This window comes from Phycodurus eques, chromosome 17 (genome assembly GCF_024500275.1).
Source record: "Phycodurus eques isolate BA_2022a chromosome 17, UOR_Pequ_1.1, whole genome shotgun sequence".
NCBI classification, from domain to species: Eukaryota; Metazoa; Chordata; class Actinopteri; order Syngnathiformes; family Syngnathidae; genus Phycodurus; species Phycodurus eques.
In genome coordinates, this window is record NC_084541.1 from 4,966,924 (window position 1) to 5,039,012 (window position 72,089).

At 41.5% G+C, this 72,089-nt stretch overlaps 1 protein-coding gene across 1 annotated transcript; it reads right to left on the bottom strand.

Annotated features, from left to right (window-relative positions):
- Positions 1-23,666: 23,666 nt before the first annotated feature.
- Positions 23,667-25,805, bottom strand: bsx (brain-specific homeobox). Its single transcript, XM_061703295.1, has 3 exons — positions 25,562-25,805; positions 24,369-24,559; positions 23,667-23,909 (listed from the first exon to the last, which is right to left on the bottom strand). The coding sequence occupies exons 1-3, from the start codon at positions 25,803-25,805 to the stop codon at positions 23,667-23,669; spliced, it is 678 nt and encodes a 225-aa protein (XP_061559279.1).
- Positions 25,806-72,089: the final 46,284 nt, after the last annotated feature.

A 72,089-nucleotide genomic window follows, 5' to 3' on the forward strand; every position in this document is an offset into this window, starting at 1 on the left:
CTCATTGCTAAGCTATACCCACAACTGAATGAAGAGATTCCATACTTTTGTGGCCAATAGACTCTCAGTGATACCTGATCTATCTCGAGAGAGACAATGGAGACATGTTTGCTCTAAGGACAACACAGCTGATGCTGCATCATGTGGGATGCACATTAAACCTCATTTGGAATTCAAGATGGTTAAAGGGTCCCACATATCTCAAAAAAATGGAAACAGATTGACCTAAAATCTCCAAAATGTTAGGACAGATTCCTCCTGATGATTTAGAAGTAAAAAATTAAGCATCTGTTAACAGTGTGAACATTGGAGCTAAAGATCCAACCAGCAGATTGATTATTACTCCTCATGGAGTAGATTACAGAAAGGGATTGTCTGGATGTTAAAGTTAAAAGAACTACTTCATCTGTTAAGCCAACAAAAGAAATTTGCAAAAACTGACCTAATTGGACCCTTATGACAAGCCTGACAACCAAAATTAACCTGCTCCAGGTCACTGTGAAAGTGCATCTGTCAGTGGAATACATAAGACAGGGTGAAAGGTCAGTAATTCTCTTTAAACAAAGACATTTTTCTTCTCACAGGAACTCACACTGCTGGAAAATGGGAAGCCAGTGAAAAAGAGCAGCTCAATTTGTAAAATGGATCCCATTGTGGAAGATGGACTACTAAGAGTAGGAGGAAGGATAAAGTTAGCAATGCCCCTCAACCTCAAGAATCCAGTCATACCGCCCAAGAATTCTCACATTTCAAAGCTGATTTTACAACATATTCATCAGCAGACAGGGCATTCAGGAAAAAGTTACATGCTCTCCCAACTTAAGCAAGGTTGCCTCATGCCAACTCATCTTCGAGACGAATTTCAAGAGTTCCATACTCTGTCAACTTATGTAGTCTAAATTTGTTGGACAGAAAATGGCAGACGTTCCCAGTACACGAGTGTCCCCAGACTTTCTGCCCTTTACCTATGTGGGTATTGATTACTTTGGGCCCATAGAGGTGAAGCGGGGCCGAGCACGTGTTAAACTTCGGGGTGTGATCGTTACTTGCTTGGTGAGTCATGCTAGAAATGGCAAGCTCATTGGATACAAACTCTTGCATAAATGCTATCCGTCAATTCATCTATAGCAGAAGAACAGTATTAAAGGCGTAGTAAATTTTGTGGGTGCACAAAAAAGAGCTAAAGGAAACTATTAGAGTTGGACAATAACAAAGTGCAAAATGCATTATTAAAGGACAAAGTAAAATGTCTGTTCAAGCCACCTTTTGGAGCTCACCATGGTGGCATGTGGGAAAGGCTCATCAGACCAGTGAAAAAAATTCTTTATTCTGTCTCAAAAGTACAAACATTGGCTGATGAGACCCTACAGACAGCACTATGTGAAGTGGAGGTAATAACGACAGAACACTAACCACTGTGTCATGTGATCCCAACGACATTGAACCTTTTATTCCAAACCACCTCCTTCAACTTAAAGCAAATGCAATTTTGCCACCAGGACTCTTTCACAAGACTGACCTGTATTCAAAAAGGAGATTGAGACAGGTACAGTACCTGGCAGATCTTTTCTGGGGTCGATGGATCAGAGAATTCTTTCCAATCGTAAAGCAGAGAAGCAAATGGCATCACTCTAAACAAAACCCTTCACCAAAATGATCTGTCATCATAGTGGACAATACAGCTCCAAGGAACTCCTGGCTCCTGGGCCAGGTTGTAAAAACACTTACGCGATCCAAAGGACTCGAGAGGAGTGTCTTGGTAAAAAACAAAAATAATGTTTTAGAGATCCATCAGCAAGCTCTGCCTACTCTTGGGGGCACCAGATTGATTTCTGAGGGCTACAGACTGGGGACCTCTCGTACTCCAACTCAACTCATACAACCAATATACAAATGACGACTCTAAACATATGATTCTACGGACCAGGAAACACCTGATCTGTTACGGACTATGGACTATCAAGTGCTTATGAATATGAGATGTGAATATTTGTTGTATATTGACAATGTACGAAAACCATGTTGCATTTTAACCTGCTATAAATTGGTATCAGTAATTGTGCTGCCTTAACATCTACAATGAAGGGCCTGTGTGTTGAGGCCAATATTTTTATTGGACCAATCATTTAGTCTATTTAGGTTTGTTTGAAAGTGTATGGTCATATGATTTGTTTGAGAAAATGATTTTGTTTGCAATTAATATATGTATGGAAAATTTTGTTTGTTGCCCCTTCTTTTCGTGTCAGAATAGCTTCCTTCAATCAATGGATTGTTTATATGAGGCACCTGTGGGCAGAGTAAGGCAGACACTGGCTAGAGTGACATGCATCACAGGTTTTTTACTAAAAAGGGCAGATCTAATACATTTGGTTTTCAGTCTTTTTTTTTTAAATATTACGATCTGGTAGAGTTTTTATGTCATCAATTAATCACATTCGCAAGCTGTAACTGGATCTGCGACACTGGATCTGCGATATGCTGCTTTTTTTATTGTATTTTACCTCACTTTGAGAACCTTGTGTTTAGTTTAAATTTTGCTATATAAATAAAGTGGATTGGATTAGGTCAGCCATCTGCTTTTCTGGTTTCGCTGCAAGGAACCTTTTGGGCGATGCATTGCCGTAGAGATGCCGAGGCGGTCCGTATGAAGTCATGAAGTGGCAGCGAGTTTTCGCTAATGGCTGCCTGCTGTAGAGACAATGATTTCACTTGTCATATACTCTACCAGCAACCTGTGGACACCCTCGCACCACCAGACGGCGTGCCGTCAAATCATTCGATGATTCTTCCATCAGCAAACAACAGTTTTTACCAGCCTGTCCTTGCGTCTTATATGGGTTTGAGTCCATCAACAGACAATAGAGAACCAGTCGGTGATCACTGGGATGGGATGGGCGCAATTAGCAGCCAAGTCGAAACAGCTGGTGGGACTTGTGGGGGCAGCGGTGGAGCAAGCCCCCCTTGGTGAGCAGTGTCCCACACTTAAACATTTGGCCGAAGGTGGGTAGGTCGTTATGCCGGGGTGTATGGTTCAACACCGGCCCCGGCCTTCATTATTGCCCAGATAGGTCGATCACTGGTTCTTTTGTTTTTCCCTTCTTCGTGGGGACGTGTGTGTGTGTGTGTGTGTGCGTACATATATATACAAAAAAATATATACAAAAATATAAATATTTTTTTTCATGTAATGCTGCTGTTTGTCTATTTAGATTTATATCTATGTCTCGATCTGTGTCTCTCTGTCTAGGTCTATCGATTGGTTTATCTATCTCTGTGTCTGTGTCCATCTATCTATCTTGCTGTCTAGATTATAGCTACCTGTATATGTCTAGATCTATGTCCATCTACCTAACTACCTACCTACCTACCTAACTAACTACTTACCTACACTATATTGCCAAAGTATTCGCTCACCTGCCATGACTCACATATGATTTTAAGTGACAGCCCATTCTAAATACATCCTTTTTCTGTAACGCTTTATTCTCACAAGGGTCGCGGGTGTGCTGGGGCCTATCCCAGCTACGTTCTGGCGAGAGGCGGGGTACACCGTGAACTGGTTTCCAGCCAATCGTAGTGCACATATAAACAAACAACCATTCGCACACACATTCACACCTATGGACAATTTAGAGTCTTCAATCAACCTACCATGCACGTTTTTGGGATGTGAGAGGAAACTGGAGTGCCCGGAGAAAACTCACGCAGACACGGGAGAACATGCAAACTCCACACAGGCGGGACCGGGATTTGAACCCCGGTCCTCAAAACTGTGAGGCAGATGTGCTAACCAGTCGTTCACCGTGCCGTCCCCATTCTAAATCCATATTGTTGAACATGATGTGGGTCTACCCTTTGCAGCTGTAAAAGCTTCAACTCTTGTGGGAAGGCTTTCAACAAGATTTAGGAGTGAGTTTATGGGAAGTTTGGCCCATTCATCCAGGAGCATATTTGTGAGGTCACACACTGATGTTGTACGAGAAGGCCTGGCTAACTGTCCACTCAAAATCAACCCAAAGTTGGTCTATCAGGTCAAGGGAAGGACTCTGTGCAGGCCAGTCTTGTTAATCCATACCAAATTATTTCCTCCATTTCTTTATGGACCTTGCCTGGTGCACTGCTCCACAGGCATGTTGGAACAGGAAGAGGTAATCCCCAAACTCTTTGACTGTCCAAAATCTCTTGGTATGCTGAAGCATTCAGACATCCTTTCACTGGAGCTCAGGGGCTAATATTCTGAACATTTCCAACTTTGTGGGAACAGTTTGGAGATGGCCCCTTCCTGTTCCAGCATGACTGTGCATCAGTGCACAAATCAAGGTTAATAAAGAAATGGATGAGAGAGTTTGATGTGGATGAACTTGACTAGCCTGCACAATCCTGACCTCAACTGTATGGAACACTTTTGGATGAACTGGAACATAGACTGAGAGCCAGGACTTCTCGTCCAACATCAATGTGTCATCTTCTTTTCCTTTCGGCTTGTCCCGTTAGGGGTCACCAGAGCGTGTCATCCTATTCCATATAAGCCTATCTCCTGCATGCTCCTCTCTCACCCAACTACCCTCATGTCTTCCCTCACTACATCTATCAACCTTCTCTTTCGTCTTCCTCTGGCTCTTGCCTGGCAGCTCCATTCTCATCACCCTTCTACCAATATACTCACTCTCTCTCCTCTTGATGAGTTCAAACCATCGAAGTCTGCTCTCTCTAACGGTCTCCAAAACATCTAACCTTGGCTGTCCCTCTGATGAGTTCATTTCTAATTGTATCCAACCTTGTCACTCCGAGAGAGAACCTCAACATTTCCGCCACCTCCAGTTCTGCCTCTTGTTGTCTCTTCAGTGCCACTGTCTCTAATCCGTACATCATGGCTGGCCTCACCACTGTCCTTTAAACTTTGCCCTTCATCCTATCAGAGACGTGACACCTTCCTCCACCCGTTCCAACATGCTTGGACTAATTTCTTCACTTCCTTACCGCACTCACCATTGATCTGGACTGTTGAAACCAAGTATTTAAAGTCCTCCACCCTCGCTATCTCTTCTACCTGTAGCCTCACTCTTCCCCCTCCACCCTCTCATTCATCCATATATATTCTGCCTTACTTGGGCAAATCTTCATTTGTCTCCTTTCCAGCGCATGCCTCCACCTTTCACCTGCTTTCACTGCAGATCACAATGTCATCTGCGAACATCATGGTCCACGGGGACTCAAGTCTAACCTTCTTTGTCAGCCTATCCATCACCACTGCAAACAGGAAGGGGCTCAGTGCTGATCCCTGATGCAGTCCCACCTCCTCCTGAAACTCCTCTGTCACACCTACAGCACATCTCACCACTGTTCTGCTGCCCTGTACTATTCTAACATACTTCTCTGCCACCCCAGACCTCCGCATGCAGTACCACAGTTCCTCTCTGGGTACTCTGTCAGTGGCTTTCTCTAGATCTACAAAGACACAATGTAGCTCCTTCTGACCTTCTCTGACCTTCTCCATCAACACCCTCAAGCCAAATCATGCATCTGTGATACTCTTTCTCGGCATGAAACCATATTTATATATATTTATGCTTTATTCAGTTAAATCACTTCATGAAGAAGCTGTTTGCTGACTCGACTTAGTGATCGTGTGTGTGCGTGAGCGACACCATAGGGCTAGTGCTAATTTTGCCATATCCACTGCCAAAACAGCAATAGAAACATCTGCAACTTACTGCAAGTTGTTTTCTCAAGTTAGAAGTGGGTTGAAATATCCAAGTTTGGGCAGTCACAATTGAAGAGCTGCATGACAAAGCTGTTGTTTTGGTCTGTAAACACACTTGCACGGCTGTTTTCCCCAAAAAATTAGTTATTTTGATTGGCTCGCAAAGGCTAAGTGCGCGGTCATGTGACTGTCTTCTGTCGTCTGATTGGTGAATTGGAGTCAAATGACACGAGTGATTGGCGCAGCGGCCGCCCTATGCGGTAGTCAAAGTTGGAGTCTTAAAATAGACACCCACACGCATGAATGCATAAATGAAAGGAGCGAACGGCATGTCGATCATTGTAAAGGAGTAAAAGTATAGATCTTTCTTCATATGAATACTTAAGTAAAAGTAAAAAGTAGAGTGCATTTAAAGTACTCTGACAAGTACAGTTTATCGAAAATCTTACTTGAGTAAATGTAACGCGTAACACACACTCTCCCCTACCACTCACTACTTTACAGTCAGTAACCTCCTTCAGATTACATCATCTGATGTAATCCACCTGCATGCTTCTACCTCTGCTCTTTTAGGTCACCCTATGTCCCTGCCTCTTTTGGAAGAAAGTGTTCACTACAGCCATTTGCATCCTTTTTGCCAAGTCTACCACCATCTGTCCTTTGAGGTTCCTTTCCTGGATGCCAAACTTACCCATCACTTCTTCATCACCCCTGTTTCCTTCACCAACATCTCCATTAAAATCTGCACCAATCACGACTCCCTCTCTCTGTCTGGGATGCTCAGAACTACTTCGACAAGCTCCTTCCAGAATTTCTCTTTCACCTCCTAGATCACATTCTACCTGTGGGGCATAGACACTAATCACATTATACAACCCCGATTCCAATGAAGTTGGGACGTTGTGTTAAACATAAACAAAAACAGATGATGATTTGCAAATCATGTTCAACCTATATTTAATTGAATACACTACAAAGACAAGATATTTAATGTTCAAACTGATCAACTTTATTGTTTTTAGCAAATAATCATTAACTTAGAATTTTATGGCCTGCAACACGCTCCGAAAAAGCTGGGACACGTGGCAAAAAAGACTGAGAAAGTTGAGGAATGCTCATCAAACACCTCTTTGGAACATCCCACAGGTGAACAGGCTAATTGGGAACAGGTGGATGCCATGATTGGGTAGAAAAGGAGCTTCCCTGAATTTCATTCACAAGCAAAGATGGGGCGAGGGTCACCTCTTTGTGAACAAGTGCGTGAGAAAATAGTCGAACAGTTTAAGGGCAATGTTCCTCAACGTACAATTGCAAGGAATTTTAGGGATTTCATACGGTCCATAATATCATCAAAAGGTTCAGAGAATCTGGAGAAATCACTGCATGTAAGCGGCAAGGCCGAAAACCAACATTGAATGCCCGTGACCTTCGATCACTCAGGCGGCACTGCATCAAAAACCGACATCAATGTGTAAAGGATATCACCACTCAGTAACACTTCAGAAAACCAATGTTAGTAAATACAATTCGGCGCTACATCCTTAAGTGCAACTTGAAACTCCAATATGCAAAGCAAAAACCATTTATCAACAACACCCAGGAACGCCGTCGGCTTCTCTGGGCCGAGCTCATCTAAGATGGACTGATGCAAAGTGGAAAAGTGTTATGTGGTCCGACGAGTCCACATATCAAATAGTTTTTGGAAATTGTGGGCGTCGTGTCCTCCGGGCCAAAGAGGAAAAGAACCATCCGGACTGTTATGGACGCAAAGTTCAAAAGCCAGCATCTGTCATGGTATGGGGCTGTGTTAGTGCCAATGGCATGGGTAACTTACACATCTGTGAAGGCACCATTAATGCTGAAAGGTACATAAAGGTTTTGCGGAAACATATGCTGCCATCCAGGCAACTTCTTTTTCATGGACGCCCCTGCTTATTTCAGCAAGACAATGCCAAACCACATTCAGCACGTGTTACAACAGTGTGGCTTCGTAGTAAAACAGTGCAGGTACTCGACTGGCCTGCCTGCAGTCCAGACCTGTCTCCCATTGAAAATGTGTGGCGCATTATGAAGCGTAAAATACGACAACGGAGACCCCGGACTGTTGAACAGTTGAAGCTGTGCATCAAGCAAGAATGGGAAAGAATTCCACCTACAAAGCTTCAACAATTAGTGTCCTCAGTTCCCAAACGTTTATTGAATGTTGTTAAAAGAAAAGGTGATGTAACACAGTGGTAAACATTACCCTGTCCAAGCTTTTTTGGAATGTGCAGCCATAAAATTCTAAGTTAATGATTATTTGCTAAAACAATAAAGTTTATCAGTTTGAACCTTAAAAATCTTGTCTTTGTAGTGTATTCAATTAAATATAGGTTGAACATGATTTGCAAATCATTGTATTCTGTTTTTATTTATGTTTAACACAACGTCCTAACGTCATTGGAATTGGGGTTGTACATAACTCCCTCAATTTCAAGTTTCAGCCTCCTCACTCGATCTGATACTCTTTTCACCGCCAAGACATTCTGAGCTAACTCTTCCTTTAAAAGAACCCCTACTCCATTTCTCTTCCCATCAACACCATAGTAAAATAATTTGAACCCTGTCCCTAAACTTCTAGCCTTACTGCCCTTCCACCTGCTCTCCTGGACACACTAATATATCAACCTTTCTCCTAATCATCATGTCAACCAACTCCCGAGATTTTCCTGTCATAGTCCCAACATTCAAAGTCCCCACATTCAGTTCGAGGCTGTGTGCTTTCCTCTTCTCTTTCTGCCAAAGAACCCGCTTTCCACCTCTCCTTTGTCTTTGACCCACAGTAGCTGAATCTCCACTGGCGCCCTGTAGGTTAACGGCACCGGTGGTGGACGTTGTTAACCCGGGCCATGACCGATCTGGTACGGATCTCTTTGGATGAACGCTCTTATTTTTTGGGAAAAGTTTTAAGCCGGATTCCCTTTCTGACGCAACCCTCTGCATTTTTACGGGCTTGGGTTTACAGTTTGCACTGGCTTGTGCCCCCCATAGGGCTGCATTTCCAACATCAGTGTGTAACCTCACAAATAGGCTTCTGGAAAAATGGCCATAAATTCCCATAAACACACTCCAAAACCTTGTGGAAAACTTTCCCAGAAGAATTTAAGCTGTTATAACTGCAGAGGGTGGACCGATGTCATATTCAACCCTATGAATTAAGAATGGGATGTCACATATCTAGAGGCAGGTGAGTGAATGCTTTTGGCAATATAGTTTATCTTTGAGCTATATGTCTATCTATCTGTCAAGATCTAGCTATATCGATCTGCCTGGCTGCCTGCCTGCCTGCCTACCCTACGTACCTATGTACCTACCTACCTACCCGCCTGCCTACCTATCTACTTACCTACCCCTACCTACCTACCTACCTACCTATCCATCTTGCAAGGTTAGGGGAAGAGCCAAACTCATTTATGGGACCGCTTGAATAAAATGTATTTTATTCGAGCAATATAAACTGTCAGAAATGTTTCTCTTGACAAGCATAAACTTTCAAAACAGAATCTCGAGCAAACAATCCAGCTTCTCAGAAAAGAGGATAACCTGGTATTAAGATACTGGTTTACATATAATGAATCAAAAGCTTTTAGATAATTCAAAAATGTTTGAATTTATTTATTTTTTGAGGCCACAATTTAATATGCATTTGCTGATTGACTCTTACATTGAAATATATGACTTACAAAATACAAAAAGGAAAACAATCATTTTGAGGGTATTGCCAATATCTTCATACATAGTGTTTTATCGGGACAGTCTCTGTTTTCAGTTCATCATTTAAAGGCTCACTTGCTACTCCACGGATAAAATTACATTTACAAAGCAAATGAGAGTACCCATAAGTTAAGTGCTCTTTGGCTTCAATATATCTTTTCTTAATCCCCTGTTGTACAAAGTGAGCATGTTTGACTAATTTACTCTAAATTGAGGTCTGCATATCTCCAGGGCCAAGCCTATTAGTGAATGATATATGTAATTGTTGATCGGACTATTGAATAGCTTGCTTGGTTTGGTTTTATTGGATTGTGTGGAGAGGCTCCTTTTTATTATATGCATATGAATCTCTCGGTCTCTTTTTCTTTTTTTTCATATTTATTCCCATTCTTTAACCATTGCCAGGCTGAGAAGATGACCCAACATAAGCTGTATTCAAATGGAGTTCGTGAGAGGAACAAAAACATTAGTAAGATACCCTTCCTGTTGGCCAAGGACCCGGTAGGCAAAGACAGGAAAGTTCCCAGGATTAAGGTGTGTATGGATTTTTGTCTATTTTTAATTTTTTTATTTTCTTCAATTAAACCACAACAAAACTGAGATAATTGTTTTTTGCAATAAAGAAAAGAGTAAATACCTGGAGTCACTCTCTTTAAAAACCAAAAACCAAGTCCGAAACCTTTGTGTTCGGATAGATTCCGACCTGACTTTCAACAGTCATATAAAATCAATTACTAAAACTGCCTTCTATCATCTGAAGAACGTATCCAGAGTGAACGCTTGCATGTGTCAAGCAGACCAGGAGAAGCTCATCCATGCTTTTATCTCAAGTAGACTATTGTAATTGTCTTCTGACTGGACTCCCCAAAATGACCATTAAACATCTGCAGCTCATTCAGAATGCTGCAGCTCGGGTTCTGACCAGAACAAAGAGGTCAGAGCATATTACTCCAATTATAAAGTATTTACACTGGCTTCCAGTCAGCTTTAGAATAAATTTTAAAGTTCTGCTACTGTTCTATAAATCACTAAATGGTTGAGGTCCTGAATACATGAAATAAATGCTAATGGCATATCAAACCAGTAGGGCTCTGAGATCGACAGACTCAGGTCAAAGAGTGGAGCACGGAGTCCAAAGCAAACATGGTGAAGAAGCATTAAGCTATTATGCTGCACACAAATGGAATGAGTTGCCAACAGAAGTGACATCAGCCCCTAGTTTGAATGTTTTTAAATACAGGTTAAAAACTCTTCTTTTTTTCTCATGCTTTTTAGAGCATTTCCACTTGGAAATATTTCTTGCATTGTGCGCTGTTTTAATTGTACTTTTATTATTTCTCTCTTTGTTGTATATGTAAAGCTGTTTTTTTCCCTTTGTTTTTAAATGCTTTTAATCATGTAAAGCACATTGAGTTACCTTGTGTATGAAATGTGCTATATAAATAATTCCTAATAATAATTTAAATTCCTTTGTTTTGCTTTATTTGTGTGTGAACTTTAACATGTCTTGTGCTCTGGAGAAACACAATTTATGATGAACAACGACAACAAAAATGTACGCGATAACAGTACAAAATGGTTGTACGAACAATATTTTCAGATTCTGTACTACTGTAGGTTACTAATATACTACTAGTTTAATTACTGTTACTGATCATGGCAGGTGTTGAGTGTGTAATATTACCTCCAGTGTATGTTGTATCTACAGTTAATTATTTTTTTAAAGGTGAATTTTATTCCATGGAAGGTGGAGTGTGTTTATTATACAATTAATGTGAGATTTAGATTTTTATATTTGCAGTAGTTGTATCAGTGAATGTATTATGAATCAATTTGAGCCTCAACATGCTTGTATCTCTCTCTCTCTCTCTCTCTCTCTCTCTCTCTCTCTCTCTCTCTCTCTCTCTTTCTCTCTCTCTCTCTCTCTCTCTCTCTCTCTCACTCTCACTCACTCTTAGGCTTTAGAGTATGCTAAGACCATAGCCAAGCCTCTCATTCAACCCCCTCAATCAAAGTCAAGTAAAAAACAACAGTCAGGAGGTGCCATTGGACACACTCCTTGTTTAGAGGACTGGAACATTTCCCAGCTGGCCACAGTTGACCTTCTTATGAAACGTCACCAAGAAGAAAAGGAGGCCCTCTTCAGAAAGATGCATGTTATTTGAGAAGATCTTAAAACCTTCCGTTCGATGACTGGCTTCATAAATAAACACTTATTGAAGAGATTACATTTATTTGTTTATTATTTGTTATTAGCTAAATTATATTTTTGTTTGTTTGTTTGTTTTTGTTGTGTTTTTTGTTTTATTTGGGTGGCAACTGACTTCGTCACATTACACGGAACCAGTTGGTCAAGGATGCCAGCCTTGGAATTTCACCCTGAGAATTATTTTACTAAGTTTTCTTTAAAGCAGTGGTCGCTTGACCTTTGGTAGCAGCCCCCAATCCCTCCAAAAAGTTTCCTTTTTTTTTTTTCGGGTTTTGTAGCTTCCAATCGGAACGGTCCATCAGCCCTTTCTTTATCTGAAGTTATTTCACAAGTGACAACATAAAAGCGAAACATTATTTCCTTTTCCTCACTCTTTCTACAAAGGCGAAAACCGGGTGCAAAAATTGCAAACACCACACCAAATGCTAACGCCACAACACAACACATCAGCGGAGAACGGAAATGCAAACGCCACAACAAAATCAGCAGAGAATGGAAATGCAAAAGCCACAGCACAACACAACACATTAGCGCCACAACAACAATATTAACATAAAACAAATGTTAATGCCACAACAGTTTATGTACACTGAACAGACAGGACTCCCCCCGACTTTATAATTTCATCTGTTGACCTCCCCCGCCCACACACACTCCTCGCGTGAGCATATTCGAAGTGACTACGAAATATGTATACAGTTGCTTGTATATTACATTGAATGCTAAAACAGTGTAGAAACATCAAAGTGTTTAATTTTCTTTCTGTAGCCAAGTGCATTTGACAAAATTTGCAGCCTAATTACGAAAGACCTTAGTAATAGGTGGTTGGTTAGCCGTTGTAACCAGGAACCAGTGTAATTGTCATCCATCCATTTTCTGAGCCGCTTATCCTCACAAGGGTCGCGGGAGTGCTGGAGCCTATCCCAGCTATCATCGGGCAGGAGGCGGGGTACACCCTGAACTGGTTGCCAGCCAATCGCAGGGCACATATAAACAAACAACCATTCGCACTCACATTCACACCTACGGGCAATTTAGAGTTGTCAATTAACCTACCACGCATGTCTTTGGGATGTGGGAGGAAACCGGAGTGCCCGGAGAAAACTCACGCAGGCACGGGGAGAACATTCAAACTCCACACAGGCGGGGCCGAGGATTGAACCCCGGTCCTCATAACTGTGAGGCAGACGCTCTAACCAGTCGTCCACCGTGCCGCCTGTAATCGTTATTTTAGTATAAAATACTGCCCACTGTGATTGGCTAGCAACCAGTCCAGGGTGTACCCCGTCTCTCGCCCAGAGCGAGCTGGAATAGGCTCCAGCTTCCCGGCGACCCGAGTGAGGATAAGCGGTACAATAAATGGCTGGCTGGAATACTGCCCAAAATAGAAAAGACACTCACCAAAATATTTATATTCAAACTACAGACCCTTTCCAAAAAATTAGAATATCATGGAACGTTTATTTCCATAATTCCATTCAAAAAGTTAAACTTTCATAGATTATTCAGGGCCCACAATTTAAACAATTTCAAGTATTTGTTCGTTTATTTTTACATAATTTAGGCTCCCAGCTCATAAAACCCCCAAAAAATCAGGAATTAAAAAAATGTTAATACTGTGGAAAAAGAAAATCACCATTTACTTCACAGTTTTTATAGAAAAAAAAGAAATTAGGATCACAATAAATCAATCAAAATATGGTACTTTCAAAACAATATGTTAATCTTCAATACTTGGTTGGGAATCCCTTTGCTTTCATCACTGCCTCGATGCACCGTGGCATTGAGGCAATCGGCCTGTGGCATTGCCTGGGAGTTATAGAAGCCCAGATTTCCTTCATTCTTGCTGTCAGTTCTTCTTTGTTTTTGAGTCTGGTGACCCTCATTTTCCTCTTTATAATACCCCACAGATTATCATTGGGGTTTAGATCCGACGAGTTGGCTGGCCAGTCAAGCACTGTGATGGCATGGGCATCAAAGCAGGTATTGTTGCTTCGGGTGGAATGGGCAGGGGCCAGGTCCTGCTTGAAGATGAAATCTGCATCTCCATACAGATCCTCAGCAGAAGGAATCATGAAGTCCTCGAAAACATTCTGGTAGAATTCTGGTGGTGTTGCGATGACCTTGGATTTAAGAAAGCAGAGTTTACCAACACCTGCACTGGATATTGCACTCCAAATCACGACTGACTGATTTCACACTAGGCCTCAATCAGCTTGGGTTCTGTTCTTCACCCATCTTCCTCCAAACCCTCGGATTTTGATTCCCGAATTGAAAGGCACACTTTCATTGGAAAAGAGGACCATGGACCACTGGCCTACAGTCCAGTCCTTCTTCTCCTTGGCCCAGTTGAGACGTTTCCTACGTTGGCTCAGGCTCAGAAGTGGCTTGACCCGAGGAACCTGACAGTTGTAGCCCATCTCCCGGATGCATCTGAATGTGGTGGTTTTTGAAGCTGTGACTCCCGCCTCATTCCACTCTGATAAGCCGCTGAAGCCCACGGTCATCTCTTTTGCTGGTGCATCTTCTCCTGCCACATTTTGTCTATCCACTAGACTTTGCATTGATATGCTTGGACACAATACCCTGTGAACAGCCAGCCTCCTTAGCTAGGAACCTTTGTGGCTTACCCATCCTATGGAGGGCATCAATGATGGTCTTCTGGCCAATTGTCAAGTCTGCAGTATTCCCCATATTGAACCCAACTGAGACAATTGAACCATCCATCCATGCATTTTCTGAGCCACTTCTCCTCACAAGGGACAATTGAACCAAACTGAAGCAATTTAATGACACCTGGGGAAACCTGTACATGTGCTTTGAGTTTAGTCGATTAGTTTGTGACACTCCGTTGAAAACATTTATGGCCTGGAAAATTTGGACTGATTTCTTCACAGTATTCAAATTTTCTGAATTCCTGATTTCGTTGGTTTTATGAGCTGCAACCTCAAATTATGTAAAAATAAACAAATACCTGAAATTTTTTAAATTGTGGGCCCATAATCTATAATCTATGAAAGTTTAACTTTTTTAATGGAGGTATGGAAATAAATAAACTTTTCCATGATATTAAATTTTTTTGGAAAGGGTCTGTAAAATTATCAAGCAATGGCACAAACAGAAGATTAACTATTTAACTTCAAGTCCTGCTCAGTTTACGATGCAGCTGCTCCACGCCCATTTTCATACTTCATCGTCGAGGAGCTAGAAGACTTCTGCATGGAATTCAGTAGGTACGGAAAGTATTCAGACCCCCTTAAATTTTTCACTCTATTATATTGCAGCCATTTGCTAAAATCCTTTAGATTCAGTTTTTTTCCTCAATAATGTACACACAGCACCCCATATTTACATATATCACAGCCATAAGTATTCAGACCCTTTGCTGTGACATTTAACTCGGGTGCTGTCCATTTCTTCTGATCATCCTTGAGATGCTTCTACACCTTCATTGGACTACAGCTGTGTTTGATGATACTGATTGGACTTGATTAGGAAAGCCACACACCTGTCTATATAAGACCTTATCGCTCACAGTGCATGTCAGAGCAAATGAGAATCATGAGGCCAAACAAACTGCCTGAAGAGCTCAGAGACAGAAATGTGGCAAGGCACAGATCTGGCCAAGGTTACAAAAAAAATTCTGCTGCACTTAAGGTTCCTACAAGCACAGTGGCCTCCATTATCCTTAAATGGAAGACGTTTGAGATGACCAGAACCCTTCCTAGAGCTGTTTGTCCGGCCAAACTGAGCAATCGGGGGAGAAGAGCCTTGGTGAGAGAGGTAAAGAAGAACCCAAAGATCACTGTGGCTGAGCTCCAGAGTGCAGTTGGGAGATGAGAGAAAGTTCTAGAAAGTCAACCATCACTGCAGCCCTCCACCAGTCGGGACTTTATGGCAGAGTGGCCCGATGGAAGCCTCTCGCAAGACACATGAAAAGCTCGCATGGAGTTAACTAAAAAACACCCGAAGGACTCGAAGTTCGTGAGAAATAAGATTCTCTCGCCTGATGAGACCAAGATAGAACTTTTTTACCTTAATTCTAAGCGGTATGTGTGGCGAAAACAAGGCACTGGTCATCACCTGTCCAATATAGTCCCAACAGTGAAGCATGGTGGTGGCAGCATCATGCTGTGGGGTGTTTTTCAGCTGCAGGGACAGGACGACTGGATGCAAGAGAAGGAAAGATGAATGCGGTCAAGTACAGGGATATCCTGGACAAAAACCTTCTCCAGAGTGCTCAGTACCTCAAACTGGCCGAAGGTTCACTTTCCAACAAGACAATGACCCGAAGCACACAGCTAAAATAACCAAGGAGTGGCTTCAGAACAACTCGTCACTGTTCTTGAACGACCCAGCCAGAGCCCTGACTTAAACCCAATTGAGCATCTCTGGAGAGACCTGAAAATGGCTGTCTACCAAGGTTCACCATACAACCTGACAGAACTGGAAAGGATCTGCAAGGAGGAATGGCAGAGGATCCCCAAATCCATGTGTGAAAAACGTTTTGCATCATTCCCAAAAGACTCATGGCTGCATTAACTCAAAATGGTGCTTCTACTAAATACTGAGCAAAGGGTCTGAATACTTATGGCTGTGTGTTATTTCAGTTTTCAGTTCTTTTTTAATAAATCTGCATAAATTTCAACAATTCCGTTTTTTTCTGTCAATGTGGCGTGCTGTGTGTACATTGAGGGTAAAAAATTTACTTAAATGATTTTAGAAAATGGCTGAAATATAACACAGTGAAGAATTTAAGGGGGTCTGAAAACTTTCCCTTCCCACTGTACGTCAGTGGTCCCTCGATTTAAGATAGGTGATGGAACCTCTTCAATGCTCAATCCCCGCACCTCGATGAGTGTTTAAGACAATTGAAACACTGAATAGGGCGGCTTGAGAACAACTTCCAAGTCGCTTTCGATTTATCAAGGAGAGAGTAATGTGACGGCGCCCGAGACAGAAGTCTCTCTGACAAACCAAAACAAATAGCTTACACAAGCAATAATAGAACAAAAGTGGCGAGTAAAAAGAAGCTCAATTTAATGGAGTAAAAGCCACGTTTATCAAAAATACTGATGTAAAATTAACACGTATCTACAAGTACAATTTATCCAAAAAGTTACTTTAGGAAATGTAGCAGAGTTCCATTCCTATGGCAGGGATGTAAACTAAATTTATAAGAAAGTCTGAACATGCTGCAATCTTTTGACTAACCTATGCTCTTATTCCTGACCTGGAGAGGTCACTCTACACTTTTCAGACTGATAACCATGGCCTCAAATTTGGAGGTGCTGATTTTCATCCCAGACAATTCACACTCAACTATGAACTACTCTACTTAGAGTTGAAGCTCGCGGTATTGATGAAACCATCACAACCACATCATCTGCAAAAATTGTAATAGTGAGGTCACCAAACCAGCCTCGGCTGCACCTAGAAAATCTGTCCATAAAGGTAATGAACAGAAACGGTGACAAATGGCAGCCTTAGCAGAGTCCAACTTTCACTTGAAATGAACCCTAATTACTGCCAGAATGCAGACCAAACTCAGACAACGCTTGTACAGGGACCGAACAACCCGTATTAAGGTGTGAATAAGTGATTTGGTGATACAATATACTTGCCACATAGGTGTGGCTGGAACTGTATTTTTGCGGAGAGTAACCAACTTTGAACAACAAAATAACAGGCCAATTAATACTTTAGAGATATAAATATAAAATAATACACGTCCACACAAAGCCGCATCTGATCCAGAAATGAATTGGTACGTCGCTGCACACATCACTTCAGAATGTGGGCAGGTTAAAAGTATATTCATATTCTTAATATTTAAATATGGAAATTTAGACAAATTGTTCTGGAAGTGAGTTTGTATAGGTTGGCAGGAAAACCGCACTGTATAAATCTGAGATTTGACTTCCCAAATGGACCCTCCTCTCCAGCACCCCCGGCTAGACCTTACCAGGGAGGTTGAGGAGTGTGAGCCCACTACAGTTCGAACACACCCTTCGGTCCCCCTACTTAAAAAAGCAGGACCAACACGCTGGTTTGCCAATCCCGAGTCACTGTCCCCGATGTCAATGCAATGTGCCAGAGGCATGTCGACCAGGACAGCACCACAACATCCAGAGCCTTTAGGAACTCTGGTTGGATCTCATCTATCTGCCACCGAGGAGCTTTTTAATAACCTCGGTGACCTAAACCCCAGAAATAGGAGAGCCCACCTCAGAGTCCCCAGAATCTGCTTCCTAATAGGAAGGTGTGTCAGTCAAATTGAGGTCTTCGAAGTATTCGTCAACCGACTCCCAACATTCTGAGATGTAGGTCAGCACTGCTCCATTCCCATTAATGTTGATGGTGCACTGCTTCTCTCTCCTGAGATGCCGGATGGTGGACCAGAATTTCCACTTAGCCGTCCTGAACTTGTTCTCCATGGCCTCACCTCCTCCCATGCCCCAGTTTCTGCCTCATCGACCACTAAAAGCTGCATTCTGCTTGGCCTGCCGGTACCCATCAGCTGCCTTTGGAGTCACACAGGCCAAAAAGGTCCGATAGGACTCTTTCTTCAGCCTGATGGCATCCCAGCCACAGCTCAGGTCAGCCACTTCAACAATGGAGGCACGGAACATGGGCCACTTGGACTCAGTGTCCCCCGCCTCCCCCAGGATGTGATTAAAGTACTGCCGGAGTTGGGAGTTGAAACTTCTTCTGACGAGGAGACAAGGAACTCTGCCAGACGTTCCAGCAGACCCTCATGTTCAGGCCTGCCAGGTTGGACCGGCATCTTCCCTCACAATCGGAGCCAACACAACACCAGGTGGTGATCGGTTGACAGCTCCACCCGTTTCTTCACCTGACCATCCAAGACGTGGTCACAAGTACAATGACACGACCACAAAGTCGCTCATAGAACTGTAGCCTAGAGTGTCCTGGTGCCATGTACACATATGGACACCCTTATGTTTGAACATTGCTTGTTATGGACAGTCCGTGACACGTATAGAAGTCCAGTAACAGAACACTGCTCTGGTTCTGCTCAGGGGGTCTGTCTTTTCCAATCACGCCCTTCCGGGTCTCACTGTCATTGCCCACGTGAGTGTTGAAGTTCCCCAGAAGAACGAAGGAGTCCCCAGCCGGGGCGCTCTCCACCTCCCCCTCCAACAAGGGTGGGCACTCTGAGCTTCTGTTTGATGCATTAGAACGAACTACAGTCAGGACCCTTCGCCCCACCCATAGGCTGACGTAAGGCTACCCTGTCTTCTGCTGGGGTAAACCCCAAGCAGGTGTGGGCATACTAAGTGCCTCTCACCGTGGGCAACTCCAGAGTGGAAGAAATTCCAACCCCTCTGAAGACTGGTATCGCAGCCCAAGCTGTGTTTTGAGGCAAGCCTGACCATATTTAGTCCTAATTTCTCCACCTTGCACAACAGCTCAGGCTCTTTCCCTGCCAGAGAAGTGACATTCCACGTCCCTAGAGGTAGCTTCTATAGCCAGGGATCGGACGGCAAGCTCACAGCGCACCAGACCCCCTTGGCCTCTCCCACAGGTGGTGAGCCCATGGCAAGTGAATTCTGCTCTTTACCAGAAAATTCTGGTGGAAGATTTTCGGCCATCAGTTCAATCATCCGTCACCTCAAGCTGAAGCGCCCTTGGGTTTTGCAGGAGGACACTAGCAAAACACACTAGCAAGTCAACTTCTGAATAGTTAAAAAAAAAAACGGTTTTGGAGTGGCCTAGTTAAGGTCCAGACTGGAATATGACTGAAATGCTGTGGCATGACCTGAAAAAGGCAGTTCATGCTCAAAACCCATTCAGTGTTGCTGAATTAAAACAATTCTGCAAGGAAGAGTGGGCTAAAATGTCACGGAGCGTAGTAGGATGTGAATTGTATTGGACCCAAGAACAGACTGAGGCAGAGGGAGTTGATTTAAAATGGTTTATTGTAGGTTGGTTCAGGCTAATATCCAAGGAGAGGTGGAAGACTGTCGGTACGAGGAGCGAGCAGGAAGCGGGAACGTAAGCAGGTGGGGTAGCTTGGTGGCGTGGCTGGAGCGGTCAAGCGAGACGGGAAAGGCACGGAAGGAACACTGGAGACGGGCAAGAACACAATCGGGTGAGTACAGATGCGGGTCGTAGGATAATTACTATTGTATCACAAAACCCGGGTACGAGAGTCGGTCGGTGAGTCACAAACAAGCGTCAATACTCAGGCAAAGGCTGTAGAACTTGACAGGCAGTAATCAGTGCTGCTTGAAGACCAGTGCGCTGCACAGGTGATGCTGATTTCTAGGGAGAGAGAAGGGGAGAGGGAGAAACAAGGCACACGACGCCACCCAAGCTCCAAAAGAGGAACTGCAGGGCATGGATCATGACACAAAATTTCTCCATAGATATGTAAAAGATTGATTTTCAGTAATAGAAAGTTATATAGTTGTTGCTGACTCTAAATTGCCCGTAGGCATGACTGTGAGTGCAAATGGTTGTTTGTTTCTATGTGCCCTGCGATTGGCTGGCAACCAGTTCAGGGTGTACCCCGCCTCCTGCCCGATGACAGCTGGGATAGGCTCCAGCATGCCCGCGACCCTAGTGAGGAGAAGCGGCTCAGAAAATGGATGGATGGATGTTGTTTTTCCCTTAATAAATAAAATCACTATTCAAAAACCTCATTTTATGTTTACTTAGGTTATCTTTGTCTGCTATTGGGCGGCACGGTGGACGACTGGTTAGAGCATCAGCCTCACAGTTCTGAGGACCCGGGTTCAATCCCCGGCCCCGCCTGTGTGGAGTTTGCATGTTCTCCCCGTGCCTGCGTGGGTTTTCTCCGGCACTCCGGTTTCCTCCCACATCCCAAAAACATGCATTAATTGGAGACTCTAAATTGCCCGTAGGCATGACTGTGAGTGCGAATGGTTGTTTGTTTCTATGAGCCCTGCGATTGGCTGGCAACCAGTTCAGGGTGTACCCTGCCCAATGACAGCTGGGATAGGCTCCAGCACGCCCGCGACCCTCGTGAGGAGAAGCGGCTCAGAAAAGGATGGATGGATGTCTGATATTGACATTAGTTTGATTGATCTTAAAGTGGGAAAACTGCAACAAAACAAAAAAACTGAATTTGAGAGGAGGCAAATACTTTAATTTTGTACGTGTGTGTGTGTGTGTGTGTATATATATATATATATATATATATATATATATATATAATGAGCACTCGCTTTATAGTGTATGATACTGTGCCAGCATTAACACTTTGAGGTTCACCTGATCTGGTGCCGTTCCTACTCTGCCATAAAGGAGTGTTCCGAAGAACCGCCCCCTTCGCAGGAAGCACTCTAATGCAGCTCATTTTACTAATTGTGCTCTCACATTATTATCAAAGCCCTATTTACCTCTGAAATATTTTAATTAGATTACCGTCTCTATTTAACCCATCGTGGACTCTTTGAAGCTCTGTGTTTTTAGCATTAAATCCTCAGATGCCTGATAGGAAACAAATGACACAGCCCTTTTAATTTAATGAGAAATGTTGCCTATCCAGACTCAGTCTCTGCATCTTTTTCAGTTCCACCTACTCGTTTTCCCCCATTGAAAACCAGTTAATTGAAGGAGTCTTTCACTGCTATACATGAAGGGTTTCAAATTAGCATCCCTTTCTGCCCATTGGGAAGATGATGCAGACTGAATGCTTTGATGTGAGAAGGACGCTTCAGTAGATGGCAGGCTTGGAGAAAATGAGCTGATGGCTCTGCTATTAGGCCCAAATGCAGATGCAGCCATGTGTTGCAAAACACTTAATCTTTTAATTGATCACCTTCTGCACGGCCCATTCTCGTATTTCCCCCTGCTGTCTGATAATCTGAAACACATTAGGACATGGCATGGATTGTTTTTCAAATGGCAGGACTACAAATTCAATACAAAAGACACAAGTGTATATTATTGGCAAATATCAATTGAGGGAAGCTGCTGCTCATTAAGGTCGTGAAAGTGATTGATCATTATACTACACAATTTCTACTTTAGTATTACAGAGGCAATAGTTGATAAGTCCGTTTTTTTCTGTAAATCTATTGATGTGAAGTATGTGAACATACATGATTGAGATGGTAGTATGTCAAGACCCACTAACCACAACAGGAACAAAGTCCAGTTATTAAGGACTCTAATTTCATAACTTAGAAATTGGTTTGTAGGTAGGTAGGTAGGTATACTTTATTGATACCGTAGGAAATTCTTTCTTGTTACATTTGTAAGAATGTGCGTGTTTTGAATTACATTTTTCAGTAGTGTCACAAGTCCTTTTTTAGGGGGGCCTCAGTCCCCCCCACCCCATCTAATATTAATGATTTGATGTATCAGTCACCATTTCCTCAATATTTCCAATATGTTGACCATAACCAAGGAAACCAAATCTTCACTATTGGCAGCTGAGTAGCTAGTCAAATGATTCCTCTCCAAAACATTCGGCCAATCACAGTGTAGATTTTTTTGTTTTACATCAACATGTGACCAATCACAGAAACTGGGGATGCAAATGAGCAAGCGCTGTCGTACGGTTATGTTAGCGGAGCAGTGACTGAAATATTTTATTGTTTTGTTTTGACTGGACAGCGTAAGTATAGAGTTAAATAGTATGTATATCATACTATTGTTTGTGTAATAACTGTATATTGTAAATAGTTGGTAATATTTTATTTTTATAGTTGCTATATATATATATATATATATATTTATTTATTTATTTTTATTTATTTTTCTGCATCATTTGCACAACTGTAATTGTATCAGCATTACCACATTGCCGGTAATCTTTTATTGCTAAGTGACTCTGCGTAGTGTGTTTTTATGTCTCAGAAGTTTAATATTTATTTATTTTATTTTTTTGTCAAAAGGGCTTTTGTCGTACCAAAGCGGCTAAACTACCAGAGACAAATTCCTTGTGGGTTTTTGACGTACTTGGCAAATAAAGAGAACTCTGACTCTGATTCTGATTTATATATCCCTTGTAAATATTTTATATATGTTGAGGTTTCTGTGATGATTTGTAAATAAACATTTTGTTCCATTTATTCTTTGTGTGTGTGTGTGTGTTTTGTTTTTAATACACAAAACACATTTATTTACTGGCACAACAGTGCATCTAAATATTTGTTTATATATGCTGAAAGGATAGCATATCTATAAATATTTAGCTAAGCTATAAATATATAAATATTGCATCTCCCTGTCCATAAAATAGTGATGCCCCTGTATTATGTTATGTCAAATCACAACTATAAGCAAAAAGCAATAACTTTTTCATTCATTTAATTTGGGCAGGTATATCTGTTGCAAACTTCTACATGCATGAATAAAAAGTGTTGAACTAACATAATTTGATTATTTTCGAGGGAAAGGGGGAAATTACGTCAGTTTACTATTAACACACAATTTTAATCATGTGCAACCGAAGTTAAGTACTTTTTTTCCAGAACTCTTCTAATAATCAACAACGAAAACAATGTCTTCAGTTTAAAGAACAACACATAGGCTCGAATTAATGGAGCACACCATGGATTTCTGATATAATAATGAATTTACATAGAAATATATGCACAATAATTTGTATGACTGTGAATTATTTAAGACCAAAAGTCAAATCAAGCAAGGACAAAATGGGAAACATCTGTTTTTTTTAAAAACTATATTATAAATGAAACGATTACAGAAAAGAGCTAATCGCCGGTGTGTGGGGGGAAAAAGTCAATAGCCGCCGGTCCGATATTAAAAAAAAAAAAAATGTATAATGTAATGTCATTATTTATAAGAGAAGTGTTGTGTTGGATTCCATCAAATCATATATTTCAAATTGATTTACAGAGATGAAACGGAATAGTTACAATTTTTAACAGGTTCATTTTTCAATGGTAAATATTTGTAATGAGTATAATATAAAGTCCGCGTTATTTACAAACTTCTACAAGGTGCAAGTGGCTGTATGCAATACAGCCATGCAGCCTACTATAGGAGATGATCCGGAGAGCAAATATCATCCTCGATATCCACATCGTCGTCGTTTTCCTCCAGCAAATATGTGTCCCGCTCCAGTGGACGTTTCAGTTCCTCGCCGCTCTTCTCGGTCAGTTGGTTGTCGCTCGTGTTCTCCGCGGATCTCTCCAAGTGCCCGGCTGTCTTGTGCTCATCCTGGGCTTTCCTCAGCTGCTTTTTGTGCTTCATCCGGCGGTTCTGAAACCACGTTTTCACCTGAGGAGGGTATAGTTGGTCAATATATGTCAGAAGCCTGCAGCCAAGAAACTGCAGAACGGAATTGTCATAATGTATTTTCAGAACCATAACATGCATTAATGAAATATAGCCCAGATTCTTGAAATTCGAGAGTATATATGAAACGTTGCATGTTTGGCGCATCAATTGCAGGGACCGCTGCCATTTCGTTTTGTCCAAACAACTGCAATTTTGTCGCTAAGTATTAAACCGTATTACAAAATGAACGATACCACAGTGAAGTCAAATGTGTCGGTTTGAATCGTTACCAGAATGCATGGTGCTTCATTAAAGAAGTACATACAATATTCATTCATTTATTGCTACAGAATAAAGTTCACTCCAATTCGTTCACCTTTCATCCTTGATAACAAACGCTCGAAAGCGCTTTTTCTTTTAATTATTTTTTTTTTTTCTGTGCGTGTTAGAGCTTTGTACCTGCGTTTCGGAAAGGCTGAGCGCAGTGGCAAGCTCCACTCTCTCCGGTGTGGACAAGTACCGCTGGATTTCAAACCTCTTCTCCAGACCGGAGAGTTGCGAGTCGGAGAAAACCGTCCGGGCCTTCCTGCGTCTGCAGTGCTTCCCGGGTAAGTCTGCGTGGTGCTGGAACAAGGCCGGCATCTGCATGCCTGGACGGTGGGGACCAAGTGTGATCAGACGTGTTAAACTGAAAACTCCAGCAGCCACAACATTACAATCTGCCATTAATATTAAATATTCTGCCTTTAGAATTTGCGTTAATTGAAACGGGGAAAGGCTGTTTTATTTACCTTACTTTTGGAATGTACTTATTTTACTGTGTCTAATTACTATATACTTACACTTTACAAATACTTAATCTTCGGTTACAGAGGATTGAAATGTGGTGAACTCACATAATTTCCCTCGTCCTCAAAAATAATCAAATAATATATTTATGTGCCAGCAACATTTTAGAATTAATTAATTTAAAGGACTTTTTTCAGTGTACTCTACATTGTGGCCCAATTGGTTAACCACTGGAAAAAAAAAACTTAGTTTTCGGTTGCACATGATTTAAATGTGGTAAACTGACATCATTTTACCCTTTTGCCCTCGATAATAAATATGATATGTTAGTTTAACACATTTTAATAATGTACAACAATTAAGTAAATTCAATTGACTTATTTTTGTGCTATAGGTTGTAGTTTAATTGGCTAATCATTGAAAAGATGACTTAATTTTTGGTTGCCCATGATTCAAATTTGTTAAACAGACAAATGTTTTAGTCTCTACTCGATCAAATAATAAATAATATGTTAGTTTAACACAATTGAATCACGTGCAACCAATGTACATCCGGAATTAAGTAAATTCAAATGAGTTTTGATTGTGGCCTAGTAGGCTAATAGCGTTGCCTTTAATGACTCTCATTGTCATTCGTTGCTCTCAGGGGGAACACGAATTGCAAATTTGCCTCTGTGAATTAAGAAAAAAAAAAACTCTAAACCTTAAAGTCAACCCATCTCAATTGTCAAATATAGCAAGTTACTACCAAACTATACATTTCGTGAGCAGGCTAACCTAAAATGTATGTTTAGGAAATGAGTATTATATTTTACCAACTTGCTGTGGCCACCAACATGTTTTATGATAAGATCTCTACTTACCAGATGTAAAGAAGTACTGGTGATGTTCTGGTTTGTGGAGCGGATGGTGTGGATGCGGGGCCAATACTGGCGTTGGCATCAGTGGGTATCCATACTCCAGGATCGGCATCCGTGAGGCCACGGAGCTACAGAAAGGCGATTGAATAACTTCTCTCAGCGGCTTAGGTTTGTGCAATAAGATGTCTTCTATAAAAAACGACGTCGACCTCTGCGTGGCACCCGCTGTTGGGTAGTTCATGCTCATGATGAGAGTAATTTGGAAGTATGCTGTTTTAACTTTAAACATGCATCAGATCCAGTCTTCTTCGGCTTGAAAATGCAGCCCCTGTGAGTGGTCAGCCACCATGTAGTCTCTATCCCAGGAAGGGCAGATTGTCATCAAGTTCTTATTCAGACAGGAGTGTGGAAATTGATTTAGCCGTCAGCCAATTAGAGTGCAGATGGGTGGGAGAGACGTGACGGACGCGGTCCAATCTCCGATTGGCTGAAATTGTGCACTTGGTGAAGCGGCGATCATCCAGAAAAGCAGATTGTCATTCGGATTGAAATAAATCTGTATAACAGCGCTTATATGATTGCCAGGCAACAATGCCGTTTTTATGCACAATCGCTTTGACCTCCCATGGGATACTTGCAGATTTTAATTTCTGTGAATCCGCAGTGATTTGTTACAAAACGTCAAAATATATTTATCTCAATAATTGAATTTAAATAAATACTTTTCCCACGATCTAAATTTTATCTGACTTTTTGTAAGCAAACATTTCAAGGGAGGGGAGGCAATGATGCTCCTTCCACTGAAAAAACAATAACTGGTATTTTTTTGGCCAAAAACAGTAATTTTAGTTGGGGGTGATTAAAATGGAAATTATTGACATTCATAGCAACAATGTTAGTGAGCACAACAAATCAGTTTGTTCCAAAACAATTTGTTGTGTTTTTTTTTTTTTTTTTACTTCTTTAAGATACATACGGAACAACAAACGCAGTTTAAAACATTCAACTTGATTTTTGTATTGAACTTTAACATTTTGAGTTCACCCAACGTTTTCTTTTTTTTTTTTTTCCCAACAGTGTTAAGATTTCAGATGTCATTCCTCCTCGGCTCCTCCCCGTACGGCATCGGACGGAGCATATTAATAGAGGCAAATTTTTGTCCGTAATTTTTGAAGTTATTTTTGTTGGTAAACGTCATACCGAATGTACGACTATAGTCTTTTGACTGGAAAATGCATCCTAAAAGGTTTTGCAGTCTTTCTTCATTTCCGTTTTTGAATTGGGTGTCACGGGAATAACAGGTTCCAACAAGTCTTGGGCTGGCGACCAGTTCAGGGTGTACCTCGCCTCTCGCCCGAAGTCATCTGGGATAGGCTACCGTACGCCCGCGACTCTAGTGAGGAGGAAAAAAAAAGAATGAATGGATGGAAAGTACCGTGCCCATTAACGAACCAAAGCTGTTTGCTATAATTTGGTGATACGGTGTTGTCACCACATTTCTAATCAGGACAATTAATGCGAAAGTGCATCAATGTAAGTAGAATCATCCTGCAATGCTTTGTTAGGCAATTATGAAGATATTAGAGCGGAAACTGTAATCCGAATGTGCAGGACAGGATTTCCATTTGATCAGACGGACAAAGAAAAAAATAATTACAAGGAATCAGTATGGCTTGAGTTGCGCATTTACACAACATTAATGGCATCGTGGGATGTCTGCAACTGGAACACACGTTGTCGTGGTGATCATTTTTCATTTTGTTTTACACCTGCAGTCGTGGTAAAAAATAATAATAATTTAATCCTGTTTTAAATCATTTAGGATTACCAAAATTATTTGTATTAGCTCATGACCCAGTGGTTCACATCATCACCTGCCACCGTGGGGGACCTAGGTTCAAGACCCTGACCGGACCATCCACCAACATCCCTCACTCTCTGCTGTGGTGTCCTTGAGCAAGACACTGATACCCCGAACTGCCCCTCCCCCCACGCCGCTTCAGCTCCCCCCTGCTCCAGTGTTGTGTTCCACTAACAAGTGTGTGTGTTCACTGTGATGGGTAAAATGCAGAGAACACATTTCGTGTGCATGAATGCATGTTCATGACAATAAAGGTGATTCTTTTTCTAAATGCCAAAATAGTGAGATAATGTTTTTTTTTTTTTTTTTAATTTCATAGAATAGACAATACAGTCATGCTAAAAAATGTTGGCACCACTGGCCAATGCTTTTTTCACTATATTAAACTACTCTTGGACCCACTCAAATGAAAAGTCAATTCATTCAATTGAAAAAGTAAAGACCAATTCTGACATTTTAATAGAGCACCACTACCTCTCCTTCACTGAGCATGGGAAAACAAGTTGCTTTTAGAGAGAAAACTGGGAAATAAATTGATCAAATGGTGATCAAATCGCCTTCAGGATTCTTTCTTTGGACACTGTTGAGCGGTTTTGTGGCAATTTCATTAAGTAAAAATTGGAGGTGAAAGTCACTTCTTACACAGCTTAAGTCACAGTGTTAAGTCACAGCTTAACACTGTTGGGGAAAAAAGAAAAAAAAAAGAAAAAGTTGGGTGAACTCAAAATGTCAAAGTTCAATAAAAAAAATTAAGTTGAATGTTTTGAGCTGCGTCACTTCTTTAAAACAGAAATCCACAACTTTTTTTTTAGTTACCAAAAAAAAAATCACCCAATACAATACCAGAGGAGATGAAAAAATGCTGTTTAAGCCTGTCAGCTCCTCTAACATCTTGCTGTATTCTTCAACAGTTTATTTTTTTCATATTTAGCGAATAGCATATTCATTTCCCAGTTGGTAGCGCACCGAAATGAAGCATTTTGCCGAGCAATGGGCGGCTGAGACATGACACGAAAAGCATGATCGAGATGGGAAAAGAGGAAGAGCAGGACGACAAATGAAAAACATCTTCTATGTCCTACGTTACCCCCACCCCCGCGGCACATTGAGCCATTGGTTATGTGGACGCGCGTTTGATGCTGCACAAACAATATGTGGTACTTTATCACCAGTGATGTCGCCATTTTGAGTAACGAGCAAAATAACCCGTTACTTTTCCCGGGTAAGTAGTTAGACTACAGTTACTGTTGAGTAATCAATATTCCTCACCAAGTGCTAATTTATGTCTAGTGATTTGTATAGCTGTTCAGAAATAATATACCAATAACGCAGACCGTTCATCATTCAATAAGCAAAAAAAAATAATTATGATACACTGCACAGTGACGGTACAGTACCATAAAAGTGCAAAGAAATACATAATTTCACTGTCACCACACTATTTTTTGTTATTTTCCTTAGTAAAAAGTGTATGTGAATGTTACCTTTTTATTTACACGTTAAGAATACAGTCTTACTGTCGTGTTAAGCGCGCAATGCATTGTGGGTGAATTATTCATACCGAAATGCGCGGTCATGAATCGTCAAACAATAAGGACTGACTCACGGAAGGACTTACAATACTTCAATTATATTAACAATGAAAAGTGAGAACGTGACAACTTCATTGTAGTCCGGACTAAGATGGTTTAAGGCGCTGCACGACTGACGTCACGTAAGTGCCCCGCCTCCCGTGTGACTAGCTTTACATGATCAGGATTGTTGGGGCCGATCACCGATCAGCGAGTTAAAAAAAACAATAACCAATCACCGATCCGATCACATGATAGAGGAATGTGTCTATTTAAATGACCTGTTCATTTACTGTATATACTTGTGTACTTAATTGCTAAGAAAATCTAGTTACAATAAATAATGTATTTTTGTTCCTCTATTTATGCCATTGAATGCCGGCATTCAGGTGAAACTCCGCAAGAGAGCACACAGATTGATGTCCTGTCGATCCACCTCGCGAATGTACGCTCCCTACCCAACAAAATGGACGAGCTTCATCTTCTGTTAAAGACCAGTAAAGACTTCGGACGTTCCGCGACGGAGACCTGGCTTTGCGACGCTGTACCCGATGGCGGCGTCATGCTTCCCGGCTTTCACATTCATCGAGCGGACCGCGACATGGACTCATCGTGGAAAACAAAGGCCGGCGGAATATGCCTCTATATCAACGAAAAATGGTGTACGGACGTCACGGAGCTCAGCACACACTGCAGCCCGCATTTGGAGTCGCTATTTTTAAACTGTAAACCATTCTACTCGCCACGTGAGTTCGCATCGTTCATACTGGCTGGAGTCTATATACCGCCTCAAGCTAACACGAATGCCGCACTGCTAACGCTCGCCGAACAAGTCAACGAAATTGAAAAAAAACACCCGGACTCACCCCTCATTATTCTCGGGGACTTTAACAAAGCTAAACTCAACCACGAACTCCCTAAATACAAGCAGCACATCGACTGTCCTACCAGGGAAAATAATACTTTAGACCACTGCTACACTACGGTAAAAAACGCATACCGTGCTATACCTCGTGCAGCCCTGGGCTCGTCTGATCACTGCTTAATTCACTTAATACCGACGTAAAGGCAAGAACTTAAATGCGCGAAGCCTACAGTGAAAACAGTGAAAAAGTGGACCAATGAAGCAAAGATGGAACTTCAAAGCTATTTAGACTGCACAGACTGGAGTGTCTTTGAAAATTCCGCTGGCAGCCTGGATGAATATACGGACACTGTCACATCCTAAAAAATATTTTAACGTAAGATTTTTCAACCTTTTAATGCCAAAATGTCTTTACTGATAGGTGTCTGCAATGAAGTGTTCTGAAGATGTTAATCACATTTTTGGATATCTGGATTTTTCTCCTATTGTTTAATATGCAAAATGCATCTCTTCAGTGTTCCTTCTATTACAAATGGTCATCACAAATGGTCCTTCTTTGTCACTCAAGCTGTCTTTACCATTAATGCCACTTGAGAGAGCCTCATTATGTTGTTGCAATACACCAGATGGATCTGTGAGCTGAAGTGCCAGGGTGAGGCAGCCATTTTGCATTCACACAATGGCAGGGTGAGGCACCCATTTTGCATTCACAAAATAGCAGATACCAAAATAAATAGTGTTATTTCTGAGATATTAATGAATATCTATGCATTTCTGAAAGTGCGGGAACCATTGCATGTATTTACCTTTATTACGATTTTATAAAAGATTTAAAATAGTGTAATGTGTTTAATGAGCAGTTAAGATCATTTTTTGCACTTGTATGGCATATTTTGAAGGGCAACACATTTAATTGTGCAAGACATGATTTTTGGAAATAAGTCTTTAAGTCTTTAAGTAAGTCTTTACGCTTATGCACTTTTTTTCTTTACAGTTATAAAAATAAGTGTATTTCAAATGGTCACCACCATGAGCTCTATCATTGCCTTTACAATGAATGCCTAAAATTTTAGCTCATCAATAACATTTTGAAAATAGGACTTTAAGCGTGGCGTTTCAGCATTTACCTATATGAAACCGAGGCACCATTAAAAAATTGCTAAATTAGAATTATATTTTGCTTTTACAAGTGTCTTTACTCTTATTGATCGAATTACAGTACATGAAATTGACACATATTTTTTCATTACTGTAAGCATGCAAGTCTGGTAAAAGTTCGTACATGTGGGTAAGTGCAAGGCAATGGTAAGCGCAGTCTGGGGGTTAGCAGGTCTGCCTCACAGTTCTGAGGTTTAGGGTTTGAATCTCAGCTCCACCCTTCTGATTGCGTGGAGTTGGCATGTTCTGGCGGTACGCCGACTTCCTCCAACATTCCAAATACATGCTAGGTTAATTAAAGCCTCTTGTCCATATGTGTGAATGTGAGTGTGAATCCTTGATTTTCTATAACTGCCCTGTGTTTGGCTGGTGACCAGTTCAGGGTGTACCCATCTCCCACCCAAAATTAGCTGGGATAGGTTCACCCCAATGAGGGCAAGCACAAGTGGAGTGTTTTTTTTAACAGGGTTTTTTTAGGTGTGAGGATAACTGGTATAGAAAATGAATGGCTAGATATACAGGCAGTGCTCAGAAACCTAAGGCCTGCCATAAGTGGCCTACAAGAGCATTTGATCTGGTCCACCATGCAATTCTAAAAATAAATAAAATCCTACAAATGCCCTCCAAAAAGTAACCAACAACCATTGTATTTGGTGTACCCAATGAAGTAGCTGGTGATCGTATAACCTTTAAGTATTGGGGACTGTGCAATGTGCCCACAAATGGTGCACATCTTGATATTCGTGCCACTTGGTATGTGTTTTGGCTTTCGCCTGGAGCATGTGACATTTTGGTGGTATGAGCAGGCCTAAACTTAGGCCTGCTCATACCACATCAACTGGAAGTTGTGGCACAGTGGACCTTATGCGATTTTGGTGAATCTGCCTGGACATGCAGGCAGACAGACATATCAGGCCCTCGAACGTGTGTTGTGGATGACAGATTTATTTCAACAGTGGTTATCCAAACCTCTAAATCATTGTAGAAATTGAGTGCTTGTATCATCGTTATTAATTTAAAAAGAAATCTACATACTGGCTGGCACAACGCGATGGGAGTCGGGGATGGAGAGAGAGGTGGAAACGAACGATCATTTGAGGGGATCTAGATCAATGAGATCCATGGACACATTTAAGTCGCCAGTGATTTTTCACCTGTGCCCTGCGACTGACTGGCGACCAGTTTAGGGTGTAGTCCGCCGTTCACCCGAAGTCAGCTGGGATATGCTCCAGCGCCCCGCGACCCTAACCAGGATAAGTGGCGTTGAAAATGGATGGATGGATGGATGAGTTTTCATCAGCACATTCTTTATTTAATAAGGATATACAGCTAACATTCAACGCAGTCTCACATGAATGGCTAATGGGACCATCTAAAACGCTCGTAAAAAAAAACTTCAAGTCGCTTAATGTCATAAAACTACTCTCAGTCGTCACCAACATTTAAGTGGACATCTCTCCCTAAGCTCACTCCAACCTCTGAAAACATCAGAACAATTGGCCCATTATTTTGGATTTTATATATGTTAAGCCTTTTCTTGTATAGCGCCTATGGGAAAACACTTAACGTCTATAAAATCCAAAATATTGGGTCAATCGTTCTGATATTTTCAGAGGTTGGAGTGGGCATGATTTAAAATGTCCACATAAATATTGGTGATGATTGATAACCGTTTTCTGACATCAAGCCACAATAAGCTTTTCCTTTTTAGCGTCTATGAGAAGATACTTAATGTCCATAAAATCCAAAATATTGTGCCAGTCGTCCTGATATTTTCTGAGGTTGAAGTGGGCATGAGAAGAGATGTCCACATACATTTGGGTGATGACAGTTTTGGACATTGAGCTATGTTAAGCTTTTTCTTGTAGTCTGCTTCTATGGAAAACGCTTAATATCCATGAAATACAATATATGAGGCTGATTGTTCTAATATTTTGAGAGGTAGACGTGAGCACAGGTAGAGATGTCCACATAAAGTTTGTCGACGATTGAGCGCAGTTTTCTGACTAGGTGATGTTATGTTTTTTCTTATAGCGGACATCTATGGAAAACATTTAATGTCCATAAAATTCAACTGGGCTGATCGTTCTAATATTTTCAGAGGCTGAAGTGGCATAGGTAGAGATGTCTGCATAAATGTTGTTGTTGGGTGCAGTTTTCTGACATTTAGCACCGTTAAAACATTTTTTTATGTCAAGTGTTTTAAATACATGCCAGTTCCTGCTGAGCAATCGTTACAGGACATGCCTAATTTTTCAAATTTCCCTCTTCTTTTTTGTCACCCTGGGAGACTGGGTTTTAATTTTCATTTTCTCCCTGCATTCTGTTTTTGTTCTGTGTTGTTCTTGATCACCATTGCTAAAACAGACTGTAGGCTAGAACGCAAGAACGCAAGAGTTAAATTAAAGACCCCAACAACCCCCCCCCCCCCCCCCCCCCCCCCCCATCCCCAAGCCCCAGCCCCCGCCCCCGGTCACCATGTTGTTCGGCAAAGTGACAATCGCTCTCGCAATGCATGCAAAACTGTTATTGTGCCTCACTTAAAGTAAATGAAGAAAATAAGATGCTGTGACTGGTGGCAAATAAAGTCGGCTGTGGTTATGCCTACAGGCACAGACAGCCCCCTTTGTTAAATGCACCGGCTGCACGCGTCTGTGAGATTACAACAACCCGGTCTAAGCCCCTCCCCCCCGCCCCTCGCAGAGCTACTCCACGGACAGGTCACAAAAATAGAGCCCTTGCTGTTGAGCTTTCAAATTCAGGTGTCCTGTGTTTTGTTATGGTCTTGCAATTTGATCATTATGTTGTGTGTGCATGCAACAGTAGATCTATGTATTTGATCATTATGTTGTGTGTGCATGCAACAGTAGATCTATGTATAGTATTGTTGATCTATGTACACTATTGTTAGCACATACAGTTCACTGTTCTTATCATGGAAACATTTGATTTTATAAGTTTATATCAGGTGGCATGGTGAACGACTGGTTAGCACATCTGCCTCACAGTTCTGAGGACTGGGGTTCAAATCCCAGCCCCGCCTGTTTGGAGTTTGCATGTTCTCCCCGTTCCTGGGTGGGTTTTCTCCGGGCACTCCTCCCACATCCCAAAAACATGCGTGGTAGGTTGATTGAAGACTCTAAATTGCCCATAGGTGTGAATGTGAGTGAAAAGGGTTGTTTGTTTCTATGTGCCCTGCGATTGGCTGGCAACCTGTTCAGGGTTGTACCCCACCTCCCGCCCGAAGATAGCTGGGATAGGCTCCAGCAGCCCACGACCCTAGTGAGGATAAGCGGTAAATAAAATGGATGGATGGAGGTTTATATCACAGAAACCTAATATTTGAATCAGGTTGTGCAGACAAAGATTTAAAATGTCTTTGTCTTTTTTAGCTCTGGGTTAAATTTACCCCTCTGACAAAACCTCTAGCTCCCTTGCCCCCCCTGGTAAAATTGGTCTAAAACTGCCACTGTTCTTCAGTGTAATTTGGCAAAACCAAAAACGATGATGATGATGATAATAATAGTAACACAGTTACTCTCAAGTAACTATATAGAAAATAGATGGACATATAATCTTCTCAGCTGCCCTCACTATGCGGTGGAGAGTTTTGCGGCAGGATGCGGTGCAGGCTCTGTACCACACAGTGATGCAGTTGGTCAGGATGCTCTCTATGGTCCATCTGTAGAACGAGCACATGATGGGTGTCTGGGGTCAGGGCTCTGGCTCTTCTACACTTGCGCAGGAAGTAGAGACGCTGGTGAGCTTTCTTGGCCAGTGATGAGGTGTTGGTCCAGGAGAGGTGACGTGCACTCCCAGGAACTTGGTGCTGAGCTATCTCTCCACCGCGGCACCGTTGATGTTCAGGGGAGCATGCTGGGAGTGGACTCTCCTGAAGTCCACAACAATCTCCTTGTTTTTACCACATTTATGGAGAGATTGTTGTCCGTGTGGCGGCACGGTGGGCGACTGGTTAGAGCATCTGCCTCACAGTTCTGAGGTCCCGGGTTCAATACCCGGCCCTGCCTGTGTGGAGTTTGCATGTTCTCCCTGTGCCTGCGTGGGTTTTCTCCGGGCACTCCGGTTTCCTCCCACATCCCAAAATCATGCATTAATTGGAGACTCTAAATTGCCCGTAGGTGTGAATGTGAGTGCAAATGGTTGTTTGTTTATATGTGCCCTGCGATTGGCTGGCAATCAGTTCAGGGTGTACCCCGCCTCCTGCCCGATGATACCTGGAATAAGCTCCAGCATGCCCGCGACCCTAGTGAGGAGAAGTGGGTCAGAAAATGGATGGATGGATGGATGGATGGATGTTGTCCGTGCACCACCTGGCCAGGCGGCTCATCTCACTCCTGTAGTCTGTCTCGTCCCCGTTGCTGATGAGACCCAGCACAGTTGTGTTGTCTGCAAACTTGAAGAAGAGGTTGGAGCTTTATGTCAGTGTGCAGTCATAGGTCAGCAGGGTGAAGAGGAGGGGACTCAACACACAACCTTGAAGGGCCTCCGTGTTCAGAGTGATGGTGCTGGATGTGTTGCTGCTGACCCGTACTGCCTCCAGTCTCCCTGTCAGAAAGTCCAGCAGCCAGTTGCACATCGAAGTGTTGAGACCCAGCTGGTCCAATTTGTAGAACAGTTGTTGAGGGATGATGGTATTGAATGCTGAGCTGAAGTTTATGAACAGCAGTCTCACATATGAGTCCTTAGAATCCAAGTGTGTGAGGGCAGAGTGGAGGGCGGCGGAGATGGCATCAATGGTTGACCTGTTGGACCGATATGCAAACTGGAAGGGGTCCAAGGAGGGGGGAGGGAGGACTTGATGTGGTCCATGACTAGCTGCTCGAAGCACGAGGTTGGAGCTTGAGTTTGGAGCTGTATGTCGGTGTGCAGTCATAGGCCAGCAGGGTGAAGAGGAGGGGACTCAACACACAACTTTGAGGGGCCCCCGTGTTCAGAGTGATGGTGCTGGATGTGTTGCTGCCAACCCGTACTGCCTGCGGTCTCCCTGTCAGAAAGTCCAGCAGCCAGTAGCACATCGAAGTGTTGAGCCTCAGCTGGTCCAATTTGTAGAACAGTTGTTGAGGGATGATGATATTGAATGCTGAGCGGAAGTCTATGGACAGCATTCTGACATATGAGTCCTTAGAGTCCAAGGGCAGCGTGGAGGGCGGTGGAGACAGGGTCATCGGTTAGACCGATATGCAAACTGGAAGGGGTCCAGTGAGGGTGGGGGAGGGAGGACTTGATGTGGTGCATGACTAGCCGCTTGAAGCACTTCATCAGGATGGCATTGAATGCTACCAGGTAGTCACCGAGGCAGGAGGGAGACGATTTCTTCGGGACCGGGATGATGGTGTTGGCTTTGAAGCACGTGGGGACATCACCCTGACTCAAGGAGGTGTTAAAGATGTCCGTGAAGACATCTGTGAGTTCAGCTGCACAGTCCCTCAGAACACGACCAGGTATGTTATCTGGGCCCAGGACAGAACTTTACAACTCACCAACTAATCACAGCTTTTTTAATGGATTATAATGTCTTTTGTCCCTTGAGAGCAGGGGTGTCAAACTCATTTTTGTCACGGGCCACATCATAGTTATGACTTCCCTCGGAGGGCCGCTATGATTGTGAACCCAAATAAACAAAAGATTGCTACCTATAATTACATACAGTATGCACAACACATTGATGAATAACCAGTTTTGAAATCAGAAGCCTATAAAAACATGTTTTTCCAATATTACATGTTTTCAAAAGGGGATTGGTAACAAAAAAATGTTTGCAAATATGTCAATGTTATTACACCAGAACATAATTAGCAATTTTGATTTGCTTCCACATAAAATTATGTGGTGGGCCGGATCTGGCCCCCGGGCCACCAGTTTGACACAAGTGCTTTCGATCTACCAAACCTTCCATTGTGCCTGACAATGAGAAGTGCGGCAAAAAGAATCATTCTGTATTAAATTTGTCAGCCACATTTATTGGTCACATTTGTTGGTTACATTGCGAATCACTTTACCTCTTTACACATGCATAATGCAAACATCACTCAGAGTGAAACAAAATACAGTAACTCAGAGAAGCTGTAGCTTGCTGCAAGTTGCAAGTACCATGACTCTCAAACAGGTAGGGGAAGGTGCAAGTGAAACTAAATTAGAGAGGAGGTAGCTCACATCATCCAATGCATCCAATACATCCAATGCAACTCTACAATGCATTTTTTGTTGTAAATTACAACCACTACAACATCCATCCAGTTTCTGAGCCGCTTCTCCTCACTAGGGTCGCGGGCGTGCTGGAGCCCATCCCTGCTATCATCGGGCAGGAGGCGGGGTACACCCTGAACTGGTTGCCAGCCAATCGCAGGCCACATACAAACAAACAACCATTCACACCTACGGGCAATTTAGAGTTGTCATTTAACCTACCATGCATGTTTTTGGGATGTGGGAGGAAACCGGAGTGCCCAGAGAAAACCCACGCAGGCACGGGGAGAACATGCAAACTCCACAAAGGGTGGAGTTTGCATGAGGGTGATGTACGGTACCTAGTTCTCTTAGGGACGTTGTCAGTCATGATTGTTTTGTAGCACCGATGAGTCATACAAGACAAACGGAGTCACTTTTCCCTTGGTGAAGAAGGCTTCGCGCGGAATTACCAGGAAGAGCACACTAACATCTTATATATTTGTTAAGACGCCAGATAACGCTTAGCTTAGCTTACCATACAATGGAAATGACTAGGACAGGTTATTATATCACATACAACTCACAGTCAGAGGTTCATGCAAAACAAAGTGCCTCATAAATGTAAGCCAAAAGTTAATTAAGACACACATTCAATGAACTACAGTAACAAACACCCTTGAAACACGATAATTAACGTCCTTATTACGACAAAAATTCAACATTGAATGGCGCAATGCGTGCTGGGAACCAAAGTTAATGCGAGAAGTGTACTGAAGCGGCCAAGCTCTCAAATTTAAGTACACAAACAACAGTGATTTATTTTCTTTACAAGAACCCTTGAGAGTTCATTTAAAGTGCATGAGGAGTTACTAAATGTGTGTCCTCCAAAAACATGGACATATTTAACGCTGTTAAATAGTCTTGCAAATGCATATGGTAGCTTGGACAAGCAGCAGGGTAAGGGAGATGCACCAGGGCTCCTTCAAGAAAGCAGAGTGAACAGCTCAATACTACAAAGTGAGTAGGCCTAATCATTTTGAATGGCATGCAGGACAAACACAGGATAATATTACAATTTTGAGTGAGTTGATTTAAGTTCATGCACTTAATGTTGGATAACTGTTCAACAGTTTTATGCCAACTTTGAATAGTAATTCTAATGAAAGACAGCCCTTTGCACTGGAAAAAAAATATCACAGTATGTTGTAATTCTTTGTTTGCTTTGAACACTTTGTTGTTGAAGAGTGGATCGTTTACTGTTTACATGCATTTGAGCATGAAATATATTAAGATACTGTGATGTACATTGGTGCAATAAAAACAGACATATGCATATTTTGACCGTATTTAAAATGGCATTTTTTCATACATCTGGTTAGGAAGTGCCTGGTCCTGTGTGGCCCCTGGTAGCGCAAATGAAAAATTGCGGCCCCTCCATCATTTAAGTTGTCCATCCCTGATCTACATGAATCCTCAGTAGACTGCCCAATCTACCAATGCTCATTGTGTGTGATCATTTCCCAGGCATACAATAGCAGAACAGACTCCGCTACTTGTAATTACTGGACTGCCGATACTGCTTCCAGTATCAGTTGCTGTGGAAACGATCAAGAGGATATTCTCCATGCCTGCACAAAACAACCCTCCACCCATAAAGCTGTACATCCTGCACCTGGAGAAACAATCACACAGGGGAACATAAGGTAATTTATCCAGACCTCCACTCCACCTCACATACTAACCATTTCCACAAATCATGAGGAGGTGTCGATAGCTTTGGGGAAAAAAAGTGCTTAATTTCCGATTGCACATGATTAAAATGTTTTGAACTGTTGTAATTTTCCCCTCTTTTCCTCAATAAAGTTTAAGACATTTTAACCATGTGCAACCGATGTACATGTTAGAACAAAGTAATTAAGTCAGTGTATTAGGGGGAGAGCTTTATTTGCGAGAACACATTTTTATAATAATAATAATAATAATAATAATAAATGTGTTACAATTTCTCTCAAATGAAACTTGATTTTAAAACTGAATAAAAAAATAATATAATGGATAAATTGGGAAGGTAGACTGCATAGAATAAATAAGGTGTGTAACTCAGTAGATCATAGAACAACACACTACAAAATAAACTCGCATTGTAATAGAATGCTAATCGCGCCAAATTGGTTCAATAGTTAAATCTTTAATGTTCGTGTGTAGCTCGTAGTGTAGTGTAGCTAGTAGTCTATCAGCTACTAACAGTTACAATCAATTTTTTTGATGTATTGTTTGGAGCACACTGTGTTTTAGAGGGACACCATTATTTCAGGAAATTCAGTATCCACACTTCAGGCAGCAAGAGTGTGTTAGTAATTGCTTTCTAATCAACTAATTACTGCTGCTGGATTGAGCTGCAGGGTCGCCGGTTCATGTGTAGTCCATTTCGTTATTAGTCCCTGAAGAGGGGCTTACATGCACCTTTATTGTCCATGGGTGCGTACATCTGCGTGCGCTTGCACAAGCGTGCACACACTAGTGTAGTCTGTGATGCTTTGATACTGTTGTTCATTGCTTTACCTGCAATCCATTATTCTGCAATCATACCCTCATCCTACTCAAAACTATTTTGTAGATCCATTTGAGTCCAAACATGCTCGTAATCATACTTTCAAAATATATAAAAAAGATTATTTGATAACCAGTCAGCTATTGTAATTCATAAATATGTAGATCCCAAAAACTTGCAAATTGATGTGTACAATACTGTTGGCCAAAGTCAACCTACGTAAGTTCCAGTTCAAAGAGTTAAATAAAGTTCTTTTGTTTTGTTATAAATTCAGTGCAGTAATACGATGGTAGTAATAGGTCATTTTCATATAATTGATCAAAAACGGTAAAGACATGGCCCACTGAATCTTCCTTAGAAAATCAATGAATTTTACTGATTACTGAGTATTTGAATTAGTGGCAGTTGTTATCCATCAAAAGGTCATAATTGTTTCTAAGAAAATAATTATAAAGTAATATTTTTCAAACTTTGAATGCCAAAATTTACATTTAGGTGTCCTAAATGGAGTTTCATGATTTGCAACATGTTTTCTGAAGACGCTAATTGCATTTTTGGATATACAGTATAGGATTTTTCTCCCATTGCTTAATATACCTTTTTTTCCGTGAAAACTAGCACAAATGTATCCCAATGTCTCCAGTGTTCCTTTTTTGGGGGGAGGGGGGGGGGTTCTTTTACAAACAGTCCTTCTTTGTCACTCAAGCTGTCTTTATTGTTAATGCCACAGGAGAGAGCCTCATTTTGCTATCTGTCAGCTGAAGTACCAGGATGAGGCAGCCATTTTGCATTCACACAATAGCAGACAGGAAAATAAATGCCGTATTTCTGAAAGCATGTGGAACTTGCACTTTATCGACTGTGAAGATGAATTAATAATGAAAAGCTATGTCCAACAATTAGGCTTGATTAAAGAAGGACGAGAGATTGATGGGCAAAAGCTGTATTATCAATTAGCAGCCCCAAGTTTTGTGGTTTGTGAAGGTGCTGAAAAACAAACATGGACTCAGCAAGCTAGAATGATGACTTCATAATTTCAATTGAAAGGAGAGGTTGGTTTTGGAGGAGGCTAAACAAAGCATTAGATCGGTCTGCACTGGTTCTGACTGGTAAGTCATTTAAAAACAACAACTCTATACTTGTTTTATTTTGAATAATTTGTTTATTACGTGTGATATTTGACCATGTTTCCATTTAGCTTTCCTGACAGTTTACTTGGTGTAAATTTGAGTTATCGTATATCATTGCTTAGTGTCGAGTGAAGACAAATTATTTAGTTACTTCATTAGCCATCTTAAACAACAGATGTAGGTACAGGCCAACACATCTCTGTATATATTAGTCCTTTCAGAGTCCAGATCACCATCAGCAGCAGCAACTGAAATAAAATTCAGTTTGATTGAGGTCATGTGACTGAAGAGGCTGCTTAATATAGATTAGAAATGAACAAATACTGTACAATTGGAGAGCCGAACCAAGTGAGGCAGCGAAAATATATTGTAGACAAAAGTCAAACTTGCACATTGTTACTACTGATTGGCTCGCATGCAGATACCATTACTAACAACTTAACCACCTCCAACAGTCCCACTTTTATATTTGATCAGTTTATCAGAGCAATGCATTTTTGAAAGAAAAAGATAGGTCATTTTTATTGTAATTACAGAAAGATGGATCCCCCATGTGAGAAATAAAGACTGAGACAAAATGAGATTCTTGCAACTGAAACATGCAGAGAATTTGCATTCCAAATTTGTAGCACATTGGGTACAGTACATTGAACAGGCAAATACGACATAAACAGCTCACACCTGTGTACATCTCTTAGTGTGGTACTTCCTTTATTGTGCCTCTTTCCCATATCCAGGTTCATATTGATTCGACACACACATGCACAAACCTTGAAGATGAAAGGAGAAGAGTAGCTCCATTACCTGCATTACGGCAAGTTGCATAGACCAATTGACAGTGACAAAATGCCCCAGAAAAAAGCATTTTTTTTCTCCCCCCACAGATTTGAGTGCCGTACTTACATATAACTTCATTTTTATAGACCACAGCCTATTTTCTTCCACCCTGAGTGTTACAGCCAGGGGGCATTTGATATCCACAGTCAAAGTAGACATTATGCCTCTGTGACAGAAGAGAAAAATTTATATTTTGGCAATACATTTATTTTTGGGGATTTTATTAAAAGTCTTCATTTATGTTGCATCATCTATGGACAAGGTGCTAGTTATGAACTTTTCCGTACATTTTCCGATACATACACACATTAAATGTGAATACATTATAAAGATACTGATCTTAAATTCACAAGACCAGTGTATTAAATATTATAAAGTCAACTCATTTTCATAGATTATCATTTGCTTGTCTCTTGCAATAGGGATCACCTAACTTTTTGTTTTACCAAATATTGTATACGGGTCATTTTTATATAATTTGATAAATAACGGTAAAGACACTTCAAATTTAGCAATTTATTTATGCCGCCTTGGTTTTATATAGTTAAATGTCTCCCATGCTGAAACAACCACACTTAAAGTCCTATTTACAAAACGTTGTTGATTAATTAAAATTGTAAGCATTCATAGTAAAGAAAATACTTATTAACAGAGCAAATGGTGGTGGCTCACTGAAATACACTTCTTACATAACAGTAAAGACATAAACAGATTCATAAAAATCATGCGTTACACAATTTACGTGTTGCCCTTCAAACTCTGCGGATACAAGTGCATAAATTATCCTAATTACTCATTAAACCCTTTGTATTATCTTGTCTTTATACAATTGCAATAATGGCAAAGAAATGCAATAGTTCTGACACTTTCACAAATTCATCCATATTCATTCATATCTCAGAAATAAGACTATTTATTTTGCTGTCTGCTGTATTGGAACAACATAATGAGGCTTTTTACAGTGGCATTAACGGTAAAGACACTTTGAGTGACAAAGAAGGACCGTTTGTAAAAGAACCAAAAAAAGGAACTCTGAAGACAATAAGATGCATTTAAGTTTGTTTTCACTGTAAAGGCGTGTTAAGCAATAGGAGAAAAATCCTATCCAAAAATGTACAGTAATATGCAATTTGCAAATCATGAACCTTAATTTTGCACACCTAATGGTAAAGACATTTTGGCATTAAAAGTTTTAAAAATATTACTTTAGAATACTTTTTTCCTTGCAAACAATCATAACATTTTGATGAATAACAACTGCCAATTAATTAATTTTGAGAGAGAGAGAGAGAGAGAGACAGAGAGAGAGAGAGAGAGAGAGAGAGAGAGAGAGAGAGAGAATTGTTTTGTATTTTGTATGTCGCCATGCTGCATTTACACTTACATAATGTACAGTGCCAGTCAAATATCGACCACTAACAGATATAGTGCCACAAACATCAAATTCCCATTGATGCAAAATGAGTGACTGGCACTAAATGATCTTTTATTATAAACAAAATACATGGCATCAGTGAGCAGCCTGTAGCTCGTTTATGAATAAAGTCTGTGACATCGACAATAACGGGGGGAAAAAATAGACATTTCACTAGTTCCAGCTGTGCCATTTAAGAAGCACAAAGCTAGAACAATGTTTAATGGGTTTCTAAAAATTATTGACATTAGGGAACAAAATGCTTCGAAATCTTTATGTTACACACATACTCTGGCTAAATGGTTAAATCAACTCATCTGGATGGTGTTTTCAAGCCTTCAAATGGTGAATTTGTGCAGCAAGTGCTTTCAGGGGTTTCTCAGTAAATGAATGGCAATTCTCCTTCAGCTTGGGGATGGTGCTGCCCCTCCTCATCCACCCATGAGACAGTTGCAGGGAGAAAAACCTCTCCACTTAACTACTTAAATGAATATATCAAGAAACTAATTTACTATTTTAATTGCACGATTTAGGGAGACTCTACTTCACTCACTCCCCTTCCATCTTGGTTGATTTCCAATGTGAGCACACATTAGATTGATCTATGAAAGACTGCAGAAATCACAACACTTAAGTCTGTTTATTTTCTCTCTGTAATGAAATAATTGAAATTCCTGTCAGTGTCTGTACTTAAGGATGAGAGATTGCGGGCTTGCTCGGTGGCTGAATTAAATTTGAAAGGCTTGTTTTCACCTTTTTATTGTTTGGAGCTTGTGCTTTTCTTTGTGCGCTACAATTTATTTTTGTTTTTAAAGCCACAGAGTCATTCCATCTGCAGAACCCAGAAATAGATAGTGCATCAGGTTTTTATTTTTTTTATTTTTATACTTACCTATCCCATTAAGTGATTGTTTGCAGAAATGGCAGGGGACATTTCTTTTGATACGTTTTCAGAAACAGCGCTGGCAGACATTAAGGACACATTATTGGGTCCCATTTTCTCTCAGCTACAAGGATATCCATTAGAGTGGCACATAGCCCTAAATTTTTCCATTTTCTCCCTCACCAAACTTGACTTTACACATCATTCCAGCTTGTGTTTTGTCATTTTTCGCTACAAATTATATCAGAGAAAAGCCATTTTGTTGTGTGTGGCTTGTCTTTTTGGGCTGTTTGCCATGACTTGATTGTGAAGTGTCAGAATGGGCCCATCGTTACAGATAATCATGATTGACACCAGAGGTGCTTTCAAGTCTTTTCAAGTTCCTCACTGTAAACTTTTGTTTTGTGTCATGGTCTGTGTTTTAGTTTAGATTCTATTTAGTTTTGTTTCATGTTTTCCTGTGTCCCATGTTGTTCATGTTTGTGTTCTCATTTGGTTATTGTGTCCACCTGTTCTCGTCAACCCTCTCTGTCTCGTCAATTTGTTTGTATTTAGTTTCCTAGTTTCTTTCAGTGCTTGTTGGTTCATTGTCAAATGTCGTGTGTCAAATGTCATCAGTTCTCTTATCCCATGTTTCCATATCCCGTCATGTTTCTTAGTCGTCAGTATTTTGGTTTCCATGTTTCTTTGTTACTTTGACTTAAGATTTTTTGACTTTTTAAAATTAGTAGTAAGATTTTTCCATGTGCCTTGTTTGCCTTCTTTCTTTTTTTAAATTAAAATAATTTTTTGTAATCCCTGAACTCCTGCCTGGCCTCCCTGCTTCCCTGCACTTGGGTGCTCGACATTGTCATCTCCAACTCCCTGAAAACCCAAACCTGACGTTTTGTGTGTTTTGTGCATGTGCGTTACACTGGTCAAACGTTGGGAATCTTTTTTTTTTTTTTTTTCAAATCATGTTTTTCCCTTGGCGGCACGGAGACCGACTGGTTAGCACATCTGCCTCACAGTTCTGAGGACCGGGGTTCAGGTCCCAGCCCCGCCTGTCTGGAGTTTGTTAGTATTGCTAATTATTCTTTGGTCCATGTCTTCTCATCACTGTGTGAGGGAGAATAATTTGCTCGTGAGTTCCCATTAAATTGGCCTTGACTATTTGTTGGGGCCCGTAAGATTGGCTCGATAATAGTAAAAAACAACATCACGTGACCAAACCAGAAAACAATCTGGCGGGCTTTTGTTAGCGAAATTGTTAGTTTGCAAAAATATAATGTTACAGGAGATTAAAACGTTTTCTATCAAAATCTATCAGATCAGATTATCTGCTTGTTGTTTGCTATCGACAGATGTACAACAGTCACATTATTTACTACTTTTAGGTCACAGTATCTTGTTGTATTTTATTTAAACGTTATGAATCTAATGTTAGTCAATTCAGTGGATCCCCGCTGTTCACAGGCGATACGGACTGGGTTGGATCGTCAATAGCCAAAATCTGCAGATAATTGACGCCCATTATAATTGCATTGAATAAAATAAAGAAATTCGACCCCCCAAATTCTTGACTAATAAGGGATAAAGTGTCAACAAGCATTTTTCAGGGTTGTTTTCTCACAGAAAAAGAAAAAAGAAAACAAAAAATGGAAAAAAAATTCAAAGAAAGCTGGGAAAAAGATCTGCGACTAGGTGAGTCTCCGGGTGTCAAACCGCATGTATGCGGGGGTGCACTGTAGACACATTACATACCTTCATAGGCACATATTTTAGATAAAGAATACAGTTTAAAACCTTTGTCCATTTTCGTGGCAGGAGTTTTAGCTGTCAACTTGCAAATGCAAAGAACATTGATCATCTTTGGTAGCTCTTGAAAACATCATATGAAAAATAAACACATTGTAGGTACTTTATCCCGATCCTCTGTCATAGGGCTCTGCCATTGACCTGGACCGGAAGGAATGTTTTGTCTTGTTTTTCCGAATGTGGAAGTTCTTTGCGCATAAGCCCTATTATCTGTGCTTCACTCACTACTCGGAACATCACATCTCATTTCTGTTTACATTCTTGTGACCCATAAGAGAATAAAGAGATCTCACATGGTTTGTTTTGATGCATTTTGGTTTGCTTGGAACTGTTTCAGTGTGAAAACGACCAACTCTAGGATAGAAAAGGACCAAGTTTACAAACTCAGAAACCGATTCAGGCCACAGAGAAAGGGAATGGTCTGAAAGCATCCTTATTCTTTAATAAAAACGTGTCTTTGAATTTCTGTTCCGCTCTGTAACAGCACTGTCACATACAGTATGTGGCCTACTGAAAGTATGTATGTAGTAGATAATGAGCCTCAACTGTATATACGTTAACAAAATTAGATCAACATGGTCTTGACCTCAAATGTGGTTTTCACACATTCAACAATTCTAGAATATTGTTCTATGAACAGCACTTGTAGAAATGCATTCAAGACCAGATCCACCAAGAGGTCAAGCCTTTTCACAATGTTGTGGAGAGCACAATCACAGAAGCGTCAGAAGGCAGCTCAAAGGCCACAGGAGCCCCATGCTGAGCTGACATTCTCATCGTGCCTTGCCCATTAATTCTGTCATTGTTGCTGCCCTGGCCTCCTGGAGTCCTATCAAAGACTCAATAACCACTGCTTAACCAAAGTCCATTGCCAATTCTCCTTATTGCTCCCTCTCTCTTCACTCTCTTTGCTGCAAACCATCTGACAGCATACGGGTGTGTGTGGCACAACTGCCTTTCACTTCATCGTGGCGAGGCTGAAAAGACCATTATTACCCTGTAATTGTGGGAGTCAAACCCAATTAAGCAAATCTGTATGGTGCAGATGCCGCAAACACCCCCCCACCCCCTTTTCTCTCATCACTTCATTTACTCTTTTCTCCCGCTTACTGTTACTTCGCTTACGGTGGCTTGATCTCTGATACCGGATGAATAAGTAGAGTCTCAGACTCCCAACTGGGTGGGACATTGCTAATTGAGTTCTTGCTGGTCATTTGCTCCTTCTAAGTGAGCAAGAAGAAAAACAGAAAACTGCTGCCTTGTCTGCTGAGACCATGGGAAGAAAAAGTGAAATGTCACTCCTCTTGACAGAAAGCAAAGGAAAAAGAGGCTAGCGAAAGCCGTTTAATCCACAGGGAAGACAGTGAGAAAAGAAGGGCTTATATGTTCACTTGCTACAGCAGGGATCCATGGGGGAGAAAGGGTCTCCAGCTCCAAAAGCAAATGCTCCCATTGAAGCATTCACACCACCCCCTGAGCCTGACACTTCCTGTCTCTTGGAGGATCACTTCTCAAATGTGAAGAGTAGAAATAAACCAATGTTCATGCTTACATGCATAAACCATTTGTTCACAGGGCTTTCTTGTCTTACAACCCAGTTGACATTTCTGACATATAGAGTATCCTATACATATAATTTCAGTTTATTGTTTCATATATAATATATAGGTTTATACAAGCAAACCATGTTAGGTTAATTGAAGACTAAATTACACATACAGTAGTTGCAAAGTGAATGTGAGTGTGGTTGTTTGTCTATATACAGGTATGTGCATGCTATTGACTGGTGACCAGCCGAGGATGTAGTCCACCTCTTGCCTATAGTCAGAAGCAACAGATGGTGTTGGAGGAGCATTTTGTGTGTGTCTGTGTGTGTCTGTGTTTTTAGGGAAGCAGAATCACAGATTTCACCAGGGGTTAGCGCTGTGGCTGATGCCCATGTTGCGGACTTCAAGAGATGTCAATGGAGATGTCACCAACCTTTCTGAACAGTGCCTCAGAGGCCACAACCATCCCAATAATTCTGGTTGCAGTCTACACTAGCAAATCATTATCACACACTTATTAAAGATTGGTAAAAACATAATCAGCATCGTAATTAATGCAACCAATTAAATTAAAAGAGAGGAAAATAGCATAGTCATCTTTCAACACAGTTGGTATTATAAGAGCACTCTAGCAGTTGATTTAAATGTGTGATCTCACATTTTTTTAACGCCCTTTAGGAAAGACGGGTCACATTAGGTCAACAGAAACTGTGTGTGATCTGTGTGTGTTGTTCACTGAGTGAGGTAGGGAGTGCGGATGCATGCATCTATGCAGTAAGCTTTGTTTTTAGTTCATGCTCTATGTGGTACACAAGAGGTATCATTTTTATGATTGTTGTCAAAACTAACCTTCCTTTCCCACTTCGTCTGCAGGAGATAAAGTATCTGACTCGTGCTTTCCGTCAACAAGCCGTGAATATTCCAACAATAACAACAAGAATTGAGATCAATGTACAGCCATCCATCTTCTGTACCGGGGCTTGTGGGTGTGCTGGATGCTATCCCAGCTAACTTTGAGTGAGAGGTGGGGTACACGCTGGACTGGTTGCCAGCCAATTGCAGGACACATACAGTAGAGCCCCAAAAAATTAATACTCACATTCGAACATGAGGAAAATTTTAAGTATTCAGTGAACCAAAGGGCCGAACTCGACTTGGACCAGACCATCACAAAAAAATGACAGTTGGCGACCCAATGAGCGATTTGATACTGTATATGGATGCGCTGAACGGTAAGCCTGGATAGGCTTTTGAGACTGCACATACAGTACATTGTACTTCATCACTTTTTTTAAAACCATAAAATGATAGAGTAATAGTTAAGGAAGAAGCGGGTTGCTACAGAGAGAGGGCGTGGCTGAGAATAAAGAGAAGAGTGACGATAAAATGAAAGGCTCAGCTTGCTTCCATTCCCTTGAATGTACCCGGCGCGGTACGACAGAGACTGAATGAAAGCTTTGCTATTTCATCCACAAGTACATTATAAATTATAAATATAGTTAAGTATTGTTGTAAAACTCAATATATGTATACTTTATGTTTGGAACTCGTTGTGCGGCAGGCTAATCATGCAGGTTTTTGGAATGTAGGAGGAAACTGGAATACCCTGCGAGACTGATGTAAAATTTTGAAAAATTAGATGAATTTTTGCTTTTGTCCTGTTGATTTAAAAAATTATGGTGCTAAGATGAAGACGTTAAGACGAAAAGAACAGAATAAAAGTTATAACGGTCAATTTTACTGATATGAGTATTTGAATTAATGGCTATTACTATGCATCAAAAGGTCATAATTGTCCATCCATCCATTTTCCATACAGCTTATCCTCTCTAAGGTCGCAGGTGTGCTGGAGGCTATCCCAGCCACAGTATCTTTGGGCGAGAGGCGGGGTACATCCTGAACTGGTCCGGCCTCGCCTGTGTGGAGTTTGTATGTTCTCCCCGTGCCTGGCTGGGTTTTCTCCAGGTACTCGGGTTTCCTCCCACATCCCAAAAACATGCATGATAGGTTAATTGAAGACTCTAAATTCCCCGTTGGTGTGAATGTGAGTGCAAATGGTTGTTTGTTTATGTTTCTCAGAAAAAAATATTCTTAAGTAATCCATCCATCCATCAATACATTTTCTGTACCGCTTATCCTCACTAGGGTCGCAGACATGCTGGAACCTATCCCAGCAATCTTCAGGCGAGAGGCGGGGTACATCCTTAACTGGTCACCAGCTAATCGCAGGGCACATCGAAACAAACAACCATTCACACTCACATTCACACCTACAGGCAATTTAGAGTTTTCAATTAACCTACCGTGCATGTTTTTGGAATGTGGGAGCAAACCGGAGAACCCGGAGGGAACCCACGCAGGCACGGGGAGAACATGCAAACTCCACACAGGCGGGGCCGGGATTTGAACCCCCATCCTCAGAACTCTGAGGCAGATGTGCTAACCAGTCTTCCACCGTGCCGCTTCTTCAGTAATATTTTTCAAACACAAATGCAGCTGAGTGTCCTTCTTTGTCACACTTGTCTTTGCTTTTAATGCCACTGGAGAAAGCCTCATTTTGCTTTAACACAATAGCAGACAGCAAAATGAATGGCGTTATTTCTTAGATATGCATTAATTTGTATGAATTTGTGAAAGTGTGGGAACTATTGCCGTTTTTACAATTGTAGAAAACAAGAGTGTAATGCGTTTAATGAGTAGTTAGAGTCATTTATGCAGTTTTATCAGCAGAGTTCAAAGGAAAACATGTAAACTGTGCAATTCACGTGATTTTTATAAAGCTGTTTATGTCGTTACCATTTTTGATCAAATTATGTGAACTTGACCCACATCCAGCTATCAACTGTTATGTATACTGCTTTAACCTTGCCAAGTAAATGTTCTCCTTCTGTGTATGATGTTTATGCTGCTCTGATTATTTACTACTAACTGCCTTCTTCGCAGCAGACATAATCACCGGTCACAGTAAATTGCCTGTTCCATGTGCAAATGAGTAATTAACATACCGAGACTCCTCTTTCTTTTGCTCAGTTGCCACCTCTTTTAGTCAAGACATAATGGAAACTGGGGAGCAAATGCAGCTCTTCGAGACAATTGATGAGGCCATCAGTCAGTAATTAAGCAGTTCATAAAGCATTGTCATTAATTATCCTCTTCACTAGTTTATAAATTTACTCGACATCCTGATTACATGCGCAATAAGTCTGATTCTTATGTGACAAATGTTCATTCACTCTCTAATGGTACTGTAAAAATATCATTTTCAAATTCCTTCGTGAGGCAACGTGCCAATGTGGACCTCAAAATTTCACTACCATTTGCAAGAGGCTTTCATGCACTCAAGCAGAGGTCATACAAATAGCAATGTAATTAGCAGTTTCCAATTTACAAAGCCTACTTTATTATAAAAATCTTGCACATCTTTCGTTTCCATTCAACATTCTTAATAAATTGTTTTCAAAAATGTCCAGGTTTATAAGAAACAATGTCCTTTTTGGCTGGCTGTTGCACAAGGTATTATAGGTGAATTGCAAATTAGAAAAATAATTGGAAAAAATGGAGCACCACTGAAAGCAACAGCCAAAAAGACAAGGCAATAATAGTAAAGTATTGTTGATGTATTTTGTCAACATTATATCGGGGGGCATGCAGTGTGCAGGCTAAATAGCCTTCAACGTGTTTGTTTCTGGAAAAAAAAATTGTCGAATACACATCAAGGAACACTTTATATGATATGGGATTGATCTAAAAGAGTAACACGCTCACTTGTCATAAATAGAACAGCCTAACTATAAAGTAATGAAAAACACACACCTCATTTCCCTTGTATTTACAATTAAAAAAAAATCTATCGCAATACAAATAAACCTCTTGCAATGCAAGCACAAATCAAAATGTTTAATCCCTCTCAAACGATGAGGCTCCCAGTATGGTCTAAAATGCAGATAACGAAGAAATGGAAAATGGAGGCCAAATTGACCCTTGCACAGCATGTTCAGTCAGTTTGTATGGGTGCCTGGAGTGGCTGTCCCCCGCCTATCAATAAAATAATTTAAGAACACATTAGACTCCTTTAAAAGGGCCCATTTGTCAGAGCAGGTGACTCTTAAAAGACCTAGTGGATTAGAGACACCCTGCATCAGGTACTTTTAATTCAGCCAAAATCAATACGACTTAGGTTGCTGTTGTGTTTAGAGTGAATATTAAAAAAAAAACAGAATTTTCAGTAAAATACCTTTTGTGAAGACATCAATAAAATGGAGAACTTACTTTCCCAAAGATGAACATTATCTGTTAAAATATAGGTGTGCTGTATGTTTTAAAACAGTTTTAAAACAACTGTATGTTTTAAATATAACATTAATGTATTCATTGGAGGGGACTGAAATGAGTATGTAGCGTTATTTTCCAACATGACCACACCTTGACAATCATAATTTGTTTTATTTCTATTTTGTATTCTCTCATTTTTTAATTATACCACAGACTCTAGTCTTGTACTGTTAGCCATAATTTTACTGCATTTTTGCTGTATTCAGTTTTATTGTGTTCTTCTGTGCTCAGTGAATAAGAAAAAAACAAAATCTACTCTTGATACTCATCGATAATAAAGTAACTACTACTCCTAAATATTACTAACTACAACTAAGATTTACTCACGAAGCATCCATTCTCATGTTCCTTTTACTTGAGATGTTGCAATGTTTTGTGAAAAATAATGCAGCACACTTTCTGACATTGTAAATGAGGATAATTGAATATCAATGTAATACAATCTAGTCATTCCAAATATAATAATTTGTGTCATTATGTTAAAAAATTTTCATAATACACCATATTTCGTCTTTGTATATTAAGTATATTTTAATTTCCTGGGACTTTAAAACAATCTCAAATTACAGTATGTAGCTGCTGTGAGTTTAAAGTGGTTTTATATGCTATTTAAAGTGCCAATACAGTACTTTATGGAGAAACATACAATTAGTAAGGATCACCAAGTTGCAAGCCATTTGAAGGTGATTTGCAACATTTTTACATTATGAGAAAATGACAGAAATAAGCATCGAATGTTAGTAACGGTGTCAAAAATTTTATTATTTTGGATATGGATCGAACTCAGAAATATGCTGGAATGAATTCATTAAGTTCTCATTTGCCCAATTTTTTTTTGTTTCAATTAGCAAAAAAAGATCAACATTATTCAGAGAGATACACATACAATAATCCCTCGTTATATTGCAGTTCACTTATTGTGGATTCAGTGCATCTCGGAATTTATTTTTTGTGGTTGATCAGGGTAGTGCAGGTACTCACCTGTATATCTTTGATTCAGTTAGCATTGCTGGCTATATGACTATCATGTAGCAGCAGTAACGCATAGGCTCTTTTACTTTGCAGGAAAAATAAATCTTACTGAGGAAGTTTAACTCCCATGTTTGGTAGCTCATCAACTTGTTTTGTAATGCAATGAATATGATCAGAATGCCTGTGTTTAACACACAAGCCACAGTGAGAGGTTCATGAAATATATTCACAAATACCAGCCTAGCCCGACGTACAGCATAGCTAATGTGCACACTCATAACAATATGGAACAAATTCAAGTAAATAGCAAGGTTTAGCTTGATTGTCTACAGCCTGTAGTTAAAAAGAGCACCACAATGAATTCTGGGTAGCAGCAGCAAGCACCATGATGTTTTGCACTACCTTTAATGTCGAGACCATCACTATGAGACACAATGCCTCACATGATTTGGCCAGCTAATCGCTTTTGCACATCCGCATGGGTTGACTTTCACACAAGCTGAGCACACCCACCTTTTCAAGGCATGTGGTTGTGTAGAGTGTGTGGACGACGACTCAAAGTGGACAAATAAATATAAATACCTGGATGTAAAATAAAAATATAAATATAAATATAAATACCTGGATGTAAGTATCACATATTGCCATTTAATTGTATATATGAAACTTTATATGCTGTAAATAATACAGCAAGTAATTGGTCGCTACTTAGCAGATTTCGTCAAATCTGGGTTTCTGGAACGTAACCCCCGTGATAAAGAAGGGATTACTGTAACCGCTTATTAAAAATGCTATTTAAATATAAGTTTCCAAAAACTCTAATTACAAACCAACTGTTAATGTATTTGGTAATTTGTTGACCCATAATAACAACATTTGTCATCCACACTGCTTTCTATCTGCTTGGAAGTTACTTTTTTGTCTTATTGGCGAGTGAAGGTTCATGTGGAAGCGAAGTAGTGATTTGGCATGTTAGGGAGTGTGTTGGGGCTAATCAGATAGAGGGGCCACTATAATGGACAGAATCTGGGCAGAATCACAGCTAGACCTGCAGCAGTAATGCAGCTAATTTCTCTACTGTCTCAGCCAGCGCATAGACAGAAATGGGGTCAACAAAGGTGCAGGCAGCATGAAATGAACAGCTGTTGCCTTTCTTGGTTGTGAGCAGCCAAACTGGAGAAAACCCAACCCTTGGATCTTCACCTATTCTTTGTAAATGCAGAAGAATGTATGCACAAATTAAGGGCAGGACCCATGCATATTGCTTTCAATTTTCACCTCTGAAGCCTGTCTATTTGAGTCGGTATTCTGAAGGAACACTCAAAGCAGCAGTTTGATGAAATATACATAGGGTTACTCATAGATTGCTTTGTTGGCTGAGTTTTTGGGTGGGTTGCTGTAATGGAGAAACAATTGGCTATTTTAAAGATGGCACTCATAGGGAAATAAGTTATGGTGTGTACATTCAGAAAGATGGAGGAATTTGTGTGGGGTGTAAGATTTTGTCTCTATGTATTCATGCAACTATTAAGGCCAATCATTGGGCTCTGTAGTTTGTCCCATATCTCTGTGAAATGACTCACAAGTCAGAGACATCCTTCATTTAGGATGTGGGTGGAACATTATCATCCATTGTTTGGATTTAGGAATATGGACTTCAGCTCTCATTTACACTCGTGGTGGAGACTATAAAATGTATCGTCACCGTCCAGTGAAAACTGTGTATGTTTCATTTGTTTTTACTTCAGGCGTAATACAAATGTTAAAAGCAATGCGTTTGAAAACCCCCACCAAACAACTTGTTAGACATATTATTCCCCAGAAACGTAGGTTGATTTTTTTTCCCTAGCCATGTTATGTTTTGATCTTTTCTTTATTACTAATTCATAACTTCTGTGTCGATGTAATTGATTTCAAACTCTTTAATTTTTGTCACGGGCCACACTGTAGTTACAGTTTCCCTCAGAGGGCCATTATCATTTTGGAACCATATAAACGTTTAATTGCTTCAGCATAGTAAATATACACAACAAATGTTAGTTATGCTAATTTTGAAATCAGAGGTCAAGGATAACATTTTGTTCAATATTGTTCAAGCTACTGTAAAAAGGTAAAAAGAAGTTTGGTATATAAAAAATGCTTGCAATATCTCAACATTATTATTTGTTGCATTTGACAATTTGAAATGGTACAAATTTTAGCAAGAATCATTGTTGACACATGAAACGGGCCACATAAAATGATGTGGTGGGCTGGATCCAGCCCCTGGGCCTTGAGTTTGATATCATGTAATGCCTATGACAAACCAATATTTTTGAGTCGTTTATGTTCCTTTCAGCTTGTAAAAATGGGTATCAAGGTAAAACAAAAGTTTGCCACAAAGCCCACCTTGTCTTTAGAGCAATGCATTTAATTGAAATTTAATAATTCCTAGTTTAAGAATAAACTTTGTCACCTGATTTTGTCCTACACAGATCAATTGGACTTGGTTAACTGAAAATGCACCTTTATAATCAATCAACTGTTCAACACATTTCATAATTCAAGGTTGTCAACACTATGCTGATTTGCACCACAAGGTTCAATAATCTTTTTATTTTTTTATGCTCCCAAGTGTACAATTCGGATAACGTGTTATCCTCAGACTGGATATGTAGCATACATCTGCCACTGGGACTGCAATGTAAACAGGCAGATAGGATAATACTGTATACACCGTCTAAGTGAGCATGAGGTCATTGAAATACTGTACACTAATCAGTGACGTATACACACCCACATCAGCACAAAAAACGTTTAACAAAATCAAACCCAAAACAACGCTGTGAAACTAAACTACTGCAAAGACATTTAATATTAGATGTGTATCAATTATTAAATAATGAAAATAATTGACGGCTGCCAGAAAGTGGCGTAATACAGATCTAACCCAATTTGAATAATCAAGGAACAAGTTAGTCAAGGCCAAATAGTTTTCTGTTGGGTCTGCTGCCTCTCCTCCTTAAGCCCCACCCCTTCCGCTCCATATGTGTGTTTGTGTGCAGGTTTAGAGATAGGGGTGCTGGAGAAGTGACCCTGCTGAAAACCATCATCATCCTCGACTGGAGTCTGAAGCCAGTCCCAAACTCCACCACGCTGCCAGATCAAATAACACTGCAGAAAGACAGTTATCAAGGCATATTCATGCATTCTTGCCTTTAAAAGAACTTTACAATGCTGTGAACACTGGCGCTTTATCCATAGTTCTGGACTTAAAACTATGTGTGCAGAATATATTATACAAAATAGACTTAGTAGTAATTTTAGGCTTGTTAAGATTTTTAGCCACATTTTCAAATTTTTACATTCCAAACCTGCGTGAGCCGGTTAACATCACCAACGGAGAATTCCTTATTAAACTAGTACATGTTCTGCGGCGGCGGCACGGTGAACAACTGGTTAGAATGTCTGCCTCACAGTTCTGAGGACCGGGGTTCAAATCCCGGCCCCGCCTGTGTGGCGTTGGCGTGTTCTCTCCGTGCCTGCATGGGTTTTCTCCGGGCACTCCGGTTTCCTCCCACATCCCGAAAACATGCATGGTAGGTTAATTGACGGCTCTAAATTGCCCGTAGGTGTGAATGTGTGTGCGAATGGTTGTTTGTTTATGTGTGCCCTGTGTTTGACTGGCAACCAGTTCAGGGTGTACCCCGCCTCCTGCCTGAAGATAGCTGGGATGAGCTCACAAAATGGATGGATGGCTGGATGTTCTGCAGCGTCATTGTTGCCTATATTGAAAGTCTGGATTTTTTTTCTAGACGAGTTAAAATCGTGAGGTTACATAGATTTGAATGGGTTTATTTGGTTAAAACTGATCGCTGTAATGCTTCGTTGCACAAGGAAGGCACCTGCATGAGATACGTGCACTTTGTTAAACTTTTCCTAATCATTGAAGCATTACCTCGACCAGAATAAAAGAACTGGGCAATAGAGATTTGTATGGCCGGCAGGTTATACCGAGGTCGCAACTTTTCTTTGTCCTCTTTTCTTAACCTCTAACACATCTATGATCCTGGCTCCCTCATACTGGTAAAAGGAGAATTCAATCTTTCCTCTCTCATATACTAACAGCCAGGGACGCGCAAAGACATTTTGGGGGGCAGCGGCTCAAGTGAAAAAAAAAGGGCACTTCTTGTAATTTATTCATGAATAAATAATAGGACATCTCTGACTTACCTATTTACATAATTGTTGAATCCTCAGCAGATTTCTACAAATTAATATGGCCACACAAGGGACAATTTTTTTCTAAAGTATTCACTGGGTTTATCACAAGATTAAGCAAGAACAAGAGGCGGTGACACAATGTGTGTTCTGTATGCTACAAGTCCATAGTAAATATTAACTGACCTGGACAGAGGTACGTGGTGAAGTAAGAATTTTTAAATATAGCATCAAAACGTATTTATTTTTGAACAAGACAAAAAAATTATTTAATTACTTGTGTTATTGAAATAAATGGTACTTTAAATTAAACCTAATCGTCACACAAACATGAAAAAGATTTCTCAAATAAGTAAACCAACCAATCCTTGAAACAGCAATTAGGCCAATGTATAGTTGCAACAGTTAGGTTCAGTGCATTCCGGATTCCTCTTGCTCATTTTGTACATTTTCCAGCAAAAAACAACTGCTGAGAAACTGAAAATTACTGCAAACAAATTTTACAAAAAAAGGTCTTGAACTTTTGTTACTTTGTAACTTTCTCTGTGCTTCGTGTCTTTCTTTTTGTTTAGAACTTGTTATGTAGAGAGGGGGTCTGACAGGTCTGACATGCCCTGACACCGCGAGCATCAATGAGATTTCACAAACAAAATTTGGCGGCAACGCTGCAAAATCAGATTAGCAACCCCAAAACTTAATTTTCCTCTTCATCCATTTTTTTTACTCTTTTCGAGGGGCGGATTATTATTGATTGCTTTTTTTCCAATCCATGCTTTTCACACAAAATCAACGAGCGACGCAAAGTCCTGTAACCTCTCATGAAGAACTAGGAAACAAGGAAAACGCGCCTCACCGATGGTGGACAATATATACGTAGACGGTCAACTGTTTCGCAATTCCTAAGTCACCCCTTGGCTCTTCTAATAGATGAGTATTCCTTCTAAGTTTGATCAAATATTTCATAGATGGTGGAAAAAACCATGTAAAAATATGTTTGGCCAAAAAAAAGGGAGTCATGCATGTCCTATTGCACCCTCCACTCACTAACATGGGTCATTGCTCTCATCTTTCTCTATGGTACTTCCTTTTCCCTTCTTAAAGGCACCCCCCTTCCCCCAACTTACCAAATGCTCATCCCCACTCCCTGCCCTCACATACATTATGTATGTATTTGCATGCTACTTGTGTTTGTATGTATAACTCACATGATATATTCCCTTCTCTTCCGTTTACATGTTTTGGCTATGCTGAACTTATATACAGTACGTTCAATACCTCAATACATAATACCTCAAAACACAACTTCATATTACCAGCTACATCGTAAGAAAGTTTCCATTAGATATCATAATATTTCTGAGTTATCTATCCCACACATGGATAAACAATACAATTACACAGATTGCCCCACATTCACTTACAACAATTGAACACTTATCATTAATATGTCATGCATAACTTTTGTTTCAGGCGGCATGGTGAGCGACTGGTGAGCACATCGGCCTCACAGTCCTGAGGACCCAGGTTCAAATCCGGCCTCGCCTGTGTGGAGTTTGAATGTTTTCCCCTTGCCTGCCTGGGTTTTCTCCGGGTACTCCGGTTTCCTCGCACAGCCCAAAAACATGCATGGTAGGTTAATTGAGGACTATAAATTGCCCGTAGGTGTGAATGTGAGTGCGAATGGTTGTTTGTTTATATGTGCCCTGTGATTGGCGTACCCCGCCTTTCGCCTAAAGATAGCTGGGATAGGCTCCAGCACACCCGCGACCCGAGTGAGGATAAGCGGTACGGAAAATGAAAGAATGAATAAACGTTTGTTTCATTGAATGTAAATAGAATTTGTTCACAGGCAAAAAGATGATGGATTATATCACAAAATTAAAACAACAAACCCATTTGTCTAAAACAGAAGAAAATTACTTACTTTTTACTTTTAAACTTTTTAAGCTTGCTATATAATATAATAATAATTCATAATAGACTACTTTTTACACTAAATAGTACAATAATTGACCCAGAAGGCCGATATGTAATTGTTCATTCAACTATTAGTTAACAAATCATACACATTAGTGAATGTACAGTCGGTACGGAAAGTATTCAGACCCCCTTAAATTTTTCACTCTATTAAAATCATGTTATTTTTTTCCTCATTAATGTACACACAGCACCCCATATTGACTGAAAAAAATTGAATTGTTGAAATTTTTGCAGATTGTTTAAAAAAGAAAAGCTGATATATCACACAGCCATAAGTATTCAGACCCTTTGCTCAGTATTTAGGAGAAGCACCCTTTTGAGCTAATACAGCCATGAGTCTTTTTTGGAATTATGTAACAAGTTTTTCACACCTGGATTTGGCGATCATCTGCCATTCCTCCTTGCAGATCCTCTCCAGTTCTGTCAGGTTGGATGGTGAACGTTTGTGGACAGCCATTTTCAGGTCTCTCCAGAGATGCTCAATTTGGTTTAAGTCAGGGCTCTGGCTGGGCCATTCAAGAACAGTCACGGAGTTGTTCTGAAGCCACTCCTTCGTTATTTTAGCTATGTGCTTAGGGTCATTGTCTAGTTGGAAAGTGCACCTTCGGCCCAGTCTGAGGTCCTGAGCACTCTGGAGAAGGTTTTCGTCCAGGATATCCCTGTACTTGGCTGCATTCATCTTTCTTTCAATGGCAACCAATCGTCCTATCCAGCGGTTGGTAGTAACGCGCTACATTTACTCCGTTACATTTACTCAAGTAGCATTTTGGGTAAATTTTACTTGTCAGAGTACTTTTAATACTGTATACTTTTTACTTTTACTCGAGTATCTATGTTAAGAAACGTTACTTCTACTACGTTACAATAAAACATTTTGCTTACTACTTTTATTAATCAATTATTGTTTATTTATCAAGTATTTTTTGCGCGACATATCTGTTTCGACTACGACTTTGACTTCCGTATTGGGCACTGTTTGCGCCAATCCAATTAAAGCGCTAGGGATCTTTAAGTCTAGTTCACCAATCAAACGACACAAGAAAGTCACATGACCTCACACAACGTCTTCTATTGGGCTTCCCGGGCATAGGTAAAACATTAGATAAGCCATCCCAGCTAATCAACATGCTTACATCGTGACCATGTTGGAAAGGTCGCCGTTACCATTGAAGACAATGGCCCGCGACTCGTGTTTACAATGGGACGAAGAAAAAAAAAAAATTTCATGTATTATACTATTTGCCTGGCACTGTCCGCCCAAACGTAAATATTTCAGCCCACTTCTAACTTAAGAAAACACTTTGTAGTTGCATATTAGCCCACATTCGCCCTATTTAATCACAAATTCCTGCAAAACATGCATCTCTTGGGGTATGTGGTAATATCCAAAGTGACCTTTGGGTTCTTCTTTACCTCTCCCACCAAGGCTCTTCTCCCCCGATTGCTCAGTTTGGCCGGACGGCTAGCTCTAGGAAGGGTTCTGGTCACCCCAAACATCTTCGATTTAAGGATTATGGAGGCCACTGTGCTCTTAGGAAGCTTCAGTGCATCAGAATTATTTTTGTAACCTTGGCCAGATCTGTACCTTGCCACAATTCTGTCTCTGAGCTCTTCAGGCAGCTCTTTTTATATAGACAGGTGTGTGGTTTTCCTAATCTAGTCTAATCAGTATAATCAAACACAGCTGGAATCCAATGAAGGTGTAGAACCATCTCAAGGATGATCAGAAGAAATGGACAGCACCTGAGTTAAATATATGAGTGTCACTGCAAATGGTCTGAATATTTATGGCTGTTTGATATGAAAAATGAATTGAAATGATTTTTAGTAAATGGCTGCAATATAACAAAGAGTGAAACATTTAAGGGGTCTGAATACTTTCCGTACCCACTGTATATGGGCCTAATATTGAGGATCCAGCTTTTACTCACACACTTTTTTCACATTTGACCAATGTGTCAGCTCGTTCAACAATTATAATAGATGGTGTCTTTAATATAGCACTTAATCTAACCATAGACTGCTCAAATTTAAAAAATACCAAACAATCACAGTCTTCCACAATATTAAATGAATATATGCGCGTATTTGGACTTGCCCACATATGGAGAATAAAAAATAATACAAAAGGGAATGCACTTTCTTTTCATCAGTGCTCCTCTAGAATTTACTACTTTCTTACAACCCCAATTCCAATGAAGTTGGGATGTTGTGTTAAACATAAATAAAAACAGAATACAATGATTTGCAAATCATGCTGAGCCTATATTTAATTCAATACACGACAAAGACAAGATATTTATTTATATATATATTTATACTTTAGTGTTTTTAGCAAATAATCATTAACTTAAAATTTTATGGCTGCAACATGTTCCAAAAAAGCTGGGACAAGTGTCAAAAAAGACGGAGAAAGTTGAGGAATGCGCATAAAACACCTGTTTGGAACATCCCATGCCATGATTGGGTATAAAAGGAGCTTCCCTGAACTGCTCATTCACAAGCAAAGATGGGCCGAGGTTCACCTCTTTGTGAACAAGTGCGTGAGAAAATAGTCGAACAGTTTAAGGACAATGTTCCTCAACGTACAATTGCAAGGAATAGAGGGATTTCATCATCTACAGTCCATAATTTTGTCAAAAGGTTCAGAAAATCTGGAGAAATCACAATATGTAAGCGGGAAGGCTGAAAACCAACATTGAATGCCCGTGTGGCACTGCATCAAAAACCGACATCAATGTGTAAAGGATATCACCACATGGGCTCAGGAACACTTCAGAAAACTAATGTCAGTAAATACAGTTCTGCGCTACATCCGTAAGTGCAACTTGAAACTTCACTATGCAAAGCAAAAGCCATTTATCAACAACACCCAGAAACGCCGCCAGCTTCTCTGGGCCCGAGCTCATCTAAGTTGACTGATGCAAAGTTATGTGGTCCAACGAGTCCACATTTCAAATTGTTTTTGGAAATTGTGGACGTCGTTTCCTCCGGGCCAAAGAGGAAAATAACCATCCAGACTGTTATGGACGCAAAGTTCAAAAGCCAGCATCTGTGATGGTAACACAGTAACACAGTAGTGCCAATGGCATGGGTAACTTACACATCTGTGAAGACACCATTGATGCTGAAAGGTACATACAGGTTTTGGAGAAACATATACTGCCCTCCAAGATACGTCTTTTTCATGCACGCCCCTGCTTATTTCAGGAAGACAATGCCAAACCACATTCTGCACATGTTACAACAGCGTGGCTCCATAGTAAAAGAGTGCGGGTACTTGACTGGCCTTCCTGCAGTGCAGACCTGTCTCCCATTGAAAATGTGTGGCGCATTATGAAGCGTAAAATACGACAACGGAGACCCCAGACTGTTGAACAGCTGAAGCTGTACATCAAGCAAGGATGGGAAAGAATTCCACCTACAAAGCTTCAACAATTAGTGTCTTCAGTTTATTGAATGTTGTTAAAAGAAAAGGTCCCAGCTTTTTTGGAACGTGTTGCAGGCATAAAATTCTAAGTTAAGGATTATTTGCTAAAAACAATAAAGTTTATCAGTTTTAACATTAAATATCTTGTCTTTGTAGTGTGTTCAATTAAATATAGGTTGAACATGATAAGCAAATCGTTGTATTCTGTTTTTATTTATGTTTAACACAACGTCCCAACTGCATTGGAATTGAGTTGTACAAATAACTCAGCTGGTCAAAACATTAATTCATTCATTCATCTTCCATCCCGCTTATCCTCACTAGGGTTGCGGGCATGCTGGAGCCTATCCCGGCTAACTGCGGGTGAGAGGCGGGGTACACCCTGAACTGGTCGCCAGCCAATCACAGGGCACACATAAACAAACAACCATTCGCACTTACATTCACACCTACGGACAATTTAGAGTTTTCAATTAACCAACCCTGCATGTTTTTTTGGGATGTGGGAGGAAACCGGAGTATGTGGAGAAAACCCACGCAGGCACTGGGAGCACATACAAACTCCACACAGGCGGGACCGGGATTTGAACCCCAGTCCTCAGAACTGTGAGGCGGATGTGACAGTTACTACAACAGCAGCTAAAATACACAAATTTAAACACAATAAATTAGGACAATTTCTCGTAAACCAACTTCAACGTAACAAATGAAATATATGTGATTCAAATGGCAAACTTACTCAGTCAACACAGGATATTAATGATATATTCTACAACTGCTACAGTACCTTATATTCATCCCACAATAAGTGGACTAAAAATGACATTGAATTTTTTATCAATGACCAAACCATCCCTAAATTAACTTCTAAGTAAATAGTTTTTAGATGTCCCATTAACCCTCGCAGAATTGCATAAAGCCTTAAACGATATCCCAACAGGTAGAGCTTCACGCAATGATGGATTTTCCACAGAGTTTTATAACATTTCTGGTCTATACTATTCATCCATCCATTTTTTTTACCGCTTATCCTCACTAGGGTCGCGGGCTGCTGGCGCCTATCCCAGCTGTCTTCAGGCGGGAAGCGGGGTACACCCTGAACCGGTCGCCAGCGAATCGCAGGGCACATATAAACAAACAACCATTCGCACTCCCTTTCACACCTACGGGCAATTTAGAGTCTTCAATCAACCTACCACGCATATTTTTGGGATGTGGGATGAAACCGGAGGACCTGGAGAAAACCCATGCAGGCACGGGGAGAACATGCAAACTCCACACAGGCGGGAAGGGGATTTGAACCCTGGTCCTCAGAACTGTGCTGCAGATGTACTAACCAGTTGTCCACAGTGCCGCTAGCCAAAGACAGTACCTCACTGAATGGTTACATCCAAATGTTGAACAACAATCTTGGCTGGAACTAGAATAGATAAACCTCCCATTTATCAGCATGTCTCGCCACAATTGTTTTAATAATCCAATTATTGCAGCCACTTTATGAGCTTGGTGTAAAAGTCGAGAAACCACACAATCTCAGTCAGCACCATATCATTCCTCCCCAATTTGGAGCAATCCTTATTTTGAGATGAACAAAATGCTCCTGTACTGCAGCACATGCGAACTAAGTGGAATTGACCACCTACATCACTTATTCTAAAATAATGCATTCATGTCATGTGAAAGCTTATTCCAAGAATTAAAAATTAGAGGTGTTAATTTCCTTCAATACTATAAAGTAAGAACAGCAATCCTAAAAACGATTCTCAACACGTGAATACTTTAGAACTACACGTGTTTTTTCAGAAAATAGTGGAACTACTGTCATGATCTGTGCGCTGCAATTCCTCTTTTGGAACTAGGAAGGTGCTTTGTGCCCCGCCCTCACCGCTCTCTCTCTCTCTCTCCCCAGCAATTACCACTCCCTCTCCTGCGCATCTGTTCCCAATCAGCACTCATCATCTGCCTGGACTTAAGCCTGCCTGAACCAGGGATCCGGCGCCAGAATATTTGCACTTACACAGGCCGACTCTTGAGACTACTCCTCGTGTTTGTAAGTTACTACTGGCTACTGTATCTGCACTTGTACTGATCCTCTTGTGTTATTCTCCGCTTCCAGTATTCCTTCCATGTCTCCCGCTGCACTTCCCGCTTCAACCACGATTTCAAGCCCGTCCACCTGCTCACGCTTTCGCCTTCTGCCAGTTCCTTGCTCCTTCGGACCACCCGCATGCATTGGAGTTACTACCTGGAGCAACTTCTTAATAAACCATTCTTCCCTACTCCCTCCGCGTCTGTCTGCTTTTGGGTCCATTCCAATATTATACAATTACACATCGTGACAGAGTACTCTGGTCCACATGGACCCAGCAACACTGGAAGCGTTGAAGGAAGCGGTCGCCCACCAGGGCGCTCACATAGGAGGACAAGACAAAGTTTCCGCGAGATCATGGACTCATTAAATACCCTTACACAGCAAGTATCTTTTCTGTCTTCCCAGAGGCACTCCGGCAACCCCCACCTCAGCAACTCCTCCCGTGAGTATTTCTCCCAAGCCCGCAGCCTCCGACCAACCCCTCCTCCCGTACAAAGAGCCTCACGTTCTTCCCCCCGAACATTACTCTGGGGACCTATGTTCATGTGGTCAATTTCTGTTAAACTGGTCACGAGTATTCGATCTGCAACCACTGGGTTATCCCACGGACAAATCCAAAATCGCTTTCATAATCAACCACCTGCGCGGAAGAGCTGCTAAATGGGCTACCGCGCTTTGGGACAATTCTTCACCAGCACTAGCATGCTGCAAATCATTTTCTTTGACTACCCCGTTAAGGGCAGGGAAGCCACTCGGCTCCTCTTAGCCCTCACTCAGGGCTCTAGCTCCGTGGCTTTGTACTTAATTGATTTTAGAATTCAAGTGGGTGAGTGTGGGTGGGATGAAGCTGCGCTAAAAGGGATTTTATTCAAAGGATTGTCTGAACAACTTAAAGACAAGCTAGCAGCCAGGGACGACCACACCTCACTGGAATAATTTATCTCGTTAACGATCAAGTTGGACAATCGTCTGAGAGAGAGAAAGGGATTAGAACACGCAGTATCACACCTTCCGCGGGCACAGCGCCTCAAGCCATTCTGCCGCATCCCGAACCCCCCTGCCTCATCACCCCCCACTGGATGGGAGGAGCCCATGCAACTTGGCAAGACCCGTTTAGACCCCATGGAACTCGCCAAGCCCTCGTGAATGAAGCTGTCGTCAGCGCCGGAGTCGATGAGGGCGGTGACCGGGGTATTGCAATCGGGACCAAGGAACGGTCATATGGGAGGGAGAGCTGGAAAAGGAGTTGGTTTGCCTCACCACGACGCTCTTGGTTGGTGGTGAGCCCTGTCTTTTGGTTTGAGGGTGCAGGTGGCGATGAAGTGACCTGGCTGTCTACAATAAATACATAACCGTTGATTGAAGCGGCGCTGACGACAGCTTCATTCACGAGGGCTTGACGAGTCAGCTCCGGCTATCCCTCGAACCAATCCCGTCCCCTAAAAAGGTTACAGCCCTGGACGGACAACTCATCTCCCCTGCCACCCACCAAAGGGCACCGCTCACGCTACTCATCTCAGGAAATCACAGTGAAACCCTCCAGCTGTTTGTCATTTCTTCCCCGGAGACTCCATTAGTCCTTAGCATCCCCTGGCTCAAGCAACAAAACCCCACCATTGATTAGACCCACCTATCTATCACTGGTTGTAGTCACTTCTGCCACTCCCACTGTCTTCTCTCGGCCGTGCTGACCTCTAGCAAACCTCAGCCACCTGTTACCCCAGTCGATCTCTCCCGGTTACCAGAAGAATATCACAACCTCTCCGTTCAGTAAGGATCTTGCCATCTCTCTTCACTCCCACGGCCCCTATGACTGCGCCATTGACGCCCTGCCTGGAGCCCCTCTCCCCTCCACCCGGCTATTTAACCTTTCCCGTCCAGAAAAGGAAGCCGTGGCGAAATATATCTGCGACTCCCTTGCCTCCGGACTCATCTGACCCTCTCTTCCCTCCTGGGGGCCGGGTTCTTCTTTGTAGAAAACAAAGATATCACTCTCCGCCCCTGCATTGACTTCCGAGGCGTCAACGACATTACTGTGAAAAACAAAGCTCCACAGCCCCTCATTGACCCGTCCTTCGAACCCCTCTGTGAGGCCCAGATATTCACCAAGTTGGACCTGTGCAACGCTGACCATCTCATCCGCTTTAGAGAGGGTGACGAATGGAAAACCACCTTCAACACACCTCTCAGACATTTTGAGTATCTTGTCATGCCCTTGGGGTTAACCACTGTTAACTTATGTGTTCCAAACCTTCATCAATGACGTCCTCCGTGATATGCTGAACCGCTTTCGAAGATGAGAATGTCGTCTATTTAGACGACATACTTATCTTATCCTGCTCTCCCGAAGAAAATCACCACCATGTCCGCCAAGTCATTCAGCCTCTCTTTGAGAACCGCCTCTTTGTCAAACCTCAGAAATGTGAATTCCACCTCTCCTCCGTACACTTCCTGGGATACATCATTGCCAAATGACAGTTACAACCAGACCCGGCGAAAATCCAAGCAGTCGTTGATTGGCCCATTCCACCAACCCGCAAAGAGCTGCGACGTTTCCTGGGGTTTGCAAACGTCTGCGGTAGATTCAGCCGCAATTACAGCAAAGTACTTCAGTAGGCCCATAAGTCCAAACTTACCTGAACCATTCAATTTATTTAACAACATTTCTGGTGGCCCAGTCTGGCTAAAGACACCCGAGAGTTTGTCCTAGCCTGCTCCATCTGTGCCCGGGATAAGGCCTCGCATCAACCACCAGCTGGTCTGCTGCGCCCCTTACCCAATTCCAAGCCGCCCTTGGTCCCACATTTCCCTGTCTTCCGGGTACTACCCCCAATCCAACGGCCAGACGGAGTGGGCGAATCAAAACCTGGAGTCTGCTCTTCGCTGCATTTCTGCATGCAATCCTGCCTCCTGGAGCACCTTTCTCCCCTGGGTGGAATATGACAACAACTCCCTCACCAGCTCGGCCACAGGTATGTCGCCCTTCATGGCATGTTACGGTTTCCAACCTCCTTTATTTAAGGAACAGGAGCATACGGTGGCGGTTCCCGTGGTGAGGGAGCACCTTCGACAAGTCCAATCTGTTTGGAAGGACGTCAAGGCTGCCCTAACCTGTTCAGCCCAAAAAAGTAAGCGGCTGGAGGATCTTCATCGCTCTCCCACACCAGACTACAAGGTTGGTCAGATGGTTTAGCTCTCTTCCCGTGACCTCCCTCTCCAAACCGAATCCCATAAGCTCACTCAACGCTTCATTGGCCCCTTTCCTATCACTAAAATCATCAATGCCACCTCTGTACAGTTAAAGCTTCCCCTATCTCTCAAGATCCATCCGACATTTCATGTTTCTCTGCTTAAGCCTGTCTCCACCAGTAACCTTAGCCCTCTGGCCGCAACCCCGTCTCATCGACAGCCATCCTGTCTTCACGGTGTCACGCATCCTAGATGTTTGGGCCCGGGGCACGGGTTAGGGTTAAGTTCCTTGTTCCTAGTTCCTTGTGGACTGGGAGGGGTATGGTCCGGAAGATTGCTCCTGGATCTCTCACAAGCATATTTTGGATGACTCACATATTAGGGACTTTTATGCTGCTCACCCTGAGAAGCCTGGTAGAACACCAGGAGGCATACATTGAGGGGCATAAGGCCTTATACGATATGCCAACAGGGAGAGCTTCACGCAATGATAGATTTTCCACAGAGTTTAGAAAAAAGTTCTGGTCTATACTATACCCGCATGCATTGGAATTACTACCTGGAGCAACTTATTTATAAACCATTCTCCCCTACTCCCTCAGCCTCCGTCTGCTTTTGGGTCCAGTCCAATATTATACGATTATACATCGTGACAACTTATTTCCTTTCGGCTTGTTGCGTTAGGGGTCGCCACAGCATGCCATCCTTTTCCATGTGAGGCTATCTCTTGCATCCTCCTCTCTAACACCAACTGCCCTCATGTTTTCTCTCACAACATCATTCAACCTCTTTGGTCTTCCTGTAGCTCTCTTGCGTGGCAGCTCCATCCTCATCACCCTTCTTCCAATATATTCACTATCTCTCCTCTGGATGCGTCCAAATCATTGAAGTCTGCTCTCTCTAAGTTTGTCTCCAAAACATCTAACCTTGGTCATCCCTCTGATGAGCTCATTTCTAATTTTACCAACCTGGTCATTCCGAGAGTGAACCTCAACATCTTCATTTCCGCCACCTCCAGCTTTGCTACCTGTTGTATCTTCAGTGCCACTGTCTCTAATCCGTACATCATGGCTGGGCTCACTACTGTATTATAAACTTTGCCCTTCATCCTAGCAGAGACTCTTCTGTCACATAACACACCTTCCTCCAGCCGTTCTAACCTCTAACCTTCCTTACCACACTCACCATTGCTCTGGACTGTTGACCCCAAGTATTTAAAGTCCTTCACCCTTGCTATCACTTCTTCCTGTAGCCTCACTCTTCCCCCTCCACCCCTCTCATTTATGTACATATATTCTGTTTTACTTCGGCTAATCTTCATTCCTCTCCTTTCCAATGCATGCCTCCATCATTCTAACTGTTCCTCCACCTGCTCCCTGCTGAGATTCCAGTCTAACCTTATCTGTCAGCCTATCCATCACCACTGCAAACAGAAAGGGGCCCAGGACTGATCCCTGATGCAGTCAGACCACCACCTTTAATTCGTCTGTCACACCTACAGCACACCTCACCACTGTTCTGCTGCCCTCGTACATGCCCTGTATTATTCTAACATACTTCTCTGCCACTCCAGACTTCCGCATGGAGTACCATAGTTCCTCTCTGGGTACTCTGTCATAGGCTTTCTATAGATCCACAAAGACACAATGTAGCTCATTCTGACCTTCTCTGTACTTTTCCATCAACATTCTCAAGGCATATAATGTATCTTTGATACTCTATCTAGGCATGAAACCATACTGTTGCTCGCAAATACTCACTTCTGTCCTGTGTCTAGCCTCCAATACTCTTTCCCGTAACTTCATTGTGTGGCTCATCAACTTTATTTCTCTACAGTTCACACAGCTCTGTACATCACCCTTGTTCTTAAAAATGTGCACCAGCACACTTTTCCTCCATTCCTCAGTCATCTTCACACCAACTAGAATTCTGTTGAACAAGCTGGTCAAAAACTCCACAGGCACCACTCCTAGATGCTTCCATTCCTCCACAGGAATGTCATCAGGACCAACTGCCTTTCCATTTTCCATCCTCTTTAATGCCTTTCTAACTTCCCCCTAACTAATCATTGAGACTTCCGGTCCACCACACTTGCCTCTTCTACTCTTGCTTCTCTCTCATTTTCCTCATTCATCAACTCTTTAAAGTGTTCTTTCCATCTTTCCAGCACACTACTGGCACCAGCCAACACATTTCCATCCCTAACCTTAATCACCCTAAACTGCTGCACATCCTTCCCATCTCTTGCCCTCTGTCTGCCCAACCTGTATAGTTCCTTTTTTCCTTCTTTCGTGTCCAACCTGGCATACATCATCATATGCCTCTTGTTTGGCCTTTGCCACCTCTACCTTTGCCCAACGTCGCATCTCAATGTATTCCTTTCACCTCTCCTCGGTCCTCTCAGTGTCCCACTTCTTCTTAGCTAACCTCTTTCCTTGTATGATTTCCTGTATTTTGAGGTTCCACCACCAAGTCTCCTTCACTCCTTTCCTCCCAGAAGATACAGCAAGTATGCCTGTCTCTCTGATCACCTTGGCTGTAGTGGTCCAGTCTTCTGGAAGCTCTCCCTGTCCACCGAGAGCCTGTCTCACCTCTTCACAAAAAGCTGCACAACACTCTTCCTTTCTCAGCTTCCACCACATGGTTCTCTGCTCTGCCTTTGTCTTTTTAATCTTCCTCCCCACCACCAGAGTCATCTTACACACCACCTTCCTATGCTGGCTAGCCGCACTCGTCCCTACCACTACTTTACAGTGGGTAACCTCCTTCAGATTACATCGTTTGCACAAGATGTAATCCACCTGCGTACTTCTACCTCCGCTCTTGTTCAAGTTTCAGCCTCATCGCTCGATCTGATACTCTTTTCACCTCCAAGACATTCTTAGCTAACTCTTCCTTTAAAATAACCCCTTATCCATTTCTCTTCCCATCTACACCATGGTAAAAAAAAAATTAAACCCTGCCCTTTCCACCTGCTCTCCTGAACACAGAATATATAAACCTTTCTCCTAATCAGCATGCCAACCAACTCCCGAGATTTTCCTGTCATAGTCCCAACATTAAAAGTCCGCACATTTAATCTAGGCTCTGTGCTTTCCTCTTCTCTTTCTGCCTAAGAACCCGCTTTCCACCTCTCCTTCATCTTCGACCCACAGTAGCTGATTTTCCATCGGCGCCCTGCAGGTTAACGGTGCCAGGGCGGACATTGTTAACCCGGGCCATGAACGATCCAGTATGGAATTCTTTAGATGAATGCTCATATTTGTTTGGCAATGTTTTAAGCCGGATGCCCTTCCTTGCAACCCTCTGCATTTATCCGGGCTTGGGCCCGGCCTACAGTTTGCAATGGCTTGTGCCCCTCATAGTGCAGCATTAATTGAATTATGGAGGAATAAAAAATGCAATTTGATTGTTTTTCAAAATTGTTAAGCCCTAATAATATTGGTAATTATACTAATTAACCAGTGCAACTGTCATGGTCTGTGCCCTGCAGTTCTTTTTTGGAACTTTGATGGCGCTAGTCCTCTCTCTCTCTCTCTCTCTCTCTCTCTCTCTCTCTCTCTCTCTCTCTCTCTCTCCAGCAATCATCACTTCTTCACCCACACACCTGTTCTCAATCAGCACTCGTCAGTGCCTGTATATAACCCTGCCAGATCCAGGAATCCAGCACCAGAGTATGAACACTCGTCCGTGGTACACAGGCCGACTCTCGTCATTCATTCTCATGTTCGATTGATTACTTGGCTAACCGCATTTGTACTGATCCTCTTGTGTTCTCCTCCTTCGCTACCCGCTCCAGCCATGCCGTCAATCTCTTCCACCTGCCCACGCTCCCGCTTCCTGCATGTTGCTTGTTCCGACGGACCACCATCACGCCTCGGATATACAACCCCTGAGCTACCCCCAAATAAACCATTCTCATCTACTTCCTCCGCCTCTGTCTGCTTTTGTGTCCAGTCCAATATCATACGACTACTCATCGTGATAGCAACAATATTAAAATGTTGCTTGCAATACAGTATGTACATGAGACAATGTAAGGATATTTGGCTTCCTTAAGCCAGACACATACACAATAAGGCTGTACAATTTATCAAATGTTTATCATCAAGAGATGTTGACAGCATGCACACTAAACTTATCGCCAAGACAACCTGCACTAAGATAAATGAGAACCTTAATTAAGACATGGTAACAAATTGTATCTTGCAGCTATACACGCTTATTTATCACAAGTCATATTGGAATATTGCAATTTCATTTTGTGCAGGCCTAATACACACTCTTGAATGAAAATTACTGATTGTCGTGGTTGTTGATGATCCCACGTATGGGGCATGTACAGACAAATTAATAAGCTATTTATTTTATTTATTCATTCATATTCAATCAGTGAACTACAAAGTCGTTGGCCGACGGCCGTAACGCTAGACTTCCCCATCCACCCGCCCCCCTCCCTGTTTCTGTTTCATTTGCTTCTTCCTCTTGTGGTGGCCATTGGCTCACCGGGGGTATCCCCGGTCTCCCCGTACG

Coding starts and splice junctions, on each gene's coding strand:
- bsx (XM_061703295.1), bottom strand. CDS start 25,805: ATGAGCATGAACTACCCAACAGCGGGTGCCACGCAGAGGTCGACGTCG. Junction 24,560..25,561: donor CCAGTACTTCTTTACATCTG/GTAAGTAGAGAT, acceptor CCCACCGTCCAG/GCATGCAGATGCCGGCCTTG. Junction 23,910..24,368: donor TCAGCCTTTCCGAAACGCAG/GTACAAAGCTCT, acceptor TACCCTCCTCAG/GTGAAAACGTGGTTTCAGAA.